Source organism: Maniola hyperantus, chromosome 7 (genome assembly GCF_902806685.2).
Source record: "Maniola hyperantus chromosome 7, iAphHyp1.2, whole genome shotgun sequence".
NCBI lineage: Eukaryota > Metazoa > Arthropoda > Insecta > Lepidoptera > Nymphalidae > Maniola > Maniola hyperantus.
Genome location: NC_048542.1, coordinates 1 through 70518, shown reverse-complemented (window position 1 = coordinate 70518; position 70518 = coordinate 1). Strand labels below are relative to the sequence as shown.

Below are 70518 nucleotides of genomic sequence, written 5' to 3'. Positions count from 1 at the left end.
CAAGTATGAAGTTATGAACAATTTTTTTCAGTGACTTGATACTTCATTATTTTGTTGAAATTTTGTTTAGAGCTGTGTTAAGGTTATGATAAAAGCTACTTCACACACAAACATGTTAAGTTTAATTGAATGCTGGTAGTTTAAAGTGACATTTAGAAACAGATTTTGTTGTATTTTAGGTTATGTGTTAAAAGTGTAAAGTAACAGTCATCAAACCATTGCACAATCTCTTTGTTTTTTTTTAAAGATAATATGCTATTCAGAGTTCATTGCAACTTTGTTGCCTGTTTACTTTTGTAATTGTAAAGGTTGTAACACACTGTGTACTCATAAAGGTGATACTGCACCTTACAATCATTTATTCAATTTTGGGAAGTTTTATTTTGTTATATTTTGTTTACTATAGTAATAATATGTGCTTGTATTATTAACGATATTTTGGAATAGGAACATAATTGATAAAACAGTTAGGATAGACTTAAGAATATTGTTTTTGTTGTGTATTTTGCTTGTGTATATTTAATAGTTTAAATAACTTCTTTTGTGTTTGTGTTTAACCAATTTGTATAAGGCTAAACATAGACAGTTACACAAGCTCGATATTTTGTTAAATGTGTTTTGACTTAACACAATGGAACAGACTTTTGCCCAGTTTCATTCACTTTTGAAGGACGAATTGTGTTATGAGGTATCCATTCGTTCCGAAACTCCAGCACCTACAGTGCTAGGTTTAAAGAAACAGTTAAAACAATTAATTCAGGAAATTCCTTCTGAATCAATTTTAGAGACAGATTTCTCTTCTGAAAGTGAGTTAGGGGTTATTACTAAAAAACTTCAAGACTTAGAAGATTTATTAAAAAAGTGTTCTGACACTAAAGATAGACATGCCCTCTGTAGGTCTAAAGCTTTAGCTTCACATTTGTACTTTAGAATTTTGAGAATACAGTGTTCCGAACTCAGCTTAATAAGTAGGAAGAGTGAATTACATACAAAGTTGCAGAGTTTGATTTCCAGATTAGATGCTGACAATGAGTCGTCTCACGACGAATCACTGGATTCCGAGAGTACCGCCGTTGACTGCACTGGTGATAAAAATGTTGCCAAGTGGAAGTTAAATTTCAACGGACAGGGTGATCCGCGCAGTTTCATCGAACGCGTTGAGGAATATAAAAGATCTTATGGCGTTTCAGATGGAAAATTATTTGTTTCTGCATTTCATCTTTTTACAGGCCGAGCATTGTTATGGTACAGAGGCAACAAATGTCAAGTTTCGTCTTGGTCAGAATTGAAAACTTTATTTTTAGAGGAATTTGATGCAGTAGATTATGACTACAGGTTGCTAGGTGAAATTCGAGCAAGAACACAAGGCTCTGAAGAACCGGTGTCTATCTATTTCGCTGTAATGTTTGGCATGTTTTCAAGGTTGTCAACACCACTTTCCGAAGAACAAAAGTTACAAATTTTATTACATAATATTCGCCCTTTTTACTCAGAACAATTAGCTCTTGTTGACATTAAGTCTGTCGCAATGTTGAAGGAAAAGTGTCGCAAACTAGAGGCTGCGAGGCAGCGTTCCGCCTTATTTTCTGAGCCTACTAACAGTAAGGCAACTTTAAGTTCAGAGTTTGCTTACAAACAAGTGACAAAACAGATAAACACACTTTCAGTCACACCTGCACCTAAGGTTGATACAAGTAAAGGCACTGATTTTACGAAAACAAATAAACAACTATGTTACAAGTGCGGCAAGGGTAACCATTCCTTTAAATTTTGCAGGACAGTTCCGAAATTTATTAGATGTTTTTCGTGTGGACGTCAGAACTTTACAGTAAAGACATGTCCAAGTTGTAGTAAAAAGGCGACTAGTAAACCCGCTCCGGACAAAAATTCAAAAAACTAATTAGTAAGAACTGTGCAGAGACACAAGTAAATAACTTGGTCATTAACAACAAAACATCCCTTTTACCTGACACAGTTCTGTATTCAGTGGATAAACGAGACTTTAGGCCATATTTAAAGGTTTTTGTTGACGGTTTTGAGATTACAGGTTTACTAGATTCCGGTGCTTGCGCGTCAATTTTGGGTAACCAGGCGCACAAGGTTTTTTTGAGATTCGGTTATAAATTGCATAGCAGTATTGATACCACATTTTCAGTGGCAAATGGAGACAAACTTGATTGTATGGGTTATATGTTTATTCCGATTACTTATAATTCCGTAACTCACATAATAAAATTTTTTGTAGTACCCTCTATAATAGCGGATGTTATTTTTGGCTGTGACTTTTGGAAAACATTTCAGTTAGCCCCTGGCATTTTTGATAATTTAGAATTAATTAAGGCACCTTCTCAATTTTACAATATTTGTGCGATTGATAATAAACAAATTCATACCATCACTTCTTTTGAAAACTTATCATCTCAACAGAAAGAATTAGCCCAGTCTGTAGTAAATAAATTTTTAGATATTTCTTCAGAGAAAATTGGATTGGGTAGAACAAAATTAATTGAACATGTTATTGACACCGGTGATGCCTTGCCAATAAAAATAAAACAATATCCACTTTCTCCCGAAAAGAAGGAAGCTTTAAGTAAAGAGTTAGATAGGATGCTGGAAATGGACGTAGTTACTCCGAGTGAAAGCCCTTGGAATAACCCAGCAATTTTAGTGAAAAAGGCAAATGGAGACTGGAGATTTTGCCTAGATTGCAGGAAATTAAATTCAGTGACAAAGGGGGATTCATACTCAATACCGTACATTCCACAAATTCTAGATAGCTTGAAAGAGGCAAGGTTTTTATCATCGATTGATTTAAGTTCAAGTTTCTGGCAAATTCCGTTAGCTAACGACTCTCAGGAAAAAAACCAGTTTTACAGTTCCTGGTAGAGGGTTATTCAAATTTAAAGTCATGCCGTTTGGCCTATGCGGTGCACCAGCACGACAGCAGAGGTTAATGGACCAGTTATTTAATCAAAATTTTTGTAGTGATATTGAAAATGGAATAGTATTTTGTTATATAGATGATATTGTTATTTGTTCTGCTGATTTTGAAACCCATTTAATTTTATTAAACAGAGTTCTGGATAAACTAAAAATGGCTCAACTATCCATAAATTTTGATAAATGTAATTTTTTTAGAAACTCTTTGAAATATTTAGGGTATATAGTGGATGAATTTGGTTTACGCACAGATCCTGGAAAAGTTGCCGCAGTTTTGAACTTTCCGACCCCAAAAACTGCACAGGAGGTAAAGATTTTCCTAGGCACTTGTTCTTGGTACAGGCGCTTTATTAGGAATTTTTCAACCATCGCTGCACCACTCAATAGACTAACGAGTAAAGGAAAGAACGCACCTAAATTTGAGTGGAGCGAACAGGCAGAGGTAGCATTTAATACATTGAAGAATGCGTTGGTAACCGCACCTGTTCTTGCGGTACCGAATTTTGAAAAACCATTCAAAATACATTGTGATGCTTCTGCATATGGTGTTGGCGGTATGCTGACGCAAGAAACCGATGGTTGCGATCATCCCATTGCGTATGTCAGTAGGAGCCTAAATAAAAACGAAAGGAATTACAGCGCGACGGAACGCGAGGCTCTAGCTGTGATTTTTGCAGTGGAGAAATTTCAGGCTTATTTTGGTTCCAAGCCAGTCACAATTATCACAGACCATGCATCCCTAAAGTGGTTCTTAAATTTAGAAAATCCCTCAGGACGACTCGCCAGATGGGGTTGTAGATTATCACAGTATAATTTTGTTATCGAACATAGGAAGGGTTGTGATAATGTAGTTCCGGATACCTTGTCGAGACTCATACACGTAGATGTAGTTGGTGATCGTGATGATAACTCTAGTCAACAAGTTTTGGTAGATGACTGGTATGACAAAACATTTAATGGCTGTAAAATCAATCCAGCAAATTTTCCGAATTTTTGTATTTGAACGATAAACTATATCGTTACAGTAAATGTAAATACCAGCTTCTCAGTGAGTTCGACTGGAAAGAGGTAGTCCACAAGAACGACATCCTTAGAATTATGCAACAAAACCATGCAGATGCAACTGCAGGTCATTTTGGTGTGTTCAAAACTCATCGCAGATTATCCCTCAGATATTTTGGCGTGGTATGTATAAGGACGTGGTTGAGTACGTTAAGAATTGTGATACTTGCTCTGCGTATAAACACACGACATCAGCCACTCCAGGTCTGCTAGGGAAGCCTAAAGTCTGCGAGAGACCTTTTCAGGTCATTTCGGCTGATTTAGTCGGACCTTTGCCTAGGTCTAAATCAGGATTTACATTTCTTTTTGTGGTGACGTGTTGTTTTTCGAAATATACAATGTTGTTTCCGTTACGGCGTGCCACAGGTGCCGCTGTTGTTAAAGCGCTAGAGAATTTTGTATTTTTGAACCATAGTGTTCCAGAGACTGTGATTGTGGACAATGGGTCCCAATTTACAGGATCTGAATTCCGTAATCTCATTAAGCGTTATAATATTCCGAAATTACACTACACACCACTGTACACTCCGCAAGTTAACCTTGTTGAGAGGTACAATAAGGTTGTTATGACTGCTGTAGCCGCTTTTGTGAAAGATAACCACAGGTCCTGGGACGAAAACCTGTACAAGGTCCAGTTCGCCATAAACAGTGCGGTTAATGAATCCACTGGATTCTCCCCGTTCTTCCTTGTCCACGCTAGAGAACCGGTTTTAAATGGTTCCTTCTATAAGGACACGGATAAGGAGTACGAGGCCGGAATTCCAAGGGAGGAATACGCAGGAAAGTTTGGAACTTTGGAGGACATATTTGGTCAGGTTAGGAGAAATTTGTTTCAGGCTCATGCAGAGTATGCAACGCATTACAACTTAAGGCGTAGGTCTGCAAGCTATTCTGTTGGGGATATAGTGTGGAAAAAGACCTATCCACAAAGCGACGCTACAAATTTTTTCGCAGCTAAGCTGGCACCTAAGTATGAAAAGTGCAGGGTTGTCAAGGTTTTGTCACCTTTGGTTTACGAACTAGTTAGAGTAGCTGACAACCACCCAATAGGCACTTGGCATATTAAGGATATTAAGAAGTAGATATTTGCCATTACTTAGTTTGGTCTAAACTGTTTGAATATTTAAGTTATCAATATTCAATTAGGAATTTGTATGAGTGTAGTGATGTTCTGAGTTAACAGTTACATTACCATGGTTCAGTTGAGGATGAATGTAGTGGATGTATGTAGGGATGAATATGTGATGATTGGAATGCTTGTGGTAGACCAACCGGTTGAGAAAGTAAAAATGCAAATATCGTACTTTGGGGATAACGAAAGGGGGGGTTTTGTGTTTTGTTTTCGTTTTCCTTCTAGATAATGGATCATTTCTGTTATTTTTCCGATTCTGTTCCGAGATCTATTTTCTAGGAGAGTTATTTCGTTTTTTTTTCTCATATTCCGATTTTGATTCGGTTTTATTTTTCCGAATGGGATAGAGAACGGTTGCCATATCAGATGGACCCGTTCACAACCAGATTTTCCGTATTTGTTGAGTAACAAATATTACGATGGTAGTTTAAAAGAGTGAACCACCGTAGGCCTAGACGCATTCTATCAGTCAGCTGAAGAATGATGCCAAGATGTTTCCACTCAAGTGTCTTAGACACCATGAAGTTTTTTTGTATATATTCTTTTTAGAAGTTAGGGTTGTGTAGTTAAGTATAATGTATAAAACCTTACACTGTTTTCAGTATATTTATTTTGTTAGACAATTTTCCTTGTTAGTAGTAGATGTGCGTTCACGCGTAACTTCTGTGTTTTTTTTTGTTTGTTTCAGGCAAATTGTTAGTAGTTGTTGGATGACGCTGAGGGCAGCGTGGTTCAACCTGTTGAACCTTTTCGTAGGAGGGGAAGTATTGTGACGTTGTAAATTTTGAACTACTAATTAGCGTTTCGCTTTTAATTAAAATCTATTTTGTTCAAAGTATGTTGGTGCCACCTAGCATCAAGGTGCAGAACTACGCGTGGGTCGATGTTCAGAGTTCATTCGAGCCACAATAGATGGCGTTTGCTTCGTTGTCAATTGTCGTAAAAATAAAACAAAATAATTAAATAAAACCATAATATCATTTGTTTATTGTTAAGTCATTAACAAAACGGTTCTTATAATATATCCTTAGGTTCCGCAAATATTCATAAATGAATTGGCTTCATGATCAAACTAAATGAGAGCGGCCACACTCGGGTTGCGTCTGGCAACACCGATTGGGGAGATTTAGAATTTTCCTGGAGTCAACATGTGAAGACGAATTTTTTTCGTTCCAGGAAAATCTCACTTCTTTTCGCCCATGGCTTCCCCTGGGAAAATACAATAGTTATAAATTGTAGTCATCCTAACGTATTTCAATGTTTCATCAATTATGGTGAGTGAAAAATCAAGTAATGTGGATTCGACAAAATGGCGGTTTGGTTAGAGAAAATCCTAATTTTATGATTTCATTCCAGTTCCAGTTATTTTATCTTCCCACATAAATGAGGATAATGGGTTGTGGGTGGACTTCTGAAAACCATTGGTGGCCAGGAGTTCAATAGGTGAGTTGTGTTTGATCGGGAAAATTCCACGTGTCGAAATTTTCACACAGCACAAATTATAATCTTGTTTTTCTTTGTTACAGGGTTTCTGTTTTACGTTTACGTTTTACGTTTAGCTTCAGTTTTCCGTTTTAGTTTTCCGTTTGCGTTTTCGGTTTTCGTATTTATTTCTTTTGCACATTCACGTTGACAACTTAATTGCTATGGATAAGACTTGGTGAAAATCTTTGTAATGAAACATTTCGGTTGTGAAGAATCAAATAAATTGAGTTTTGGATCTTGGCCGATGCCGTCCAGCTACCTTGCAGTCTTCGCACCTACAAGTAAGCAAATGTTTGTATCCTGGAACAGTTTAGTGAACCTTCTTAGTGTATGTGTACAGTAAGAACCCTGTCTTTACTACTGAGCTTTTATTTTGAAACAATTTTATGAATTTTACTGTGTCATTGTCTATTCCATGCCAATGGCATCTTAAATTTAAAACATAGATTTTATGTACTATCTACCTAAGGCATTCTAATGTATCTAAATTAAGTCTTGGCATTAAGCTAGAATAACTAAGCATTATTAGCCATCCTTATGTATTAAGCGACCCCGGTAAAAGTTACATTAAAAACAATTTTGCCTAACATCTAGCAAATTTCATTTATAACACCTCATATACATTACAAGGGAGTCGACGGCTAGCTTCTATTCTTTACTAGGTAGATAGATAAAGTAAATTAAAATTATTTTTTTCCTCTAATCTTTGTAAGGTGGTAGATTATTCCGTATCCGGGTATAGTTCTATTCCGCCCGATTTACCACCCTTACACCACCAAAGCTGTTCTGGCTACACAGCTTGCTGAGGCACACGTGTGCTGTCCTTTGCTTGCTAGTGGAACACTATCATGCCAGGTTTACACCAACAAAGTAGCTTGTAATTTTTATGTCAAAACTTGCAAAAATTTACAAAATACGAAATGATACCCTGGTAGTCGGAGACATATTTTGCCTCTCGTGTTAACAGAGAGTAGAGCTGAGTAAACATGTTCTACAAGTACCTATTGTTTTTGTTGCTTCTCTATGGCTCTTTGTACTGCAGTTAACTTTACAAGTGCCTATTTTATAAGTTATTTGTGCTCTGTCACAACTTGTTTTTGTTGTAAACAAATAATAGAAATATTATCATGCTTTCTGCTGTAATGCTAGTTGTCCCGAGTGAGTCAGTGACTTACCAGGCTGCAACATTGTACGGTCGGCCTTCGCCACCGGCGCCGCCCACAGCAGCACCAGCGCGACTCCGACCAGCCCCGCCGTCGCGAGCATCCTCGCCGGCTCAGCGGCTCCACATACTAGGCGGGACTCACTCCCTGAACACAAAGAGACAACTTCAACACTGACTTAACAGTTTGCCTTCGATCGATTACGCAGTGCAACGCTCGCTTGTTTTTATAACAATATCAACAACGCTCCTAATACCTGTAGCGGCTCTACAATGCACGGCTCCTATGATTAGCGCCCGGTTTCTTTCACCTGGCACGCATTTACAATTTAGTAAACCCTCAATAATAAGCGAATCCCCTTATTTAGATCGATCCACCCACTTTGTTACAATTAATGTCGTCCGTATTCCGTTTATTATAAATAGATTTGGTCCTTAGTATTAAAACGAAATAATATTATTTTCAAGCATTCAAGCACAAGAAAACTATATATTACAAAGTACTCTGTGAAAACTACCATAGATTAATATAAAAAGGCCTTAAAGGACTGTTATCCAGGGCCGTAAAATAAATTAAAAAAAAAAAAAAAAATATAAAACTACTCAAGACCACAGAGTACATTAAATATAGGATAGGGGTACTCAACTCAAGAGTCAGTCAAGCATAGACATAGGTAGGTACCACCTATCTAATATAATACCTAGGTACCTACTCTTGATTATAATATCAACGACGATTAAGTCAGTCAAGTCTGTGGTCAAGTCAGCGCGCGCGGCTTTAAAGAGTGGCTTGCGGAATGCGGCCACAGACCAATAACATCTAACGGTCAGGTGAGTCTACGGATGGGTCGCACCACAAACTTGAAGTCAACAAGGCTCAAAAAGCTAGAACCCAAAGCTAAAACCGGTTTAATAAAATATAAAAAAACAGCCAAGTGCGAGTCAGCCTTGCGCACCGAGGATTCCGTACTCAGGTATTTTTTCGACATTATTTTTGCACAATAGTAAAACTATTTCGCATAAAAATTAATAAAAATCTGTTTTAGAATGTACAATTAGTAAAGCCCATTCATATGATAGGTATTAGGTACCCCATTTGATATAGTTATCTTACGTTGAAAGTTGAGAATACTAATTATTTGTTCATGAACACAATATTTTAATTTTTTTGTTAATGATGTAACCACAAATTCACGGTTTTCAGATTTTTCCCCTTATGTGTGCTATATGACCTAGGTACCTACAAACTTGATTCTAGGTCAACGGGAAGTACCCTGCAGGTTTCTTGACAACAAAGTGATCCTATAAGGGTTTTTTTAGGTACGGAACCCTAAAAAGTCAACTGTCATTTTGTCAAATCTAGTTATCGGAAAAATACTTAATTTTTGTTTCTGTTTAACCGGTGTCTGTGATTTTCTCCAAATTTTCACATCTAGTGGTCGATAAATAAACGTTAATAAACCATTTCAGTAAGTTAATATATCAATTTCTTTTGATTGAACCCATCCATAATAATATTATTGAAATTATGTAATGGGGTAAGGTTAGGTTTGAAATAGCTACCTATATAAAAGTTTGTTGTCGGTTTATAGCTATGGGTGGACACGGACACGGGCCACCCTACACCGTCCCGAAGTACACAGACTTCCAAATCAAAGGAATCCCACAACTGGAAGAGCTGGAGAAGGCGCTGGCACAGAAAGGCCTAAAAGATCCTTGGATCAGGTTCCAATCTTTCTTAGCTGAGTAATTAATTACTGACCACATCGGCAGACATCTGACGATTGTAACTCATATCGATATGAATAGATCAAACATTCATTCACTCTGAAAATGTGGTTCACGACTTTGTGCTGATGTGATCATCAATTTGCATAGTGCAGCAATTGTTTACGTTGTGTGCTGATGTGATCATCAATTTGCACAGTGCAGCAATCGTTTACGTTGTGTGCTGATGTGATCATCAATTGCACAGTGCAGCAATTGTTTACGTTGTGTGCTGATGTGATCATCAATTGCACAGTGCAGCAATTGTTTACGTTGTGTGCTGATATGATCATCAATTTGCACAGTGCAGCAATTGTTTACATTGTGTGCTGATGTGATCATCAATTTGCACAGTGCAGCAATTGTTTACATTGTGTGCTGATGTGATCATCAATTGCACAGTGCAGCAATTGTTTACGTTGTGTGCTGATATGATCATCAATTGCACAGTGCAGCAATTGTTTACGTTGTGTGCTGATGTGATCATCAATAATGCACAGTGCAGCAATTGTTTACGTTGTGTGCTGATGTGATCATCAATAATGCACAGTGCAGCAATTGTTATAGATGTAGTCAGACATGTTGGCTTATGTGTACGTATTTTGCAGGAACGAAGCGTGGAGATATCATCCTGGCTTTGGAACCAAATGGCTACGTGCAAGGAAGCTCTTCTTCCGCGGCTTTGGCTTGGGGCTGGTGCTGACGGTGGCCACGGTGGCGGCGGAGCGCGTGGCCGGCGGCGGCGGCGACCACGACCACCCCCACCACCCCCACCACTAGCGCTCACACACATTAGTGCAATAACATCCATTCATAGTTCCCTTGTTAATTATTATGTTCCAGACTCAATATAATAATAATTATTATAATTTGGGTTTTTTAATATTCTTGAGATATTTGAGAGACATTCAAAGGGACAAACCGGAGGTGGCAGCACTGGAACTTACACATAATAGGGCTTCATATTTATGTGAACATACTTCTACACAATAAATTGTCAGTAATGAGTACATAAACTTCTTGGTAAGTGTACAATATAATTGATAAGATTTGCAAAGAGTAAAGATGGGGTCTACTTTTATTTATTTACATAAAGGACATATTTTTATGAAAAACAACTTTATAATTAAGAAGTGCTTAAAATAGTAGTGTTTCAAGTGTATGTACATTGTACAGTTTATGTGGACCGCGGCTTGAGGTCTTCGAAGCACGGCCGCAGGAAAATGAAGTTCTTCTTGGCTGGGTTGAAGTTCTCGTGACCCTGCACAGCATCAAACACATTCATTGTACTCAACTTGTGAAAATAACTTTTAAAATGAAACAAAACATACACACACACTTGGGGTCACACTTGGGGAGAATTTGATACAAATTGCTAGCGCCTGGCCGCCATTTAAGTGACGTCAGCACTAGACTGATGTTTCGAGCTGATGGTATATTTTGATTTTGACTGACGTCAAAATGACGTCATTTCGATGTTAATGAGACATGGTTCCAGCGGAATAGCAATTTGCGGGACTTATACATGAAACACAAGTAACATTAATTTAATGATAAATAACGATATATTGAAAATAGAAGAGACTAATTTTGGGGATAACCTTAGATGCGAAGCTTCAATGGGGCACCCATATATCAACTCTTGCTAGCAAATTGAGCTCTGCCACTTACGCTGTTAGAAAGATTCGGCAGTTAACTGACGTGGAAACCGCAAAGATAGTATATTTTGCTTACTTCCATAGTATTATGTCTTATGGAATCTTAATATGGGGTAAAGCGGCAGATATTGGGAGAATTTTTGTATTACAAAAAAGGGCAATACGCGCAATTTATAACTTAAGACCACGCGATTCCCTTCGAGAGAAATTTAAGGAAATAGATATCCTTACTGTAGCCTCTCAATATATTTATAATAACATAATTTTTGTAAGACAAAATATTCTTAGTTACAAGAAAATTGGTGATCTACACAATAGGCTAACTAGAAACAGAGACAAACTTGCAGCTCCTACCTTCCGCCTCAGGAAAGTCCAAAAGTCATTTGTGGGTATGGGTATTACCTTTTATAATAAAATCCCGCAAACTATTTTGGACTTACCTTTTCACAAGTTTAAAAAATCTATTAAAAATATGCTCCTGAAAAAAGCATATTACACAATTGAAGATTATCTAAATGATAAAAGAGCGTGGATTTGACCTGCAGCTCGTTCCGGCGACGCACAAGACTGCAAATACTATTTTATACATGGCATAATTTTGTACCTATATCAAATATTTGAAAAGAGCAACCGCCGAGTTTCTTGCTGGTTCTTCTCGGTAGGAAAGGCATTCCGAACCAGTGGTAGATGCATCCGACTATTCGAAAGTACTTGTAAAAGTTTATTCGAATAAAAAAGATTTTTATTTATTTATTTATTTATTATGTCCATCTGGAATAATGGAACCATGGATCTTCATTTTTGAAATGAAAGAACTTATCAAATGGTGCAGTGGTTCCAGCTATTACCCTTCACATATTACTATACACAAATGGTGCAGTGGTTCCAGCTATTACCCTTCACATATTACTATACACAAATGGTGCAGTGGTTCCAGCTATTACCCTCCACATATTACTATACACAAATGGTGCAGTGGTTCCAGCTATTACCCTCCACATATTACTATACACAAATGGTGCAGTGGTTCCAGCTATTACCCTCCACATATTACTATACACAAATGGTGCAGTGGTTCCAGCTATTACCCTCCACATATTACTATACACAAATGGTGCAGTGGTTCCAGCTATTACCCTCCACATATTACTATACACAAATGGTGCAGTGGTTCCAGCTATTACCCTTCACATATTACTATACACAAATGGTGCAGTGGTTCCAGCTATTACCCTCCACATATCACTATACACAAATGGTGCAGTGGTTCCAGCTATTACCCTCCACATATCACTATACACAAATGGTGCAGTGGTTCCAGCTATTACCCTCCACATATTACTATACACAAATGGTGCAGTGGTTCCAGCTATTACCCTCCACATATTACTATACACAAATGGTGCAGTGGTTCCAGCTATTACCCTCCACATATTATTACTATACACAAATGGTGCAGTGGTTCCAGCTATTACCCTTCACATATTACTATACACAAATGGTGCAGTGGTTCCAGCTATTACCCTCCACATATCACTATACACAAATGGTGCAGTGGTTCCAGCTATTACCCTCCACATATCACTACACACAAATGGTGCAGTGGTTCCAGCTATTACCCTCCACATATTACTATACACAAATGGTGCAGTGGTTCCAGCTATTACCCTCCACATATTACTATACACAAATGGTGCAGTGGTTCCAGCTATTACCCTCCACATATTACTATACACAAATGGTGCAGTGGTTCCAGCTATTACCCTTCACATATTACTATACACAAATGGTGCAGTGGTTCCAGCTATTACCCTCCACATATTACTATACACAAATGGTGCAGTGGTTCCAGCTATTACCCTCCACATATTACTATACACAAATGGTGCAGTGGTTCCAGCTATTACCCTCCACATATTACTATACACAAATGGTGCAGTGGTTCCAGCTATTACCCTCCACATATTACTATACACAAATGGTGCAGTGGTTCCAGCTATTACCCTCCACATATTACTATACACAAATGGTGCAGTGGTTCCAGCTATTACCCTTCACATATTACTATACACAAATGGTGCAGTGGTTCCAGCTATTACCCTCCACATAATATTACTATACACAAATGGTGCAGTGGTTCCAGCTATTACCCTTCACATATTACTATACACAAATGGTGCAGTGGTTCCAGCTATTACCCTCCACATATTACTATACACAAATGGTGCAGTGGTTCCAGCTATTACCCTTCACATATTACTATACACAAATGGTGCAGTGGTTCCAGCTATTACCCTCCACATATTACTATACACAAATGGTGCAGTGGTTCCAGCTATTACCCTCCACATATTACTATACACAAATGGTGCAGTGGTTCCAGCTATTACCCTCCACATATTACTATACACAAATGGTGCAGTGGTTCAGGCTATTACCCTCCACATATTACTTGCCCACGGTGGCCAGCACAGTTTTCTGTGAACGGATGGCTCAGAGGGACGTACCTTGGACCAGTCGTAGCCGACGGCGTAGGCGAAGATCTGGCCGCTGTGGTTGAAGGCGCACTTGGTGAGCGGCTGGTCCAGCAGCTCGGAACTCTTGAGCTTGGTGCGCGCGTCCTTGTCCCAGAAGGAGAAGGAGCCGTCCGAGCCCACGGTGGCCAGCGTGCCGTGCAGCGGGTGGAAGGCGATGTCGTTGACGGCGAAGATGTCCTGGTAGCCGCCGGCGGCGCCCTGCGAGCGGTGGCACTTGAACGTGAAGTTGTCCTTGGGGTTGCTGGGGTTCACGTACTGGATGGCCACGCGGCCCTCCACGCTGCCGAGTGCGAAGCCCGTGGGCTGCTTAGTCTTCTTGTCGCGGAAGATGGCGATGCAGCGGTGCTGGTACTTGAGCGGCGACTCCACGCGCTTTACCTCGCCGGGCTTGCCCTCCAGCGAGTAGAGGCACACGCCGCGGTCGGCCGTGCCCACGGCCGCCATGGGGTAGTCCACGTCGGCGCAGTAGCAGCGCTCCGACAGGCCCATGCTCATGATGGGCACGGCGCTGCGCGTGTCCCAGAACTTGAGCGTCTTGTCCCAGGAGGCGGTCATGAGGCAGGTGTAGTTGGGCGCCTTGACCCAATGGCACGTCTTGACGGGCGCGTCGTGTGCCGCCACCTGCACCGTCTGGTTGCTGGCGAGGTCCCAGCACTTCACGCTCTTGTCTGTCGATGCCATGAATACTTTTGTTCCGTCCTGAAATTGTTGCATAGTAAATATCATGTACCTGGTACCCAATCAGAAAGGAAAATTCGAAAAAACAGCACTTTACGTGCTGTTTTTTGCTAAAACATTTTAGTTATAATGTTTTAGCAAAAATCAGCACATGATGCCTGCGACTTCATCCGCTGATTTAGTTTTTAAAAATCCAGTGGGTAATCTTTGACTTTTTGGGATAAAAGTCTACTTTCTACCATCAATATCGGTTAAACTGTGAAAACCTAGCAGACAGACAGACACACTTTTGCATTTATAATATTACTATGGATGTTTGTGAAAAACAACACTCAATTTTTACTTTGATACAAACATTGCATCATGTCGCACCGAAGCATAAAATCCAGGAAGAAAAATATTATTTGATGAACATTCCATAAAATATGTAAAAAATTGGCCAATTGAGAGTTGAACTTGTGCATGAAGGGTTCTGTATCATTATCTATAAAAATGAGCAAATAATTACGTTTGTTGTATGAGAGTCCCCTTAAATATTTTTTTTATTCTGTTTCTTAGTATTTGTTGTCATAGCGGCAACAAAAATACATCTGCGAAAATTTCAACTGTCTAATCACAGTTCATGAGATACAGCCTGCTGACAGACGGACGGACAGTGGAGTCTTAGCTATAGGGTCTCGTTTTACCCTTTGGGTACGGAATCCTAAAAAACAAATCTACAACTGATTCTCCTCTGCATCACCAACTGCCACCGTGGAGCAGCTTACGTCGTGCCACGCCACGTCCAGCACCGGCCCGTCCATGCTCTGCTCTGCTTTAGGCACCGTCTTGCCCGAAGCCTCCACCTCCCAGCATCGGACCTGCAACATTATACTCTTATCTCATCAGTGCAACCATGACAGTAGTGTGCACTAAACTTGTACTTCGTCCAACTGAACACCAAGCATCAGATGGCATGTTGTATAGACACAGAGCTGAGCAGGGCTTGTATATTGTGTCCTTAGCCTGTGACCATTGCTGCCAAGTTGCTACTTCAGATTGGACTACTTAGTTGGCAATCGCTGTAGGTACATCATATTTGAAAGGCAATCGTTCGACTCGAGACCTAAAATTTAACAAAGGTAAGCCCTCGATCCGGTATATGTCAAACTAATAATAAAGTTTGATTTTTGGGTAATGCAGCTTGTTCTGTTTAACTAAAAATAAAGATAAAGCAAGAAAGCGACACGGGTAGGAGTGGAGGTGTTGTCGTACCTTGGCGTCCCAGCTGCCGGCGACGAGGAAGGTCTGCGGCACGGAGGGCGGTGAGAACTCCAGCGCGGCCACGGTGTCGTCGGGCGGGGAGGCCACTTCCACGTCCTTGTTCGGGTTGCCGTTGCCGGCGGAGAGTTGCGGGAACATTTTGCTCAATAGTTTATTCGATAAATATAAAACTAAACGCGTTCCTAGAACTTTACACTGAAGGCATATTTAAAACAGACAAAATATTTCTGAAATTATTATCATGTGTCGGAATTAAACGTGTTATTTACAGAACATAAAATTACATAATTTAATAGAACTATTTTTGCATCTCCTTGAAAATTTATCAGTAAGTATTAGAATTATTATTGTTTGATTACGATTTCTCCATTTTTAAACTTGTAAAATAGACTACCTAGTATCTAGTATCCTATATGTTATTGGTCTGTGGCACAGACCAATAACATATATCTGTGGTAACATAGGTCTGTGGTATCTAGTATCAGTGTTGCCAGCGGCAGCTTTTATTTCTGGTCGGTGAGCGGCTCTCTCTATGGTGAGCGGCAGATGGTCAAATGCATAGATAATATACTAATACGGGTAGTCAAAATATGTAACATGAGACCATCGACATAGGAATACACCGAAGTCATAGACAGAAGTAGTAGGTACTTGGAAATTCTTTGCATGAGACAGTTCAAAACATAGACATAAAAGTAACATTTTCACGTGAAAAGTAACATTGCGGGGGTTTCTTCAAATCAGAGTCCCTACGGAACTTTTGAAAACTTAAATCAATGGGGACAAAGTTGTGGGTGGGCATAAACAACAAAAGCTCGAGCATAGTGAGCGCGAAATTTTTGATATAACTAACTATTTGCGAGTATATCTGTAGGTAACTAGTTCCCTATTAATATTGTAAATGCGAAAGCTTGTCTGTATATCTACCTATCTGTTACCTTTTCACGGTTTATCTTTTTAACCAAGTACTATACAGAGAAAGCTTGCATCCCGGAAACATGCTTAGACTTTTTATCCCGTAAAATCAAAGAACCTACGGGACTTTTGAAAACCTAAATCAATGCGGACAAAGTTGCAGGTGGTCATCAACTAATAGGTACAGAACAAAAGCGCAATTTTTTTGGTATATTTACGAATAAATCTATAATACCTACTAATAAGGTACCTACCTAATAAGAAAGGGGAGGCCAATCTGCATCTAATCTAAGCCTCAGTAATTCAAAATTCCTGCGGCTGATTACTAAAGCCAACCCATATTACCTTAAAACCCATAGACTTCATTAAAAACCTAACACGTAAATGATTTTTATGCTTTTTTATGCCATCAGTCAAAGAGAATATAGTAAATGAGTAAAGCGTCTAATCCTGTCTAATCCATGTCTAATCCATAATCACTACACTTCACTACCTACATCATTCATCCAAGTCACTACGTTTTCCCGTCAGTCCAACAAAAACAAGTTCGCCAACACGACGAACGATAACTTTCTTGCATGCGTTCAAGGATGCGTTCCGTTTTACAATTTTATTTTATTTTTGGTTTCTGGAAAAAAAATTGAAAGTCCTAAAAGTAATATTTTGAGTCGTGTAACATGGAGGTTACAAAAGTAACATTCTGGCAACGCTGTCTAGTGTAGTATCACCGACCAGAAATAAAAGTATCTAAATATATATAAAAACCGACTTCGATACACAAACACTAAAAATTGAAAAATAATTTAATTTATTACCGAATATATTATGTATACAAGAGTAAATATAGTTCCATAATAATATTTTTTGGTGCCAGTGCCAATTAGCTTTAGCTGCATGAATCGTCTAGACTTCATATTTTTATGAGACTCCACAATGGCACCTCATTGGCACCGACCCCAAAAATATTATTATGGAACTATGTTAACTCTTGTATACATAATATATTCGGTAATAAATGAAATGATTTCTCAATTTTTAGTGTTTGTGAATTGACTGGTTAAAAATCTACTGTTTACTAAGCTATTACACTGATCGCGAGAAATTTACTCTTATCCGTTGAGGAGTTCCAGGATCTATCTTCGAAGATGTTCATCAGATCTTCACCAAATTTAAATGGGACCAACTTTGAAGTATACCCTTTCGAACAAAAAAAGAATTTTCAAAATCGGTCCAGGCGTCTTCGAGTAATCCAGTTACATACATTAAAAAAAAAAGATTCCGACGAATTGAGAACCTCCTCCTTTTTTTGAAGTCGGTTAAAAAGAGAAATACCACTCACTCACTGACTGACTGACTGACTGATCACGAAATCTCAGAAACTATAAAGCCTACAAACTTGAAATTTGGAAGGTAAGTTCTTTGTAGGACGTAGGTGTCAGCTAAGAAACGGTTTTGAAGAATTTGAAAGGGGGGGTCGAAGGTTGTATGAAAGTTCTATGTTTTTGGAGTTAGAGACGTGAAAATCGACATTTAGGTTAGGTATTAGCTTTAAATAATAATAATCTGTATAAGTCAATTTGGGAAATTCCCCCCTTAAGGGTAGTAAAATAGGGGGGAGAAGTTTTTATAGAAAAGTTTTAACTATTGTTATTTTTACTTGAAATTTGGAAGGTAGGTTCTTTCTAGGGGTAGGTATCAGATAAGAAAGGATCTAACTAAATTCCCTCCCTAAGGGAGTAAAATGGAGGTGGAAGGGTTATATGAAAATCCTATGTTTTTGATGTTAGAGATATGAAAATTGGCATTTAGGTATTATGGGTTCCGAGTTTTAAGGTGAGACTGAGTGAGTAGGCAAGTGAGGCCTTTTGAAGCGGGAAAATTTCAGATCTCATGAGAAACCAGAAATTTTACGCGGATGAAGTCGCGGGCATCTGCTAGTAGTATAATATAGTGATTAGGGCGCACAAACCTGCATCAATCATTATTACAATCTCGATTGTTGTGATTGGCTGAATTTGTGCGATTCTTGTTGCAACAATGCGTTAAAGCCAATAGTGAGCGAGCGCCAACCAATCAGAGGTGATTGCGATCGTGACAATGTAGCTGTCATTCTCCCGCAATCGCGCAGCAGGTGGTGATCTGTATAAAAAGTAATCTGTGGAGTGTGGTGCTTGTAAACACAGAGTCACAAGAGTACATTCAAGAGTAGTAGAGTCGTAGATAGAATAATAGGGTACTGTGTAACCGCGTATGAGATAGCGATAGCACGACGTAACGATGAATAACACGACAATTATTACTATTGTTTAGTAGTCAATATTTGTATTAACCGATCACCAATATTTGTATTAAACGTTTGTATGTGAAAACAAGTAAAAAACTCATGAGAAATGCAAGTACGCCACGAATTCTCAAAGCTTGTTTTGCAACTTCTTGTATGTAAGTTATCGTCCCTTATCGTCAAGAATACATACTTCTTGAAAAAAACCAGTTACACGATAAGGGACAAAAAACAGATTAGCTGCGTCTCTGTTTATCACATTAGTAACTTTATCTGTGCCCTCTGTTTAGTGCGAATGAGAAAGCAAACGTTCCTGCATCTACCTTTATTACTCTATCTACGAGTAGAGTAGGTACATTGAATATAGGAGCAAGGCATACAAACCACAGATCACCCGTGGATCCTTCACTCGAAACAAAGAGCACATGAGAAAGATACCTAATGTAGGTACCTAACTTGGTACAGTAATATAGTAGATAATCTATGCTTGGTACCTAATCATCATCTACTTCTCTTCTTAATTCCAGTAGACTGGAATTAAGAAGAGAAGTATCCCTGGCTGCATACATATTTAAGGTGCTAAGAGGGAAGGTGCATAACCCTGCTGTTCTGCAGGAGTTACGCTTTTGCGTGGCGAACGACAGTGGGTCACGCAGACGCAGGCCTCCACTGCTGGCGCAACCGCGCGCTCGCACTTGCCTGCTGCAGCGACTTGCACGCTCAACTCGGTCGCTGAACACATCGACCTGTTCAGCTGCTCACTGGGCGAGTTCATAAGGGCCACAACGTTTTTGTTAAGTTTTTATATAAAGTAGGGTTATTTAAGTTTAAGTCAGTTAGTTGTAAATAGTAAAAAGTATGTAATAGGTAATAAGTAGATATAAATAATTTAAGTTTACTTAGCTATCGCATTAGGTTAGCCTGTAAGGATAGTTTTTAATAAATATATTAATAATAAATAGTTAAATATATAGTTATAAATAGTTGTGAATAAATAAAATACATATATATAATAAGTAAAATATATAGTTAAATAAATAGTTGTGAATAAATAAATAAAAAAAATATACATATCTATCTACGTATCATCAATGAACGTGCTGATGAAGGTTTTCCGATGGTTTTCCGCAATCAAGCAGCAGTCTGTGACAGACAATTCCTATGTCGATGGTGACAGATTACGAATCTGTGGATAGATATGTTAATCCTATATGTTATTGGTCTGTGAGACAGATCTGTGGTCTGTGATGAACAGCTCACAGAGTCTTGGACGATCTAACCTACACAGAGTACTTCTCAGGGCCGTAAAATAAATAAAAAAAAAAGAAAAAAGAACTTCTCTTTGTGAACAGCTGTTATCTGTGATCTGTCAAAAGACGTAAATTTCTAGTTTTCTTATTTTTTTAAAACCTTTTATTTCTAGTCGGTGTTTAAAACTTTTCTAGTAAAACTAATTATGATACCAACGGAAAATTATGATATTATTCGATTGTCTTAGCTGTTTAGATACCATTTCATAAGTTATATGAAGAAGAACGGAAGTGGTTAGGTGGGTGGAAGTCGGCGCGCGCACGATGGGCAGCACGGAGTACGTGCAGATCAAGGAGCTGAAGGCGGGCATGAAGAACATCAACGCGATCTTCATCGTGCTGGAGGTGGGCGCGCCCACGCTGACCAAGGAGGCGCGCGAGGTGCGCACGCTGCGCGTGGCGGACGCGTCGGCCGCCGTCAACCTGTCGGTGTGGGACGAGGCGGGCGCGCTGCTGCAGCCCGGCGACATCGTGCGGCTGACGCGCGGCTACGCGGCGCTGTGGCGCGCGGCGCTCACGCTGTACTCGGGCAAGTCGGGCGACCTGCAGAAGGTGGGCGAGTTCTGCATGCTGTTCAACGAGCAGCTCAACATGAGCGAGCCGCAGCCCGCGCCGCCGCCCGCGCCCGCGCCGCCGCCCGCGCTCGACTCGCACAAGACGTACGCGCGCGGCCGCGGCGCGCAGCGCGCCAACAGCCGCCGCTAGGCTCCAGCCCATGGCGATGCATCATCGGGTTAGCAGGTTATAGCTCACTGGCAACATGGGGTCCAATCCAAACGTGGGAGCGCTACAATACAAGACAGTAATGTGTCAGAGGCCAGTGTGTGGAGTGTGTAATGTCATACATACTGAATGCCACTTGGAGTCTTCTATTACGAGTCTGTTCTATTACAATAATAATTGATACACACTTTAGAATTATATACTTTTATGAACAAGAATGATTTACTTTGCTAAAACTAAGTTTGTAATTTTTGATATTTTATTTTAAACAATATAACTTACAAACATGATTTATTTAAGTGCTAGTTTTTGTCAAAATAAATGAAAAAGTATCCTTAATTATTATTAGTCTTAACTGCTAAGGGATGCTTCATGCAGGTGATACAATATGTAAAGATTTAAATGTAGTAAAATAAAATAAATTAAGTGTACTTATTTATGTTTGTTGGTTCATTCACCAAAACTACTGGACGGAATCCCAGACTGCCTTGTTTCAATCATTATTAGGGTTCCGTATCTCCAAAAAACCGGCCAAGTGCGAGTCAAAATCGCGCACTGAAGGTCCTGTACTACAATCGTATTTTATCAACATTTTGCATGATAAATCAAAAACTATTATGCATAAAAATAATAAATATAAAAAATAAAATCTGTTTTGGAATGTACAAGTAAAGCCCTTCCATATGATACCCCACTGGGTATAGTTATCTAACTTTGAAAATTGAAAATACTAAATTATGTACATATTTGTTCACGAACACATTTTAATTTTTTTTTTGTGATATAATCTCAAATTCACGGTTTTCGGATTTATTCCTTTACTCTTACTATATTAGATCTACCTACCTACCCATGGTTCTAGGTCAACGGATAGTAACCCTATTGGTTTTCTTGACAGACACGACCGACTTACAGACAGACAGGGTTCTTTGTAGGATCACCAACAACGGAACACGGACTGCGCGCCGCGAGGCGATGCGCGCGCGTTCAACTCTTTTGTTGACACATGGACTGGACGCTAAGTAATAATTAATTTAATTGAACACACTTATATAATTAACCACCTAGGTAGAATTAACCTACTTCTAGTATAAAAATCTAATTAAAAAACGTTTTTATTCAAATGATTTATGTTTATATCTACTTATAATAAAACGGTAATTAGACGATTTCTGTACATTAAATATATTTTGTAATCAAAGAAAACATTATTATTAATGTAGACCCAATAATTTTATCTTTTTGGAATATTTGTCTGTCTGTCTGTACGCGCATCACGCGAAAACTACTGAACGGATTTAAATAAAATTTGGTACAGTGGTAATGATGCACCGAGTTAATAGTTATATTATTATAGGGTAGTTTTTATACTTATCCCGAAAAAATATTAGGGATTCTTCGGGATACGGGGGGCCAAATTATTTTTAGTTAAAGAACCGATTTTCGGGATCATTTGGCAAGTAAGGCCAATTTAGCATCCAAAAACCTTGGGACCCTAACAGAGCAAACTGCCGCGGCTCGGACGAAAGCTAAATGGAGCGTCGTCGTTGACCGTTGTTGAACATGGAAGCTCCGCGCGTCGCCGCTCGCTCGGCGGCCGACCACCACCACCACCACCACCACCACCACCACCACCACCACCACCACCACCACCACCACCACCACCACCACCGCGGGGGGGCTGGCGTCGCGTCGTAACGCCTCGCGCGCTACATTCTAAACGAAGCATTCACGGCGAGTGACCTTTCTCGCCCTGCCTTATGTTAATTATACGCAACTTCACCTGTTGCGGGTTGCGGCTACTATCGACTATCGTACTGTGTTGTGTACTAACTGCTTACTGCTAACTACTAACTACTAACTACTAACTGCTAACTGCTAACTGCTAACTGCTAACTACTAACTACTACCTATGGCCGCCTCATGGATCGTACTCATTGATTTTTTTCGTAGTGTAAATATATAATGTGTCTTCGTTAAAATGTTTTTAGAATAGACTACCTTATGCTCGCGACTTCGTCCGCGTGGCGTGAACTACATAAATTAATTTCAATCCCCTATTTTACTCCCTTACGGGTTGAATTTTCAAAAATCCCTTAGTGGATGCCTACCAACCACCAAAGACCTTTTTTCCTAAGCAGGGTGCAGGGTGCAGGGTGCAGGGTGCAGGGTGCAGGGGGCAGGGGGTAGCTGGCGGCTGCGCGGCGTCCGCTCGCACCACGTGATTCTCAGAATCCAATCAGAGACCTACCTGGTTACTAGTAGGTACCTACCTAATGCGTGTCGTGTGTCTCTACTCTCTACATGTAGCATTGACATTTTACTGACAATCTCAAGTGATCGTGTTCACAACAACATGGTTGGGAAACATTCCGTCACCTCGAACTCCACGCCATTGGCGTAACTGTATCGTAGCAGCAATTGCCGCGCCCGGGTGCTATCTATATATGCTATATGACCTTTGCAGATAGATTAGTTACAGCTAAGTAGGCACCCAGTGATTGCTACATAGCGCTATCGACATGTTCACATAACACACAGGCGGCGTGGCGGCGGCGGACAGGCGGCGTGGCGGCGGCGGACAGGCGGCGTGGCGGCGGCGGACAGGCGGCGTGGCGGCGGCGGACAGGCGGCGTGGCGGCGGCGGACAGGCGGCGTGGCGGCGGCGGACAGGCGGAACACGAAAGGCATCTTTTTGTGACGAAGGACAAATTCCATCTTCAAAGTTCAAAACAGTATTGTTGATGCTGCATTATTTCAAAATCAAAATATTTTATTTCGTGTGGACTCATCATCAGCATCAGTTTTCGCCGCGACTTCTATTGTAAGTAGGTAACATGCATCTCCTAGGCAAGCGCGCGCCATCTTAGGCTGCGTCATCACTTGCTACTTGCTAGGTCTGACTGCAGCCAAGCACTAGACTATACAATTTTTCTAAATAATATCTGTCCCGGCTTTACTCACGTGTGTAGTCGACGTTAGCCCGACTAGTTTCGAACCCATACGGGGTCCTTTTCAAAACCGCGGCACGTGCGTGAACGGACTCCCTCGAAAAAGGACCCCGTATGGGTTCGAAAGCGAAACTAGTCGGGCTAACGTCGATTACACACGTGAGTAAAGCCGGGACAGATATTATTTAGAATGGAAATCACTCACAGTAGTTTAAACGCTAAAATATACAATTCTTTTTCTTTATTTATTTAGGGGCTCTTATATAATTATGTACATGTCAGCCCCATTATAATCTAATACATCCAATTAAAACAAGAAATTCATAACCTAACGAAATAACACCAATACTAAAAAAAAAAGAAAAAGTTAAAGGAAAAACAAAATAAAAGTTATACTTTTTTCCAGAAGCAAGGCTTATGAATTCAAACAGACTTACAGCTTATCCTTAGATGCAGGACGGGTAGTCTACACTTAATATTAAAAAATTAGAACAATGGTGTTCCTCAGCTACGTCTGTGACTCTACCTCTCTTTTTATAAATTAACTGCTGAGCCGGACTTAACTATGTAATCAACAGCTGATGATCTATAAATTAACTGCTGAGCCGGACTTAACTATGTAATCAACAGCTGATGATCAATAAATTAACTGCTGAGCTGGACTTAACTATGTAATCAACAGTTGATGATCTATAAATTATAACTGCTGAGCCGGACTTAACTATGTAATCAACAGCTGATGATCTATAAATTAACTGCTGAGCCGGACTTGACTATGTAGGTAATCAACTGATGATCTAATAAGTCCTGGAAGCCCTCGCACTGCTACCTACATAACAGTTCCTGCACTTCGCCGACGGCACGACGGCACGACGGCACGACGGCACGACGGCAACGGCAGGTAGAGGGACGCTGCGAGCTTTTGGTCCAATAATTACTCTTGTACTGTGTACAAAACGTAAGTAATCGGCAAACCACCGAATTCCGAAAGGCTGTTCTAGTACCTACAGTTTCACAAAGCAGTCGTACGATACGTTGTACTTACTCGTAACTATATGTAGGTACCTACTACCTACGTAACTATCTAGCGGCGGGCGGCGCGGCGCGGGCGCGGCTTTCAGAAACATTCACACGAGTCAAGTCGCGGGGATAATGTCATTACATTATGTAAAATAATATAATAAATTAAGATATTACGGTTGTTATGAATAGATGGAACGGTGTTGCATAACACGGTATCAAAGATTGCAAAACATTACAAGATGATCAATTGACGAGCTCCACAAACTGGCGTTATGCAAGTTGCTGATACTTAATCATTCACTTTTGACTGAGAGTCAGTAACTCAGCTTGAAGATGGTCGCTGGTAGTGGTGGCTAGTGGTGGCTAGTGGTGGCTAGTGGTGGCTAGTGGTGGCTAGTGGCTACCCGTCGCCGCTGCACTTCTGCCTGCGCGATGACGTGTCAGCGACAGGGGTTAGCTCGGCTAGATACTAGCTAGGTTACATACAGACTACAGAGTCAACTAATTCAGGTAGTGGTGGCTACATACAGACTACAGGAGAGGGACGCAGCAAATGACCGCACTTAGTAACTTTAATATTGTAGGTACTCTGTACATTATTATATTACTGAGAGCTGAACACACCGGGTACAATTCTCAACGGATCTAAGCCTGATGAGATCTATAGAGCGCATTTTGACTTTGCTCAGACGTCAAATCGAGACAGATTCCCTACATCTCTGAGGGATATACATCTCTCTCGTTTTAGTACCTACTCTAGTAACGCTATAGATTTCACCCTAAGGGTTAAACTGTTGATAATATAAATGGAGCCACATGTACACTAACTTCCTACCGTAAATGTAGCGACTTCGCCCGATGTTGGGTAACGGAGTGCTTCGTGCGTGTGCCGTTGACGGTGGTCCGGAAACTCGACAAAACTTAACGAAACCTCCTCACCTCACTACGTTAGGAAAACTAAATAGAATTAATATCTTCGTTAGGTACTAAGATAAAAATAAGATAATAAGGTAAAATAAGATAATAAGGTAAAATAAGATAATAAGGTAAAATAAGATAATAAGGTAAAATTAAAAATTAAGTATGTGCATGGCAAGGAATAATAAAAGCTTTTTTATTTATTTATTTTATTTAGGTAGGTCACTAAGCGATTTGTTTATTTATTTTATTTAGGTAGGTCACTAAGCGATTTGGTTTGAAAAAGTAAAAGTAACCAGAACTTTTTAAAACACAATAACGGCTTGAGGTACTTCCCTACATCATAATATTATGTTGACTTCATTGAACTGTGTTCATTCTGATTGTACACATTAAATATCGAGCATCTGCGAGCGAGATGGGCACCTCATCCTCATCATCAACGGATAGACGTCCACTGCTGGACATAGGTCTCTTGTAGGGACTTCCACGCGCCACGTCTCTCCCTGCGACTCGTCTGATGTCATCCGTGCACCTAGTGGGGGTCTTCCATCGCTGCGACACCTACTCGGTGAACTGTTGTAGGTCATAGGTCGAGGGGGGCCGCCACTGGCCGCCACTGGCCGCCACACGACAAACACCACTACGTCGACTGCGCTCTCGGCCGAGCGACGCCAACATGAGACTCGCTGTCGCGCTCGCGATCCTTTGCTTCGGTGAGTTGGTTACATTATCACACGAGTGCCCAAAGTCGGCCAAGTGCGAGTCGGACTCCAACACGAAGGTTCCGTACTATCATTCGTGATAATTATAACTTTTTTTTTTTTTGTGACTTCATGGTGGCCATTTTGAAATTTCTAAGTAGACGAGTATTATTATTATAGCGGCAATAGAAATAGAAACGTGAAAATCAAAACGTAAAATTTCAACTATCTTTAACCTATTACGGTTCACGAGCTCCAGCCCGCTGACAGACGGACAGACGGACGGACCCTCAAAACAAGTGTAATGGTTTCAGGGTTCATAATATGTGAGTTTCTATATTCCACTATAAATTGTAAATACCTGAACAGAACAGAACAGAACAGAACGGATTCGGATTTAGTGCATATCATGTACTAGAACCCTTGCAACATCTCTGATACATCATATTTTTGAAAAAAAATCAGTTCTAATGTGAAATGTTTAGTGATCGTTCGTGGGCGGCATCAGGCATGCGATATCTGCTGGTGTGGCGTGTGGTGGGCGGCATCAGGCATGCGATATCTGCTGGTGTGGCGTGTGGTGGGCGGCATCAGGCATGCGATATCTGCTGGTGTGGCGTGTGGTGGGCGGCATCAGGCATGCGGTATCTGCTGGTGTGGCGTGTGGTGGGCGGCATCAGGCATGCGATATCTGCTGGTGTGGCGTGTGGTGGGCGGCATCAGGCATGCGATATCTGCTGGTGTGGCGTGTGGTGGGCGGCATCAGGCATGCGATATCTGCTGGTGTGGCGTGTGGTGGGCGGCATCAGGCATGCGATATCTGCTGGTGTGGCGTGTGGTGGGCGGCATCAGGCATGCGATATCTGCTGGTGTGGCGTGTGGTGGGCGGCATCAGGCATGCGATATCTGCTGGTGTGGCGTGTGGTGGGCGGCATCAGGCATGCGATATCTGCTGGTGTGGCGTGTGGTGGGCGGCATCAGGCATGCGATATCTGCTGGTGTGGCGTGTGGTGGGCGGCATCAGGCATGCGATATCTGCTGGTGTGGCGTGTGGTGGGCGGCATCAGGCATGCGATATCTGCTGGTGTGGCGTGTGGTGGGCGGCATCAGGCATGCGATATCTGCTGGTGTGGCGTGTGGTGGGCGGCATCAGGCATGCGGTATCTGCTGGTGTGGCGTGTGGTGGGCGGCATCAGGCATGCGATATCTGCTGGTGTGGCGTGTGGTGGGCGGCATCAGGCATGCGATATCTGCTGGTGTGGCGTGTGGTGGGCGGCATCAGGCATGCGATATCTGCTGGTGTGGCGTGTGGTGGGCGGCATCAGGCATGCGATATCTGCTGGTGTGGCGTGTGGTGGGCGGCATCAGGCATGCGATATCTGCTGGTGTGGCGTGTGGTGGGCGGCATCAGGCATGCGATATCTGCTGGTGTGGCGTGTCGTGGGCGGCATCAGGCATGCGATATCTGCTGGTGTGGCGTGTGGTGGGCGGCATCAGGCATGCGATATCTGCTGGTGTGGCGTGTGGTGGGCGGCATCAGGCATGCGATATCTGCTGGTGTGGCGTGTGGTGGGCGGCATCAGGCATGCGATATCTGCTGGTGTGGCGTGTGGTGGGCGGCATCAGGCATGCGATATCTGCTGGTGTGGCGTGTGGTGGGCGGCATCAGGCATGCGATATCTGCTGGTGTGGCGTGTGGTGGGCGGCATCAGGCATGCGATATCTGCTGGTGTGGCGTGTGGTGGGCGGCATCAGGCATGCGATATCTGCTGGTGTGGCGTGTGGTGGGCGGCATCAGGCATGCGATATCTGCTGGTGTGGCGTGTGGTGGGCGGCATCAGGCATGCGATATCTGCTGGTGTGGCGTGTGGTGGGCGGCATCAGGCATGCGATATCTGCTGGTGTGGCGTGTGGTGGGCGGGCGCTCGTCTCCCAAGTGGAATTACTTAGGTACCTAATTGGATTGTAGAGGTAGGTACCTGCATGTAATAGGGTCGGTGCAGCTAATTATTACCCATATCGATTAAGAAATGTCAAATTATAAACCGGACAAGTGCGAGGCGGACACGCACACCCAGAGTTCCGTACTAAAACGTAAAACGGTAAACATAACTTTTGTTATATTTTAATGTATAAAACACGATTAATTTTTGTTTTTATTTGTCGATATTCCAACCCAATTGCACGGCTCGTGGTCAGTGGTCACGACGCATTACAACATGTGCTACAATTAACATTCAAATACTTATGTCGTTAAACCACGAAATAAGCTTAAAATCATAACTTTTGTTAATTTTTTTCGACATTTTGCACGATACCACGGTACCACACACAGTACCACAGTACCACAGTGCCACAGTACCACAGTGCCAAGAAGGTCAAGAGTGCGAGTGTGGAGATGAGGCGGCCTCAGATGGCGGCCGCGCGAGAATGTCGTCCGGCGGCGCCTCACAAGGCCGGCCGCATCAATAATAATTACACTTACATATTTTATCATAAATATTAATATTATTAAGTGTGTTACTCGAGCGAGGCGTACAAGTGTACGAGTGTGGCCCGCGTGCGATGCGCGCCGCGTGCGATGCGCGCTGCAGGTGACACTTCTACCTCTGTATACAAAGGTTCAGTTTTGATGATCCCAAGGAGTGGACATGGACAACAGTGTCAATTCCCTCACCTGACAGATTATTATCGTAGGCCGGCATACAAATGATCCTAACCTAGTTCTAGTTCATCTAGTTCAACTAGTCCATCCTAGTTATTTTTAATTAAATCTATTTGTACTTAATGTAATCTATTTTATTATGATCAACTCGTATCCGGCATCGGCCTGTGTGTACAGAACCCTTGTTGATGTAGATTGTAGGTACCATCGGCAAGCAGCTCGGTTTTGATATTAATTAATTATAGACTAATTAGCTATGAATATTGATGAAAATATTATGTAAACGAGCCTTACATTATATCAATATATCATAGCTTGTGTCAAAACGTAATTCCAATAAATATCGTTTGTCTCTTAGGAAACCGGAGTTAAGTATCAACGGGAAATGTGTCTATCTATATACAGAGGCCCTAGTCCTAGTTTAACTTGTGTGTCTGTACATTGCATGCTATTTAGTTAGGGAAGGGAGTCAAGGAGCCGGCCTATGCAACATGTGAAACGTTCCATATTACACACGTCGTGACGTCACGCCTACAATCATATTAGCAGTTTAGTAATCGGTGGAACCTAACTTTTTAAACATGTTTTATTAACTCGCTTTTTTGTCGGTCTGTTTGTTTGTATGTTTGTCTGTTCGGTACCAATATTTTTATTTAGTAGGAAGGTTTAAAGGCGGCTTATATCATTTTTATTTAAAATCTCATCAAAATGACCAATTTCTGGGGATATCATATCAATCATGGTGGTACTCGTTTAATTGTAAAGTTTACTCATAAAAACATTAAAACCATATTCTCTGTTCTTTGGTGAACTCTGTATGTCGGTGATGTTCATGCAGGCGCAGTGGCGTGCGGCCCCTCGCCGCCGCAGCATCCGGCCCCGCAGCATCCGGCCCCGCAGCATCCGGCCCCGCAGGGCTCCGCGCGCGCGCCGCGCTCGCCCGCCAGCCCGCAGCGCCTCCTGCAGCAGCTGCTAGCCGGTAACGCTGTGCGACAACACTCGACCCACTGCGACATGACGAGGTAGATGTGAATTGTTCAGTGGAGCGGGTACAGGCGCTACCTGCTCCACCGATGCAGTTCATATTCGCTGGTGTGAAGTTTGGATGTAAAGGCGTTGTTCACCATGTGCAGCCAGCGCGGACACTGCAGACTCCACACTGCGGACGCCTGCCACTGCACAGCCATGTCTTCGGGCCCGGAATGGTTGGTGAAGGTTTGCACGCACTTTGCCCTCGGGTCGATTCCGGAAAACCTGCATCAATCATTAGTCGTTACAATCGCAATTGCTGTGATTGGCTAAATGTATGGTATGCTTGTTGCAACGATGCATTGTAGCCAATAGTAACTTTTTAATTAGTTGTCATCTTCCCGCAATCGAGCACCAGAGTTGCATCATGTAGTGCTTCAAGTAACCATGTTGTCTGTTCTCGTTTCAGATTACGCCAGAGACGCGCTGGAGGAGGAGGAGGAGGAGGAGGAGGAGCTGTACCCGCAGTCTGCGCGCCGCGCGTCGGGCGCCCGGCGGCCGGCGGACTACCCCTGGGGCGCTATCCCGGTCGACCTGCCCCTAGGACTCCTAGGTACCCACTAATACTTTCCGAGGGTCCCTATTCCCGCCGGACTCTTTAATACACGCAAAAAAAATAACTTAATCTTACTTAAGTCTGAGTTTTAATTTTTATAATATTATAATACTCAGGGAACGATTTGAATAGTTTTTGTAAGCAGCCAGAACAATGGCAGGGGCCAAACATTTGCCAGACGCGTGCTAAAGCTCCGGAGTAGAGGTGGCTGGCACTGTCCGCACTGGGCCAGCGTGTATTCCAGTTCAGTTCAGTTTGCCAGCACCCAGGAGAGCCGCGTTCTAGCAAGCTGCTGATGTCTCCATCTGATCATGATGACGTGGAGGAAACATCGCCCTGGTTGCCGCGCGCTACGAGCTGACATCGAATTGTGGAAATATTGATATCCAACGATAAGTAAGTACATATCCGAGGTGAGAAATGAATCAACCCTGTTCACTTGCAGGCCTGGCCGGCTCGCGCCGCTCCGTGCTGCCCCGCGGCCCCCGCCTGCTGCTGCTGCCCGTGCGGGTGCCCGCCGCCCGCAGCCAGAGGACAGGTCACTGAACCTTCTTTCTCTTCTAACTTAGCCCTTTTTATACAAAAAGTAGCCAAAAACAACTTTCCTAAATAGTGGAAACAAAAAATATATATTCAAGAATAGAGGCTAACAACTAAAAGCTTTTCGGATTTCAGCCCGTGTGTTCTAAAGCGATCGAGCGGGACATCGGGAGTTAACAACGGGGTCTTCCTCCAAACATATTGACCACTCCACAGCTCAACTGTTAAATAGCAATCATGACAGGATCCGAGCACTTTCGCAGAATGCGACCCTCGCTCCGCGCCGCGTCGCAACGGCGAAGACGACTACGAGGACGTGGACTATGTGCCCAAGCCGAAGCCGAGGCCCCGGCCGGCGTCGCGGCGCCCCGCCCGCCCTCCGCCGGCCGCGCTCGACGACGACGACGCGCCGCGCTACCCCTCCTACGTGCGCGTGGAGCAGCTCGACGAGACGCCCAGCAGCCCCCCCGTCGGAGTTGCCGGTGAGTGACCACCACCACCACCACCACCACCACCACCACCACCACCACCACCACCACCACCACCACCACCACCACCACCACCACCACCACCGCCACCACTCCTCCACGAGAGTACAACAGCACTTCCAGCGACGCTGCTGTCAGAGTTCACGAAAACGCACAAAATACACTAATCATTTTTATATAGTCCCGTTGTCCCCGTTAGCCGTATCCCCGTTAACGGGGACATCGGGATTTGAATAAAATTATTAAAAACTTATCCCGTTGTCCCCGTTATCAATTCGGTACTGCGGTAAATGAACAAAATTGTTAAAAACTCTTTCCGTTGTTTTCGTACTCTGTCCCCTTTGACAGTATCCGAGAGTCGACATTATTATTATTATTTTTTATTTTATGGACTAAATAGAAATATGATAATAGATCCTCATTCACTCTCCTTGCAGCAGTACAAAAAAATGCTGCATCAGTATATTGATGCAGCATTATAAACTCGTATGCTTCTTCGTAATTTTTCTTATTTTTCTTGTTTTATGTAATATTTAGTATTTAATATTTAGTACTATTGTAAATTGCAGTGTTTTTATTTTTTATTTTTTCATATTTGTATTTTTAGCTTTAAGTTAACTGGTAATCCCGCAAAACTTGCAAACTTTTAAAATGCATGTCGGTTTGCCAGTAATTGGGTGTACACTCTAAATTTTTTCTCTGTAAATTGTAATTGTTATTTTATAATATGTGTACTATCTGTTGGCAAACCAATAAAATAAAATAAAAATAAAATAAGTGAAAAGTGAACATTTTACACCACACTTTTAGACCAAAGCACTAGATAAAAGCCGAGACTGGTGTTGGCAGTTTGCAGCCCAAATAGACCGTAGTCTGTGCTCAATTTAAAAAGGTCTTCTGAAAGTTTACTAAAAAATAATTTTCGTCACCCGGCAGTGTCATCTGAGGAGCTTCTAGAAAAGTTCCGCGCCCAAGCGCCCGCGTCGCCACAGCTGCCGCCCGTGCTGCTGTCCGCGCACGACGCCAGCGAGCGCGCGCCGCGCCCCGACGACCTCGAGTCCCTCGCCGCACCCGCCGCACCCGCCGCACCCGCCGCACCCGCCGCGCCCAGCAGGAGCTACTTGCCGACGCAGACCGGCGGCGTGTCGTTCGGCACCAACGCGCGCGCGCGCGCACCGCCCCGGCCGCGCCTTGCGCGCTCGCTGCTGCTGCGCGGGGAGCTCACCGTGCCCCGCGCCGACTACACCGAGTCTTACACGGCGTGGTAGGTGATAGCGTGCTCGTGCACGCGCGCACCGCCGCGGCCGCGCCTTGCGCGCTCGCTGCTGCTGCGCGGGGAGCTCACCGTGCCCCGCGCCGACTACACCGAGTCTTACACGGCGTGGTAGGTGATAGCGTGCTCGTGCACGCGCGCACCGCCGCGGCCGCGCCTTGCGCGCTCGCTGCTGCTGCGCGGGGAGCTCACCGTGCCCCGCGCCGACTACACCGAGTCTTACACGGCGTGGTAGGTGATAGCGTGCTCGTGCACGCGCGCACCGCCGCGGCCGCGCCTTGCGCGCTCGCTGCTGCTGCGCGGGGAGCTCACCGTGCCCCGCGCCGACTACACCGAGTCTTACACGGCGTGGTAGGTGATAGCGTGCTCGTGCACGCGCGCACCGCCGCGGCCGCGCCTTGCGCGCTCGCTGCTGCTGCGCGGGGAGCTCACCGTGCCCCGCGCCGACTACACCGAGTCTTACACGGCGTGGTAGGTGATAGCGTGCTCGTGCACGCGCGCACCGCCGCGGCCGCGCCTTGCGCGCTCGCTGCTGCTGCGCGGGGAGCTCACCGTGCCCCGCGCCGACTACACCGAGTCTTACACGGCGTGGTAGGTGATAGCGTGCTCGTGCACGCGCGCACCGCCGCGGCCGCGCCTTGCGCGCTCGCTGCTGCTGCGCGGGGAGCTCACCGTGCCCCGCGCCGACTACACCGAGTCTTACACGGCGTGGTAGGTGATAGCGTGCTCGTGCACGCGCGCACCGCCGCGGCCGCGCCTTGCGCGCTCGCTGCTGCTGCGCGGGGAGCTCACCGTGCCCCGCGCCGACTACACCGAGTCTTACACGGCGTGGTAGGTGATAGCGTGCTCGTGCACGCGCGCACCGCCGCGGCCGCGCCTTGCGCGCTCGCTGCTGCTGCGCGGGGAGCTCACCGTGCCCCGCGCCGACTACACCGAGTCTTACACGGCGTGGTAGGTGATAGCGTGCTCGTGCACGCGCGCACACACACTATGCACTTCGCAAAAATATTTCAGAACTTAATATAGAGGTAAGTGCGAAATATAAATGAATGACATTGTTTGTCAGGTGGGACGCGGCGAGCGGCGCGGCGCGCGTGGACTTCTACGGCGGCGCCACGTCCGCCTACCGCACCGTGCTGTCCGACGGCACCGTGCAGCGCTTACAAGTAACATTTCACTACTAAACCACTCATTTATTTATTTTTTATTTATTTCACCATAATATTACAATTGACTAAAGGATACTTGTAGGATTTTATAATACTGAGCTCCTAACAATATTGTTATCATCTCGAATGCTAGATAAGGAAGGCTACTTGTCACCGGTCACGTGACAGCGGGAGGCGCTGACTGATGTGAATGGAGTGACGGAATGACACCGAGTTAAAGTTATATTCATAACAGATGCGCGTGGACCGGTCCGGCGAGGGCGCGGTGCGGCGCTGCGGCCGCGCCGAGCGTGTCGCCGTGACGCCCGCCGAGCGCGCGCCGCCCGCGCTGCCCGACCTGCAGCTCTTCTCCTTCGCCGGTGAGTGCGCGGCCGCTCGGCGCTGCGAGGGATCTATCTATGGTTCAATGGAGTGGAGTCATTTTAAATTAAATTAGATTGAGTAGATGTAGGCCACATGTAGGCTATGTACTAACATAGACACTAGATTTTTTTACTGTGGCGGTTGCCACAGATGCAACTAGATGGCGCTGTTCAATCGATAACCCCAAGAAAAATATTCATTTGGCAAATAACAATGTATATGGCAAAATATATAGACAACTTCACAATCGAGCAAACTCCCAGTCACCGTAGGCAAAGGCAACTAAGATGTTCAGTTCCGCGACGAACGTCTGGATTCTCGAGTAGACATTTTACAGCTGTGGCACCAAAACCATTCAATAACCTTCCGCTGGAAGTATCTAATCTGATTTTATGTGCCCAGCGCCCATCCTTAAAGAAAAAACTTAAATTCTATATAAAGAAATTTCTCCTAGAAACCTCTTTTGAAAATTTTAAACGTCTTTATGACAAGATCTGTTGAAACGAATGCTTTAACTTATTACAACTTATCCTATCTATTTAAATTATATTATATCTAAACTCCGTATGCATTAACACTGTTGCACCAAATAAAATATAGTTTTAGTAATATATGAATATATATATAGTATAGTATAAATATAGTATAGTATATAATATAATATAATATAGTATGAATGAGGTCGATTAGTGGAGCCAAGTGCCCTACACGTATTCTTGAGGGATATCTCGGCGTCCAAAATAATAATGCACTGTATTCCACGTTATAAGTAATTTATTAGTGAAGAGAACAATTATTAGTTACACAGTCGTCTGACATGGTCACTTTTCGTTGTCGTGTCTGAAAGTGTGTGGCCCGCTAGTTGTGCGCGGTCGCGTAACACGCGAGCCGTTGCCGACGCGCGACCTTCTCAACGCGGCCGGATAACCGCGGCTATCCTGAACATACTCCCGGCGTTGAAGTATCTTCAAGACTGGTTGGCAAGGGGCAAATGTTGTTGAACGCTCGTCGAATGATCCCCTTTTTAGTTTTTATATCGGCGACCCTCGCAACACCGTCTCCGCCTGGCAGCACGTGGACAATTCTTCCTAGTAGCCACATTAACGGGGGGCTTGTCTTTTCTTTTATGACAACAAGATCTCCTTCTTTAAGGTGTCTTTGTGACAGCAACCACTTGGTCTTTTGCTGCAGCAATGTAATATATTCATTTGAAAACCGGCCCCAGAAGTGTTGCTTTAACAACTCGATGCGATGAAACCTCGCCAGGGATGAAATTCTGCTGCATGAGATTTGAGTTTGTGGTGCAAAAAGCAGAGATCGCCCAATTAGAAAGTGTGCTGGAGTGAGTGGGTAAAGATCAGAAGGATCGTCGGATAATGGAGTAATTGGACGGGAGTTTAAAATTGCTTCTATCTGTATCAACAAGGTGTTCATTTCTTCATAGTCCAAATAAGTTAAACCGAGAACTCGTCTTAGATGGTGTTTAACAGACTTCACCGCGCTTTCCCAAATACCCCCAAAATGTGGACCTATACGCAGGGATAAAAGAAAAATGAATACCCTCTTCGATCGTGTCTGCCGGTGAAAGCTGGCTAAGGACGTTAGAAAGCTCGTGGAATGTGCCCACAAATGTAGTCCCATTGTCCGAAAAAATGGTTTTTGGCTTTCCTTTGCGGGCTGTAAATCTATTCAAAGCCGCGATAAAGCCTTCTTTAGTCATGTCTGAAACCAGCTCGAGATGTATGGCTTTGGTTGCTAAACAGACAAATACACAAATGTACGATTTGATGTGCTTACATCCTCTGCCTTTATGATTAGCTATTATCACTGGCCCGGCATAGTCTACACCTCTGCTGAGAAAAGGAAATTCTAATTGTGCTCGCTGTTCAGGCAATTGACCCATGATGGGTTGAACTGTTGTACCCTTGAGTCTGCAACATTTAACACACGAGCGCACAGTAAACTTTGCTAAATTTGTGCCTCCTAATGGCCAATAATTGTGTCTAATTGTTGCTAGAAGCAGTTGAGGACCTGCATGCAAATACTTTATGTGAAAGGCCTTAAAGATTAACCTACATAATGGATGTTTGCTACTTAACAAAACTGGGTGTTTTGTATTATAGTCGTAGTTGGTATTTGCTAGTCTACCACCTACACGAATGAGTCCATATTCATCGAGAAATGGTGATAAAGGTAGAAGCCTATTCTTTTGGGGCAATTTTTTGTTTGATACAATTAACTGTCGTTCTTCAGCAAAAGATTCTTCCTGCGCAATTTTAAGGAGAAAATTATTGGCACTAGCAAGCTCAGTCGTTGTTATATTGCCAATGACCCTTTTGGATCTATTGCGACAGTTGTTGATAAATCTAAAAATGAGTGCTGTAACGCGTTGTACCTTTGACAATGACGAACAATTACTTATCAATTTAGAAAAAGAGTTTGTTTCATCAGTAGTATGAAAACATTTGACTACAGTTTCTGGCAAGTCAGAAACTTGTATTTCCTGCTTAGGTTTTTCTGGCCAATTAATTTGATCAGACTTTAAAAAAGACGGTCCTGACCACCACAACGACGATTTACCAAGAGCGTCAGCCTTTAAACCTCGAGAAGCGAGATCTGCCGGGTTTTCTTTGGAAGGAACGTAACGCCACTCATGATCTGCGAAACTTTCCTGTATTTCAGACACTCGATGCCGAACGAAGGGCTTCAAGTGAGTTGGAGAAGAGCCCAGCCAGCCCAAGACAATGGTGGAGTCAGACCACAAAATGCACTTACTAAATTGAAGTGTCAATGAATTTAATACTTTTATGCCTAATCTCGTTCCAAGTAGTGCACTCGAAAGCTCCAATCGGGGAATAGAAATGGTTTTTATTGGAGCTACCTTACTTTTGGATGCTAACAAATTAGTTGTTACTGTACCATCATTGTCTAAACATCTTACATAAATGCATGCGCCGTAAGCCTTCTCCGATGCGTCTGTAAATATATGAAGCTGCATATCAATGGGTGAATTTGAGGTAACGCATCTGGGAATATGTATTGTATTTAATTGTGGTAATGAATTAGCAAATTCAAACCAGGCCTGTCTTATGTGTGTAGGAACTGAGTCATCCCAACCACACTTATTTATCCACAATTGCTGCATTATGATTTTTGCTTCCACAATACAGGGTGAAACTAGACCGAGCGGGTCAAAAACTTGTGCAATTGTTGATAAAATATGCCGTTTATTAACAGTGACATTTGAAGGAATGTCAATTGAAAACAATAAAGCATCCGTCGAACATTTCCAATTTAACCCTAATGTTTTAGAGAGGTTGTCACTGCTGAGATCTACTGATCCCGATATCTTTGCCTCACCAGAAATTGCTTGCAGAATATCTTGATGGTTAGAGTACCACTTACGCAGATTTAATTGAGCGGATGACAAAGCGCTCATTACTCCACGACATAAAGATATAGTGTCCTCTATGGTTGTGAGGCCAGACAGAAAGTCATCAACGTAAAAATCGTGACGAATCGCACGTTTAACATTTGGATCTTTTGCCTCATGACTTAATTGAAGAAGACATCTTGTGGCTAAATAAGGCGCTGAAGCAGTGCCATAAGTAAGAGTATTAAGTTGGTAGCTTTTAAGAGGATGAGAGGGATCGAATCTCCACAAAATTTGTTGAAGTGCGCGTTGATGTTCGAAAATTTCCGTTTGGCGGTACATCTTCTCTACATCCGCAGTAACGACGTACTTATGTTGTCTGAAACGCAGCAGTATAGACAGTAAATCGTCTTGTACTGTTGGCCCAACTCTTAGAATGTCGTTTAGCGCCTTTCCAGACTTGGTAGCTGCGGACGCATCGTAAACGACGCGGAGCTTTGTGGTTGTGCGGGATTCTTTTAAAACACCATGATGAGGTAAATAACAAGCTTTATTGTTAAGAGTTTTTTGTTCTGTCATGTGATCGAGGGTCAGATATTCTTTCATGAATTCCACATAAAGTTGTCTCATGTTGGAATCTCTCGCCAACTTGCGTTCCAAAGATAGAAATCTGCTCTTAGCCATTTGATACGAATCTCCTAAAACTTCGGGAGATTCCTTCAGAGGCAATGAGACAATAAAACGTCCATCAGGTTTGCGTTTAGTGGTCTTCATGAAATGTTCCTCACACGCTCGTTCTTCTGGGGTTAAATTATGCTTAGAAGATATGGAATCTAACTCCCAGAAGCGTGACAGATCAAAATCTAAGTTACTGCTTAGCATGCATATGTTATCGTTCTTACTAGTTGTTCGCACTGTACCAGAGACAATCCATCCTAACTGGGTTTCAAAAAGAGTAGGTTTATTTTTACCTAGACAGATGCGATTGGTGCCGATCACACTCCAAAATATATCAGCTCCTACTAAAATATCTATAGTGGATGGAATATGGAATGAAGGATCTGCTAAGCAAATTCCTGAGGGTATTTGTAAATCTTGCAATTTAATGTTTGTCGATGGTTGTGGAGTGGTAATGATTGGCAGAACAATACAATCAATACCTGTCCTAAAACAACCAATATAAGACTCGAATGTAACTGAACAAGACTCTGTACCACACAGAGCTTGATTATTTATACCAGTTACCTTATATTTGGCTGAAACCGTGTTGAGATTCAGCTTTCTGCAGAAGTCCTTCGTTACAAAATTGGTAGTACTCCCATTGTCTAGCAAGATTCTGGCAGCATGCGACTGCCCGTTGCTATCAAGTACCTTAACCAAGGCTGTGGAAAGTAAAACAGTTGAAGTTGTAAACGAGGAGTCATGCGATTGATTATTGGCTGACAAGGCTACGTTTTCAGTGACAGCAGGAGGAGTAATGGATTCTGAATGTAATAATGTGCTGTGCTTTTTTGAACAGTATTTGCAATTAGAAAATCTACATTTATTTTTTGAATGGCCAAATCGAAGGCATTTCATGCAAACTTTAAATTCTAGAGCTTTCTGAATTCGACTTTCTACTGGTAGGAGTCTGAAAGATTCGCACTTATATAGACAATGCTCTTGATTGCATAGTGGACACGAATTTGATTTAGTTTTACTCGTAGAAGCAAGAAGACTTGTAGGTTTATTATTCACCACAATATGTTTAATATTATCCTGCTTTATCCTGTTTAGTAGTGTCAAGAGTCTCCAAAACATTAGCCCTATTGGAAATAAACTTTAAAAAAATATCTAAGGTTGGAGAATCCTTTAATTTGTTCCTATGAGTTTCCCATTCTCTGTTGGTAACACTGTCTAATTTACAAGACATGATGTGAATAATTAAAATGTCCCAATGTTGAACTGAATGACCTAAATTGGCTAAAGCTCTCAGATTTTTATTTATTGCATCTACTAAATTACGCAAGTCTGCACTTGACTCTTTTTGTAGAGAATCTATCTTTAAAAGCGAATTCAAATGATGATTTTCAAGAAGTCGCTTATTATCATATCGATCGCATAAGATTTTCCATGCTGATTGGTAATTGTCTGCACAAAAATCCAACCCTGATATAGTTGACGCAGCATTTCCTTTAAGTGAAGCGCGCAGATAATGAAATTTACTAATCGGGTCAATACTTTCGTCAGAATGAATTAACGAATTGAATGTATCCCTGAAACCGAGCCAGTGATGATAGTCGCCATTAAAATGTGGCAAATCTATTTTAGGTAGCTTAACAACCTTACGTTTGTTTATATCTGAAGAATCCTCAGCGTCTGTCGCAACCATGGAGTCATGGGACGGCATCGATAGTTTACGATGGCTCGCGATCAAAGCTCGACCGGAAGACACGAGCGAATAGTATAGCGTCTCGAATGTTTGACGCTCTTTGCATTCATCCTCGATCGCTTCAGATATCTCCTCTATCTCGTTCTGAAAACTATCAAATTCATCGTATAAAGCTTCTAACTTTTCTAACCGCAATTGAAGTTCGATTTGAATTTGAATAGGATCTGTTTCCTCACATTGTTTAAGATATTTTAAATAAGTACTGAAGTTTGTAAGCTTCCCTTTAATAATAGCTCGCTTTTTAATTAACTGTTTTAATTGTTTTTGTTCACTCATTTTGAATTGGAAAAAAAATTCTAATCAGAGTATGAAAAAATTCGACGCCTGTCAGAATTATGATGGCAATGTTATTTTTTCTCACTTACGAAAATTTTGTAAAACGTTGAAATTTAAAATTGCCATCAAATTATGTAAGGCGTTGAACCTACCTAACCAAAGTATGAAAAAATTCGACGCCTGTCCGAAGTACAATAGCAATAATATTCTAGTCACTTTTGTAAATTTTTTACAACAGTGAAAATTAATTTACTAAAAATTGCTATAAAATTATGTAAGGCGTTGATTTTTGCTACTATAGGCACGTATGATTTTCAAATTACCCACTTTATAAAAATAAATTCACTGAAAATAAAATACAACAGTCTTTATAAATTTTATTATATGATGTAAAATGATGACTTGTTGTGAACTTTAATGAATTATTATGCGTGATATACTTGAAATATGAAGATGAATCACTAATTTATGATTCTAATGATACGATTATACGAAAAATGTTTAACTATTTACGCAATTGATGATATGAATTCTTCTACTTATTATTAAAAAATGGTATAAGTAAATGTAACTAATGGCAATGAAGGACGATAAGGATGAATAAGAAGGATAATAATGGAACGATCTCACGTTTCTGTGCTATCCTCTTGACAATTCCTTTTTGGTTGGCTTTGTTTGAAGTCCAAGTATGTCAGCTATGTCCAACAATGACTCAGCAATGTTCACACCGGAGAACCAAATCTGAGCACAACACAATTAATATCTTCACTGTCTTGTTGATGAATTATTGACCAATATTCGTTTTCAAACTGGATTGTCGACGTCTTAAGATCAGTACACAATAATTATTATAATTATTAATCCACTATCCTGTTGTATGAGATGTATGGCCGAGAATTTATGCTGGTGTTCTAAAATATAACTCAGCACTATTCACTCCGAAAGCCACAAAAAATCCAGGAGTCGCGGGAATGATGTACGTGGCGATGAACTTCTGCGTCCAGGTATTGTTCTCTTCACAAACGTCGTTGATTCATTTTGGTGATGAAGGACCATATAGTGGAGCCAAGTGCCCTACACGTATTCTTGAGGGATATCTCGGCGTCCAAAATAATAATGCACTGTATTCCACGTTATAAGTAATTTATTAGTAAAGAGAACAATTATTAGTTACACAGTCGTCTGACATGGTCACTTTTCGTTGTCGTGTCTGAAAGTGTGTGGCCCGCTAGTTGTGCGCGGTCGCGTAACACGCGAGCCGTTGCCGACGCGCGACCTTCTCAATGCGGCCGGATAACCGCGGCTATCCTGAACACGATGAACTTTGTCAGCCCTTGTAAGAGTGGTAAATTGGGCGGAATGGAAATATACCCGGATACGGAATAATCTACCACCTTACAAAGATTAGAGGAAAAAAAAAATAATTTTATTTACTTGCTCTATCTACCTAGTAAAGAATAGAAGCTAGCCGTCGACTCCCTTGTAATGTATATGAGGTGTTATAAATGAAATTTGCTAGATGTTAGGCAAAATTGTTTTTAATGTAACTTTTACCGGGGTCGCTTAATACATAGTGATGGCTAATAATGCTTAGTTATTCTAGCTTAATGCCAAGACTTAATTTAGATACATTAGAATGCCTTAGGTAGATAGTACATAAAATCTATGTTTTAAATTTAAGATGCCATTGGCATGGAATAGACAATGACACAGTAAAATTCATAAAATTGTTTCAAAATAAAAGCTCAGTAGTAAAGACAGGGTTCTTTAGCGTGGACAAGGAAGAACGGGGAGAATCCAGTGGATTCATTAACCGCACTGTTTATGGCGAACTGGACCTTGTACAGGTTTTCGTCCCAGGACCTGTGGTTATCTTTCACAAAAGCGGCTACAGCAGTCATAACAACCTTATTGTACCTCTCAACAAGGTTAACTTGCGGAGTGTACAGTGGTGTGTAGTGTAATTTCGGAATATTATAACGCTTAATGAGATTACGGAATTCAGATCCTGTAAATTGGGACCCATTGTCCACAATCACAGTCTCTGGAACACTATGGTTCAAAAATACAAAATTCTCTAGCGCTTTAACAACAGCGGCACCTGTGGCACGCCGTAACGGAAACAACATTGTATATTTCGAAAAACAACACGTCACCACAAAAAGAAATGTAAATCCTGATTTAGACCTAGGCAAAGGTCCGACTAAATCAGCCGAAATGACCTGAAAAGGTCTCTCGCAGACTTTAGGCTTCCCAAGCAGACCTGGAGTGGCTGATGTCGTGTGTTTATACGCAGAGCAAGTATCACAATTCTTAACGTACTCAACCACGTCCTTATACATACCACGCCAAAAATATCTGAGGGATAATCTGCGATGAGTTTTGAACACACCAAAATGACCTGCAGTTGCATCTGCATGGTTTTGTTGCATAATTCTAAGGATGTCGTTCTTGTGGACTACCTCTTTCCAGTCGAACTCACTGAGAAGCTGGTATTTACATTTACTGTAACGATATAGTTTATCGTTCAAAATACAAAAATTCGGAAAATTTGCTGGATTGATTTTACAGCCATTAAATGTTTTGTCATACCAGTCATCTACCAAAACTTGTTGACTAGAGTTATCATCACGATCACCAACTACATCTACGTGTATGAGTCTCGACAAGGTATCCGGAACTACATTATCACAACCCTTCCTATGTTCGATAACAAAATTATACTGTGATAATCTACAACCCCATCTGGCGAGTCGTCCTGAGGGATTTTCTAAATTTAAGAACCACTTTAGGGATGCATGGTCTGTGATAATTTGTGACTGGCTTGGAACCAAAATAAGCCTGAAATTTCTCCACTGCAAAAATCACAGCTAGAGCCTCGCGTTCCGTCGCGCTGTAATTCCTTTCGTTTTTATTTAGGCTCCTACTGACATACGCAATGGGATGATCGCAACCATCGGTTTCTTGCGTTAGCATACCGCCAACACCATATGCAGAAGCATCACAATGTATTTTGAATGGTTTTTCAAAATTCGGTACCGCAAGAACAGGTGCGGTTACCAACGCATTCTTCAATGTATTAAATGCTACCTCTGCCTGTTCGCTCCACTCAAATTTAGGTGCGTTCTTTCCTTTACTCGTTAGTCTATTGAGTGGTGCAGCGATGGTTGAAAAATTCCTAATAAAGCGCCTGTACCAAGAACAAGTGCCTAGGAAAATCTTTACCTCCTGTGCAGTTTTTGGGGTCGGAAAGTTCAAAACTGCGGCAACTTTTCCAGGATCTGTGCGTAAACCAAATTCATCCACTATATACCCTAAATATTTCAAAGAGTTTCTAAAAAAATTACATTTTTCAAAATTTATGGATAGTTGAGCCATTTTTAGTTTATCCAGAACTCTGTTTAATAAAATTAAATGGGTTTCAAAATCAGCAGAACAAATAACAATATCATCTATATAACAAAATACTATTCCATTTTCAATATCACTACAAAAATTTTGATTAAATAACTGGTCCATTAACCTCTGCTGTCGTGCTGGTGCACCGCATAGGCCAAACGGCATGACTTTAAATTTGAATAACCCTCTACCAGGAACTGTAAAACTGGTTTTTTCCTGAGAGTCGTCAGCTAACGGAATTTGCCAGAAACTTGAACTTAAATCAATCGATGATAAAAACCTTGCCTCTTTCAAGCTATCTAGAATTTGTGGAATGTACGGTATTGAGTATGAATCCCCCTTTGTCACTGAATTTAATTTCCTGCAATCTAGGCAAAATCTCCAGTCTCCATTTGCCTTTTTCACTAAAATTGCTGGGTTATTCCAAGGGCTTTCACTCGGAGTAACTACGTCCATTTCCAGCATCCTATCTAACTCTTTACTTAAAGCTTCCTTCTTTTCGGGAGAAAGTGGATATTGTTTTATTTTTATTGGGAAGGCATCACCGGTGTCAATAACATGTTCAATTAATTTTGTTCTACCCAATCCAATTTTCTCTGAAGAAATATCTAAAAATTTATTTACTACAGACTGGGCTAATTCTTTCTGTTGAGATGATAAGTTTTCAAAAGAAGTGATGGTATGAATTTGTTTATTATCAATCGCACAAATATTGTAAAATTGAGAAGGTGCCTTAATTAATTCTAAATTATCAAAAATGCCAGGGGCTAACTGAAATGTTTTCCAAAAGTCACAGCCAAAAATAACATCCGCTATTATAGAGGGTACTACAAAAAATTTTATTATGTGAGTTACGGAATTATAAGTAATCGGAATAAACATATAACCCATGCAATCAAGTTTGTCTCCATTTGCCACTGAAAATGTGGTATCAATACTGCTATGCAATTTATAACCGAATCTCAAAAAAACCTTGTGCGCCTGGTTACCCAAAATTGACGCGCAAGCACCGGAATCTAGTAAACCTGTAATCTCAAAACCGTCAACAAAAACCTTTAAATGTGGCCTAAAGTCTCGTTTATCCACTGAATACAGAACTGTGTCAGGTAAAAGGGATGTTTTGTTGTTAATGACCAAGTTCTTTACTTGTGTCTCTGCACAGTTCTTACTAATTAGTTTTTTGAATTTTTGTCCGGAGCGGGTTTACTAATCGCCTTTTTACTACAACTTGGACATGTCTTTACTGTAAAGTTCTGACGTCCACACGAAAAACATCTAATAAATTTCGGAACTGTCCTGCAAAATTTAAAGGAATGGTTACCCTTGCCGCACTTGTAACATAGTTGTTTATTTGTTTTCGAAAAATCAGTGCCTTTACTTGTATCAACCTTAGGTGCAGGTGTGACTGAAAGTGTGTTTATCTGTTTTGTCACTTGTTTGTAAGCAAACTCTGAACTTAAAGTTGCCTTACTGTTAGTAGGCTCAGAAAATAAGGCGGAACGCTGCCTCGCAGCCTCTAGTTTGCGACACTTTTCCTTCAACATTGCGACAGACTTAATGTCAACAAGAGCTAATTGTTCTGAGTAAAAAGGGCGAATATTATGTAATAAAATTTGTAACTTTTGTTCTTCGGAAAGTGGTGTTGACAACCTTGAAAACATGCCAAACATTACAGCGAAATAGATAGACACAGGTTCTTCAGAGCCTTGTGTTCTTGCTCGAATTTCACCTAGCAACCTGTAGTCATAATCTACTGCATCAAATTCCTCTAAAAATAAAGTTTTCAATTCTGACCAAGACGAAACTTGACATTTGTTGCCTCTGTACCATAACAATGCTCGGCCTGTAAAAAGATGAAATGCAGAAACAAATAATTTTCCATCTGAAACGCCATAAGATCTTTTATATTCCTCAACGCGTTCGATGAAACTGCGCGGATCACCCTGTCCGTTGAAATGTAACTTCCACTTGGCAACATTTTTATCACCAGTGCAGTCAACGGCGGTACTCTCGGAATCCAGTGATTCGTCGTGAGACGACTCATTGTCAGCATCTAATCTGGAAATCAAACTCTGCAACTTTGTATGTAATTCACTCTTCCTACTTATTAAGCTGAGTTCGGAACACTGTATTCTCAAAATTCTAAAGTACAAATGTGAAGCTAAAGCTTTAGACCTACAGAGGGCATGTCTATCTTTAGTGTCAGAACACTTTTTTAATAAATCTTCTAAGTCTTGAAGTTTTTTAGTAATAACCCCTAACTCACTTTCAGAAGTGAAATCCGTCTCTAAAATTGATTCAGAAGGAATTTCCTGAATTAATTGTTTTAACTGTTTCTTTAAACCTAGCACTGTAGGTGCTGGAGTTTCGGAACGAATGGATACCTCATAACACAATTCGTCCTTCAAAAGTGAATGAAACTGGGCAAAAGTCTGTTCCATTGTGTTAAGTCAAAACACATTTAACAAAATATCGAGCTTGTGTAACTGTCTATGTTTAGCCTTATACAAATTGGTTAAACACAAACACAAAAGAAGTTATTTAAACTATTAAATATACACAAGCAAAATACACAACAAAAACAATATTCTTAAGTCTATCCTAACTATTTTATCAATTATGTTCCTATTCCAAAATATTGTTAATAATACAAGCACATATTATTACTATAGTAAACAAAATATAACAAAATAAAACTTCCCAAAATTGAATAAATGATTGTAAGGTGCAGTATCACCTTTATGAGTACACAGTGTGTTACAACCTTTACAATTACAAAAGTAAACAGGCAACAAAGTTGCAATGAACTCTGACTAGCATATTATCTTTCAAAAAAAAAAAACAAAGAGATTGTGCAATGGTTTGATGACTGTTACTTTACACTTTTAACACATAACCTAAAATACAACAAAATCTGTTTCTAAATGTCACTTTAAACTACCAGCATTCACTTAAACTTAACATGTTTTGTGTGTGAAGTAGCTTTTATCATAACCTTAACACAGCTCTAAACAAAATTTCAACAAAATAATGAAGTATCAAGTCACTGAAAAAAAATTGTTCATAACTTCATACTTGAACTTAATGTAATCTCTGAATATAGTTTATATATTTAGTTTCACAAGTTGTAACTCTTAGTATTTATAAATGTATGTGTGTAACTAGTTAACAGCACATAGCGTTTCAAAACTTTAATTATACTAAGTTACCGGAATTTTCAAACATAAGATGTACTTACTATTGAAAGCAATACCCAACAACAACTCAGTTAAGCAATGTTTATTACTAAACTGAAGGCAAACATTCACTTATACACCTCAAAGGTAAGTCAAATAACATAATTGAACGGCATAAGCACCATTTATAATGTGTTAATTAAATAAGAAAAAAAAACCAATGTTGGACTATACTCAGAAAATTACTTAAACTATCAAACAAAATTTCTAACTATTAGTTATTATTTAGTTAGTTAACCATAAAAACAGCTTAGTGCTCTTTGCAATGTGTCACTACTTAGAAAATTGTACAATCAGCGGAGTACATTTCATAAAATTTACAAAATTTCTCAAAATATACAGAAATAACTATGTAAAAAAACGTTCGGGCGCCATTTGTAAGAGTGGTAAATTGGGCGGAATGGAAATATACCCGGATACGGAATAATCTACCACCTTACAAAGATTAGAGGAAAAAAAAAATAATTTTATTTACTTGCTCTATCTACCTAGTAAAGAATAGAAGCTAGCCGTCGACTCCCTTGTAATGTATATGAGGTGTTATAAATGAAATTTGCTAGATGTTAGGCAAAATTGTTTTTAATGTAACTTTTACCGGGGTCGCTTAATACATAGTGATGGCTAATAATGCTTAGTTATTCTAGCTTAATGCCAAGACTTAATTTAGATACATTAGAATGCCTTAGGTAGATAGTACATAAAATCTATGTTTTAAATTTAAGATGCCATTGGCATGGAATAGACAATGACACAGTAAAATTCATAAAATTGTTTCAAAATAAAGCTCAGTAGTAAAGACAGGGTTCTTACTGTACACATACACTAAGAAGGTTCACTAAACTGTTCCAGGATACAAACATTTGCTTACTTGTAGGTGCGAAGACTGCAAGGTAGCTGGACGGCATCGGCCAAGCTCCCAAAACTCAATTTATTTGATTCTTCACAACCGAAATGTTTCATTACAAAGATTTTCACCAAGTCTTATCCATAGAAATTAAGTTGCCAACGTGAATGTGCAAAAGAAATAAATACGAAAACCGAAAACTAAAAAACGGAAACGCAAACGGAAACGCAAACGGAAACGCAAACGGAAACCCTGTAACAAAGAAAAACAAGATTATAATTTGTGCTGTGTGAAAATTTCGACACGTGGAATTTTCCCGATCAAACACAACTCACCTATTGAACTCCTGGCCACCAATGGTTTTCAGGAGTCCACCCACAACCCATTATCCTCATTTATTTGGGAAGGTAAAATAACTGGAACTGAAAGGGAAAATCATGAAATTAGGATTTTCTCTAACCAAACCGCCATTTTGTCGAATCCACATTACTTGATTTTTCACTCACCATAATTGATGAAACATTGAAATACGTTAGGATGACTAAATTTATAACAATTGTATTTTCCCAGGCGAAGCCATGGGCGAAAAAGAGTGAGATTTTCCTGGAACGAAAAAATTCGTCTTCACATGTTGACTCCAGAAAAATTCTAAATCTCACCAATCGGTGTTGCCAGACGCAACCCGAGTGTGGCCGCTCTCATTTAGTTTGATCATGAAGCCAATTCATTTTTGAATATTTGCGGAACCTAAGGATATATTATAAGAACCGTTTTGTTAATGACTTAACAATAAACAAATGATATTATGGTTTTATTTAATTATTTTGTTTTATTTTTACGACAATTGACAACGAAGCAAACGCCATCTATTGTGGCTCGAATGAACTCTGAACATCGACCCACGCGTAGTTCTGCACCTTGATGCTAGGTGGCACCAACATACTTTGAACAAAATTGATTTTTATTAAAAACGAAACGCTAATTAGTAGTTCAAAATTTACAACGTCACACCCTAGCACAGACTACGGTCTATTTGGGCTGCAAACTGCCAACACCAGTCGCGACTTTTTGTCTAGTGCTTTGGTCTGGAAGTGTGGTGTGAATTATTCGCTTTTTTTTGTCTAAATAAAAAAATAAATAAAAAAATAACATTTCATGACGTAGTTCCGAACAAATGTACCGCCGACAACACTCGCACTAACGGAGTTTTCTGCAATCTGGACTATATATAGAAGTTTTAAGATACATCCGTCGGCCCAGCTGGCGCTACCGAGCACAACAAACCGCTCGGTGGGAGGGTCTCCCTTTGGTATGGTCGAGCTTGCACACCGCTCCCGTGCACTTGACAATATTGAGTCCTTGTTGCTCGAAATAAAAAGTTTATTTATTGAACTGCTCGGTGCGAGCAGGCCACGCGCCGCGCGACGGCGAGCGTGCCGAGCTCTGGCGCCACACGCAGGTGGGGCGCGCGGGCGAGCTGGGCGCCGCGCGCGGGGAGGCGCTCACCTTCCGTCACGAGCTGCTGCTGCGCCGCGCCGCCGACGACAGCGCCACGCCGCTCAGGTAACGCGGAGCTCTGGCGCCACACGCAGGTGGGGCGCGCGGGCGAGCTGGGCGCCGCGCGCGGGGAGGCGCTCACCTTCCGTCACGAGCTGCTGCTGCGCCGCGCCGCCGACGACAGCGCCACGCCGCTCAGGTAACGCGGAGCTCTGGCGCCACACGCGGGCGGGGCGCGCGGGCGAGCTGGGCGCCGCGCGCGGGGAGGCGCTCACCTTCCGTCACGAGCTGCTGCTGCGCCGCGCCGCCGACGACAGCGCCACGCCGCTCAGGTAACGCGGAGCTCTGGCGCCACACGCAGGTGGGGCGCGCGGGCGAGCTGGGCGCCGCGCGCGGGGAGGCGCTCACCTTCCGTCACGAGCTGCTGCTGCGCCGCGCCGCCGACGACAGCGCCACGCCGCTCAGGTAACGCGGAGCTCTGGCGCCACACGCGGGCGGGGCGCGCGGGCGAGCTGGGCGCCGCGCGCGGGGAGGTGCTCATGCTGCGGCGTGGCGCTGTCGTGTTTACGCCGGTCATCGGATACATCGGCCTGGCGGGTCGCCATGTAGAGTAGGTATTACTAGGCTCGATATTAGGTGATAATTAAAAGTAGGTTGGAGAGAAGTCCTAACATTATCCTGAAGGTGATAGCAGACAGACAGGACAGCGCTCTCAAGGCGCACTGGATGTCTGCATTAGTTAATAAGTATATTAATTATATTAACTAACATAGAATAAGTTTCTTACTAACATACATTATATTATAATATAGTTACTAACATAGATTAAGATGGTTACTAACATAATATTGTGGGCCTTTGATGTCTGTGAAATAAAGATTATTTATTTATTTATTTATTTAATTCAAACACGTCCGCTCGGTGGCTAGCCCTCTTTATTACTACTCTTACATCTGGTACATACACGCACTACATAATTTTTCTTCTGAATTTATGGAATTAAAAATTGATTTCGTCCCCAGTGTTTGCTTCGGTAATAAGATCATTGACATAGAAATAATTTTTACTTATTGTTTCGATTGATTTGTCTGTACACTCGTACCCTAATTGCCAAAGACAACGTGTGACAATTGGCCCCACCATTAGGATATTATTGAGCGCGTAGCCTGAAGGGGTGGGGGCAGACCCGTCATAGACGACTCTAATTTTCGTAGACTCGCTTGTCTTACACAAAAAATAGGATAGTTCTGGTGGTTTATTTATTGGAAGAACTTCTAAGTGACCAAACTTAATAAATATGCTTTATAGTTTTCATTATTGCTAGTAACTAGTATGCATATTCTCTGCATGGTATGCATATGCATATACTTAGCATATTCGCGAATAAATTCAACGTATTGTTCTTTGATCTTCGGATTTGTATAATCCCGTACTTGCACACTTTTTAAAATGCATGCCAGTTTGCCAGTAATTGGGTGTACACTCTAATTTTTTTCTCTGTGCATTGTAATTTTTATTTTATATGTGTCTGTTGGCAAACCAATAAAATAAATTAAAATTAAAATTAACCTGCAGGTACACGGTGGGCGTGGACAGCTCGGTGCTGGGCGCCGACTGCGACGGCTACGAGCACCGCTACACCAGCGTGCAGGAGCAGGAGCACGACCCTCGGCTCTTCGCTCCGGACATTGGTCAGTGCAACCTGCAGTGGCCTCCTACCTCCTACCTCATGTACAAATGAGCACTGCAGGTTCCAGCTGGCTGGAACTGCTGGCCGACACATTCTATGATATCTGTTACGGATTTATACTGTAGGCTCTGGTATAAACCGACTGTTAGGTTTACCCCTTTAGTCATTGAATTTTCACAAATCCTTTCTTAGCGGATGTCTACGTCATAATAGCTATCTGCATGCTTTCCAACCCGATCCTTCCAGTAGTTTGAGCTGTGCGTTGGTAGATCAGTCAGTCAGTCAGTCAGCTTTTCCTTTTGTAAGTATGTATAATAGCCTCAAAAGCTCAATCGGTATAGGAGTGGACTGAAAACCGAAAGGTCGACGGTTCAAACCCCGCCCGTTGCACTATTGTCGTACCTACTCCTAGCACAAGCCTGACGCTTAATTGGAGAGGAAAGGGGAATATTAGTCATTTAACATGGCTAATATTCTTTATAAAAAAAATATACAGACTTTACTTTACAGACTTACTTAGCATTCGCGTCAGTATTATCCATAAAGAACTGCACCCCGCCTCTGTTTGTTGAATCGAATTGTTCGCTTCGCAGGTGATTTGTGCGATTATGTGGAGCAGCTGAACAGCTCGTCAGCTGAACACTCGTCGCGCCTCGAGCCTCTGAAGGAGTTCACTCTGCCTCACCGCGACCTGCAGTACGACGAAGCCATAGAGAGGTCACCATTCCAGAAATAATGTCTTTTATTCACGTATTATTGTATTACCCCTGTTTCGGCCCCTGCCTGGCCCTACAAGGGAGCCCGGGTTCTGGGGCCCATGGGCAAGACCGTACTCGGACAGGCTAGGGGTAGGTCGCACTAAACAACCGATAGGCTGATCGATAGGGGCGTGCATAGGCCCTACTATTTTGTAGATGTCCAGACTTCTAGATGTCCAGACTTCTAGAGAGTAGACCAGCTCGTATGTGTAGGTAGTGCGAGTGAATGACAGTTAAAATGTAAACGTATGTGTATTGAGCTGAGCCTACGACGGACGTGCGAGCGGACGCTCAGCCCCCATCAAATCAGCTGTGCCGGGGCGATGATCCAGATAGCCCAATTATACAGCAATGGGGCCATCGGGGAAAACTTCTTCGGAACACCGCAGATCTCCGAGGGTGCGTTCCAATGGAGCTCCATGTCAAGGCGGACAACGGAGGAGGAGAGAGATCAATTGTCCCCATGGGGCACGGTCACGCGGCACACAAAAACACACGGTAGCACCTTATAGATTCACTCTTCACTACAATGTACTCTTTTACTACGCTAGTTAGTTCATATAAGTTACTCGACTTCTAAGGGGGCGTCATCCGATAGTTAAAGTGCACGACGCGAGTAGATCAAAGACGTCACGCACGTATTCATAATGCGAAAGTATATAACAAAACGTCTCGTAATTGTTATCAAGCAAATTTAATTCAAATGTTCAATAGTTCTACCTATAGGTTATAATTCTTACAAGGAACCCACGAGGTGAGTCGGGCCTCACAATTGGGCGTGGGTCACGAGGCGAGATTCCACTCGCTTATTACACCTTATTCAGTATTACTCACGCGCTGAAGTCCAGGGAATCCCGTGATATTCACAACTTATATAACCATAATTCTATCACTGACACAATCTGATTCCAGACAACGAGGCCACGCCGTGAATGGCGCGTCAAGGTTATGGCCTTCCCCCCAGGTTGTCCTACAATAGAGACTTCTAACTGCGCGTGCCTCATATGCAATTTATAACCAACAAACACTCACCACACAAGACGGGTGGGTATATGGTTGCCATCTTCTCACTCCGATCCAACAAAGAATGACGTCACTATCACAAAGGGCCTTCCCTTACGATTCGCGGGGACACCAAAGGCCTACCTATCGTCGGAGCAATTATTCGAAGATAAATCAATTAATAACCAAGACCCGCGTGTTCGGCCCACGAGAGCCTGTGCCGCGCGACCGCCTGCCGCCGGCTCTGCGCTTTAGCGCGCCGTACGTTAGACTCACTAACGCAGCGGAGTACGAAGCGCGGCGAGCGGCGCGCGGGCATCGCACGACTACAAACACGCATCGGGCGCGACAACCCATATGTGCCCAGCTAGTTCTGTTGTTCCATTACGATTGCTATATCCACTTGTGTCATCGTCAGGTTCAAAGCGGAATACGACCGCCAGTACGTGGACGAGGCGGAGGAGGCGATGCGCAAGAACCTGCTCATGCAGCACTTGCGCTTCACGCGCTCCGCCAACCGCGAGGGCGCCACCTTCGAGCTGGGCGTCAACTTCCTCGGCGACCGGCTCGACGCCGAGCTCGACGAGCTGCTCGGCGTGCGCGCGGAGCCGGAGCGCGAGCTCGCCGAGCCCTTCCCGCACTCGCGCGCCGACCTGCGCGCCTCGGAGCAGACGCTGCCCGAGCGCTTCGACTGGCGGCCGCGGGGCGCCGTGTCGCCCGTCAGATGTGAGCCCTGCCCCGTCCCCCTCGCCGGCAGACGACCGGGGAGCGAGGCGCCTCACCCGTGTGCTTTGCTGTTGCAGACCAGGGCTCGTGTGCGTCGTGCTGGGCGTTCGCGGTGGCGGGCGCCGTGGAGGGCGCGCTGTTCGTGCGCACCGCGCGCCTCACGCCGCTGTCCGAGAAGTGCCTCGTGGACTGTGCGCACCCGTGAGTGTCCCGCGGCGTGGCCCGCGCGTGCCCCGCGCGCCTGGCCCGGCTGACGCTGTGTGTGTGTGTGCAGGTTCGGCGGCAACGGCTGCGCGGGCACGTGGCCCAGCCACGCCTACGACTACGTGCAGAGCCGCGGCCTGCCCGCGCTCGACGACTACCCGCCCTACAAGGACAAGGCGGAGCGCTGCGCGGAGCCGAGCGCGCGCCCCGTCACGCGCATCAGCGCGCACGTCAACGTCACCGCCAACAGCGTGCCCGCGCTCAAGGTGACCACTCGCCGTCGTGTGGTGCGAGCTCCGTGGCGATTTCTTTGTTGTTAATGGCAGTTTTGACGTAATTAGTAAACAACACATCAGGTGGCGATCAAGAAGCACGCGCCGGCGGTGGTGATCGTGGACGCCAAGGCCAAGAGCTTCGTGTTCTACAAGAGAGGCGTGCTCTACGACGATCGATGGTGAGTGATCACGACACGAGGGCGCGTCATGCGCTCGTCGCACCCTGCTGACGCTTGTGCTTGTGCCCGCAGCGGCAAGGCGGGCGGCAAGCTGAACCACGCCGTGCTGGCGGTGGGCTGGGGCGCGCGGCGCGGCGAGCCTCACTTCGTGCTCAAGAACTCGTGGTCGGAGGCGTGGGGCGAGCGCGGCTTCGTGCGCGTGCAGGCGCGCGCCAACACGTGCGGCGTGCTCGCCAAGCCCTCCTACCCGCGCCTCGAGCTCGGCGACGTGCTCGGCGCGCGCCGCCCGCCCGCCGACGAGGACGAGCTAGTCGACGAATAGTACTTACCTACAATGTTATTTAGGTTACGCTAGATAGATACATTTGTTCCATTTCACGAAGACCGTTTGGCCATGTGTGTGTGAGTGCAAACGCACACATCGCTGTAGTGTGCGTGGCGCTCAGCGTCACCGCTCGTCGGTACACACAACTATGGCTGAGTGGTCTTCGTGAAATAGAACCTAAATACAACAACTATAAGTACCTATAGTTGTCAGTCACTCAGTTGCAATCGCATCGACCGGCGACTGAGTGAAATGCGGGTACGGAGAGCAAAGTACTCTGAAAAATATTACTCTCGGTAAAACTATACTCAAAATATAATATAAAGTGGCGGTCGGCGGTTGCTAGCAGATGGCGCCACTCGCCACGCTACAGGTACTCAGTTGCACCCCTGGCTCTCCCTCCTCCGCCTTGCCCTACCTCTGCCACGTGTATTGCAAGCCGTGGTAAGCTACGAGTGGCTCTGCGCTCTGCAGTCTGCCATCATGCCGAATGTCAATGTGTTTAGGTTTAGTGTTCTATGCTAATATGTTTGTAACCTCAATGTATTATGGGTGTAATGTTGTAATGTAAGTAACGTTTGTAATACCTCAGTAAAATAAAAGCTGTGAATATGACGGTGCGCTGCCCGCTCCCCGCACGCGTCAGATCGTCGCGCGTCGCGCAGCATACGCGCATCATACGCGCAGCATACGCGCAGCGCAGAGGCAGCATTGTGATGCGATGACACGTACGAATTCTGTAACTAAGTCATAAAATAAGTTAATTACGTTATAATTATATCTAGGTATGGTTTTTATTTTTTATACTTAATATTGTTATCAATAATAAAGGAAAATCTCTTAAATGGCGTTTCATACTAATTGTAACCTTACCTTTCGCAAAAGTGTTTCATGATCATCAGCCAGCGCCCAGCTCTAACAGACAGCGCTAACAGACAGCACTCGTCCACTGTAGCGTTGCTCTGTTACATTAAAATAATTATAGTAAATATAATTATATAATTATAGTAGTATATTATAGTAAAATCAGAGTAAAATCATTAGTATTTTCCCTGGGAGCGGACACGGGCGCTAATGTGCGTGTCACATCAGAGAGACGGCAGCGAGACCGGCGCAGGCGGGGCCGCAGCAGGAACAGCTGCAAACGGCAAGCGGTACAAGTGTGCCTCTCTTATCGTAACTTATATTTGCCGTGGGGACCCTGGGGCCATGGAGTCTTAGTGCTAAAAAAAAATACGAGACATTTCACCGCGATTAATAGCCTCATCTGGTGATAGAAGGGGCTCATATTTTGCGCAACGGATCGGCCTGGCTGTCCAGCGCGGAGATGCAGCCGGGATCTAGCCGCTAGCTTTATGTTTACTGAATTGTATTATTTCATTAAAAAAATATATAATTTGATGATATTACATTCTTGTATGGAAGCAGGCGTTACTTTGCGGAAGTCCATGATATACAATGAACCAAAAGCTTAATTTGCTGTAATCCGCTGAAACACGAAACGTTTTAGGATTTGTGTGTTTAAATCATTTATAAATTCGACCTGTTTCAGCGGATTACAGCAAATTAAGCTTTTGATTCATTGGATATTACATTCATACAAGTTCAGATTATAATATGCGACTGGGTTGCCTACTGTTGGCATTTATATAAGTAGGAAGAAGTTGCAGTTCGACTTGTATGCAGAAATGCAACAAAAGTACTGGAATATTGCTAAATATTATGTAAAAATATTCAAAATTATTCTGAAATGTTTGCGTACAATCAAAGTCAATAAAATTCATTTAAGTATAGCAGAAAATTATTAATTCTGATAGTAAAATAACGGGAGTTTTGATATTTTACAGAATAAACAAACTGGGAGACATAAGGTGAAAACCAATTATTCGGCACTTTCTGTAATCTGTGGTTTAACTAAATGTCGATCAACAGCCGACGAGTCACGAGAGCGCAACGCTCGATGCGCGGCGCACAGACCACAGACACACACAGTTGTGTGATCTGTCTGAAGCGTTCCATTGGGCGTCGAGCGCGAAGTTAAATAGAGCCACTATAAAATTATAAGCCTGAAGCCTCGTTGTGTTTTATGTTATCTCAACGATCGCATTCAAACTGCACCTCGTGTAAGCGATGTAAAGTCAGCCTCACTAACGGGTGTTCCCCAAGGCTCTATTCTAGCTCCAACAATTTATCATATTTCTGCCAAAATACTTACGATTATAGTCGCGATAGCCCAGTGGTTGAGACGGCCGCCTCCTACTCGGGAGGTTGGGGGTTCGATCCCGGACACGTATCTCAACTTTTCAGAGCTATGAGCGTTTAAATATCACTCGCTTTATAGGTGAAGGAAAAACATCGCAAGGTCTCTAAATTATACAATTTATGTAAAAATGATGTGATATATTCTGTTGTCCAAAAAAAGTTGTCAAAGCGGGACAGGTTCACGGGCGCGGACTGCGGAGGCGCGGCGCCGTATAAAGCGGCGCGCCGAGCGAGCGCGCGGCATTGCGACACGGGACACCCGCGCGCACGGCGACTGCACGACAACACCGCAGCACGACAGCGCGGCAGCATGGCGCCGCGCCGCGCACCCCGCTTGTTTTGTTTCACTTCAGTAGCTATCTCAATATTAATATTTGGTAAGTTTTCATGTTGTTGACATTTAGCTGACCCTGACCGCGCCGCGCGTGCCGCTCGGTAGTGTCGTTCAGTCCTACACCTACCTACACTATATGCCGTGGCGCTACCTGCTGCGAGAGAACATCACAGGGGTGCCCCGTGCCTGCCCTAGCCAGACTTCGAATTACTTTTGTTATTACAATTTTATAGGTAGGTATTAGTAAAATATAAAAATAGATTTGACTGTTTGATCTTTCCTGGATGCGGTTGGGCGGGAAAGCGGTAAGAATTGAATAAAATTAGAATAGTTCCGTCGCGCGTCGGCCCCACGGCCCTGTCGCCTGTCTTCGTCGTTTCACTCGTCGTGCAAATAGTGGCCGCAGTCGACAGTAGCGAGGCATCAACGTCGTACTTGTCAATGTGACCGGAGCGGGCCACGACACTCGTCGTCGTCGTCTCGCCCCTACATGTGCTGCACACGGCCCGCTTCACACGGGACCTCCTTCGTGAGCTTTTGGTTTCACGCTTTACAAGAAAAAATAATCTACTATTCGGGGGAAACTAAAGCTAAGAGGGTTTCAAACGCACACCGGTCTGCGAAGAGCCTCCAAATAATACTCAGCCGGATATTTTCAGTTCCAGAAAACACTTAAACTTATATCGCAGCAGTAAAGCGATAATATAATATTGTGTAGAGTAGGACTGAACGGAAGGCAAATTATTAAGTGAACTATGAATATTAAGTAGTTGGTTGCCGGGTGGTGACTGGCGACTGGTGACTGGTGACTGGTGACTGGTGACGCTCTCCACACCTCACCCCGCACGAGCCTCGACCAGTCGTCGCTAGAGGCGGAGCTAGAGGTCAATGTCACGGGCGAACTCTTTCTATTTGTCTTTTATTATATCACAATGTCACATCATTAAATACCTGTTCAAGGATGTCTAATTTAATGTTTTACCTATTTAGCTCATTAGCCTGTAGCGTATAGAGTGTAGCGTGTAGCGTATAGAGTGTAGCGTGTAGCGTATAGAGTGTAGCGTGTAGAGTGTAGCGTATAGAGTGTAGCGTGTAGCGTATAGAGTGTAGCGTATAGAGTGTAGCGTGTAGCGTATAGAGTGTAGCGTGTAGCGTCTCTATATGGCAACAGCAGGTCAATGTATACTTACTAGTAAACTATTATGTTGTGGTGTTCAAATTCTTTTTCAAAGTATTAGAATATTATAATTTTGTATACATATTTTATAAATACTAAAATATTTGTTGCAGGTCAGTAAGTCAGCCTGTCTGTACAATATTATTGTACTTTTTCAGCATATTCATATTCAGATAGTCGAAATCGCAATCGGGGAGAGAACGCCCCGCACACCCGCACAGCCCCCGCGCTAGCCCGATGCGAGCCAGAGCGGGTGACGTGCGGGTGTGCGGAGCGAACGCCTCACCTCCTAATCAGATTGCCATCTCGATCTGTCGTGGACTGCATTGCATTTAGTATACCTACCTCAACCGTCCGCAAATATATTTTATGAAATAATATTATGATAATGTATCGCTCGTTGTAGTTCCGCCGCGTGACGCGTGACGTGCTCGTACGGCACGCGGCACGCGGCACGCGGCACGCAGCACCGGCAACCACAAAAACCGGCCATCTAAATTTCGCAGGCGGCGTTTTATATTCAACATATTTTATGTCTGTTTTGTTTTGTAGTTTTAGAAAACCAGTTTCAACGTTACCGAGAGATAACGTGTAAACCACAAAACTGTGTATTATTACAATACTAAGCATATTGTGTCCGACGAGCTGTGCGCTGTGCGCTGTGCGCTGTGCGCTGTGCCCGCCAAGCCGCACAGCCGCACAGCCGCCTCACGCTCGTCCCGTTGCCGTTCCAGCTTGCTCGGCGAGCTGCGCGGCCGACGCGCTCGACGAGCTGCCGTTCCCCTCGCCCTCGCACTCCAGTCGCACTCCTCGTTCTGCAGCACTAAACTTTCTGCAGCTCATATCTGGTAAGCTAAACATTAAGTTATATTTTCTTATCGGAATAATGCTTTTGCAGAACAAACTTAGGAGTAAACAATGTATTGATTAGAATTATATGTCGCGAACATAATAAACTTTTTAAAACTGCAAAATTACGACAAAATGCTGCTTTCAGTATATTGATACAGTATTATAAACTCGTATGCTTCTTCGTAATTTTTCTTGTTTTATTAGTACGTATTAAATTACAAAGACAGTGACTTTTTCATATTTGTATTTTTATTATCTGTTGGCAAACCAATAAAAAATAAATAAAAAAAGTAAAATAAAATACAATTAAAAAAAAATTGTATGCGGGCCGGAGTTACAAGTAGGTGGAACCTGTCTGCCCGATCGCGATATGTACCTACTAGTAATTATGGATTTAATTTTTTGTGAAAACTTTACCGGCTTACCACCGACCCACCGACCCACCGACCCACCGACCCACCGACCCACCGACCCACCGAGCAGTAAGCAAGGCTTATCACTGTAGATTAAGATTAAAACTATGTAATATGTTAAGCTGTTTGTTTTCTCAACAAAACAAAATTAATTAAAAATAAAAAATGCTCATGGGTGGCGTTCGTATGTAGAGTAATAAAGGTAGATACAGAACGTTTGCTTTCTCATTCACACTAAAAAGAGAGCACAGATAAAGTTACTAATGTGATAAACAGAGACGCAGCTAACCTATTTTTTGTCCCTTATCGTGTAACTGGTTTTTTTCAAGAATACATACAACTTACATAAGGTAACTGATACAAATAAGGCCTACCTTATTTAAATCGTTGATTACAAAATAAATATATTTGTGTATCAAAAAAACTTCAATAAATTATTATTAGATGTTTATTAATATCAAATTAATGGAGAAAAACATTAACAATATCTAATAAAATGAAGGCAAAATCAACAATACAAAAACCTTAGCTAGTGGCCATAATAAGTTACGTCTACCAAATAAGGCCTGTAAACTTTAAAGTCATAAAATCTTGTTAAAAATTTATTTATTTAAAAAATAACTATTTCACAGCTTTTATATACCTTTTATATTTTGATAACTAAGCTTTTTATTACAGTAATTAAACATTTATAAACACAGATGGCTTGTCAGACTTAAGCTCTCATATTAACAATAATATGAATAAACTATAAAAAATATAGGCCTTATTAAATTGCACTCCTGTATACAAGGCACTAAACTGTCGCTGCACGCTGCTAAGCTTTCTTCCGACCAAGTAACACGTTTAGGAGCCTTTTTAGATTTAGTTATTCGTAGTATTTTGAGAGCTAGACATCAAAATGCGTATTAAAATGCGGGATTTATATTAAGGCCTAGGGTTACAATTAAGGCCTTGGGCCTTATTTGGTACCGTACCAGATAAAATATAAAGTTCCATAATTCGTTCCATTATTCAAAATGATGAAAATGAAAGCAATAATTATCTAATATAATGGCTAAGGTACTATAACTACTTATTAGTTTATATAAAATGTCAATATAAAACGTAATAACTTGCCTTGTTATTACGAAAATTTTATAGTGCGCCGCGAAACACCTAAGTTCCACAAAGAAGGCGGCGCAACAAGCACAGGGAATAGGCGCAGGGCGCCTGAGCTGTTCGTACCTAATCATAGGGCCGTAGTATGTATGTGCGTGAAAAATCTTTTATGTTACATTTATTTAACCGGGTTTTCGGGAGAGTAGGCCTTTTTCGAGCATAGGCCTTATTTGTATCAAGTACCTTACAAGGCATGCAACTTTAGTTGCGAAACAAACTTTGAGAATTCGTGGCGTAATAATTGTATTTCTCATGAGTTATTTACTCGTTTTCACATAAAAAACGTTTAATACAAATAATGTGGCTAATTCCGTTGTACACAATCTCTAAACTAAACTAAAATGGCACGTCTAAATCTATTGCTATCCCTTTCATAATGTTGGTTGCGGAAAAGGATAGTTTTAGATTTAGACCTGTTAATTTAGTTTAGTTTGGAGATTGTGTACTAGAGAATCGGCCCCATTGTTGATCGGTTAGTACTCAATACAAATATTGACTACTAAACAATAGTAATAATTGTCGTGTTATTCATCGTTACGTCGTGCTATCGCTATCTCATACGCGGTTACACAGTACTTACATCTACCTATTATTCTATCTACGGTGGCGATAATCACTAACATCAGGTCCTGCTCGTTTGCTCGTCTGCTCGCTATTTTTATAAAAAAAAATCGATAAGGTGAAGGATTCTGAAACGTGGTCTCGTTTTCAGGCTACGACGTTGTCGCCGACGACGACTGGCCTCTCTCGTCGCTGTTCCCCGCCGCGCCCGCCGCGTCCGCCGCGTCGGCCGGTCAGTTGCGTCGAGTCACCGCCGGGCGCCGGCTCACCGCTCCAACGAACACTATCTGACTAATTTCCTTTTCAGGTCGCAGGCGAGGCGGCCGCGTGTCGAGCCTGCCGGTGCTGCTGCTGCCGGTGGCGCTGCACGACACGCGACACTTCGGTGAGTAAAAATACACCTCGGAAAACACTTGTAAGGAAAACTAAGTCTCGATCGTTCTGCACAGATGCGTACAGCGGGAGACCGGCCAGAAGACCTGCTAGTGAGTACGACACCGAGGAGGACAACGAGCGGCCCTCGCGCCTCGGCCCCGCGCCGCGCCGCCCGCCCTCCGCAGATGACAGCGAGGACTCTGCCCCGCGCCGCGGCCCCACGCCACGCCGCCCGCCCAACGCGGACGACGATGAGGACCCCGACGACGAGGACTCCGCCCCGCGCCGTGACCCCGCGTCGCGCCGCCGCCCCGCCGGCAGGGCGCCGTTCCGCGCGCCGCCCTACACCGCCGATTCCGCATTTCCAGCATTTCGCGACAAGCCAAATGTCACCCCCATCGGTAAGTGCTATTATTGATAATCGCTTAAGAAATGCCACTAGGTATACAAATAATGGAGCCCAGGAGCAGGACCGCGCTCGGACAGGCCAGGGGCAGGGTCGCACTAACAACCAAAGCGGGTGATCGACCTGTGGATAAATAGAGACCTGCATAGGCAATATCACTTACCATCTTGTAGATGCCGAGTCTCCTAGAGAGTAGACCAGCTCGTTTGTCTAGGTAGTGTGAGTACATGACAGTTAATGTGGGTGTGTTGAGCTGAACCTACGACGGCGGGAGGCGAGCGGACGCTCAGCCCCCAATGAATCAGCCGTGCCGGGGGGTGAGCCAGATAGCCCAAATGTACAAATGGGGCCATCGGGGAAAACTTCTTCGGCGCACCGCAAATCTCCAAGGGTGAGTTCCAAATGGGGCTCCGTATCAAGGCGGACAACGGAAGAGGAAATAGACCAATTGTCCCCATGGGGCAATTGTGCAAAACTTTCTCGCGCCACCCCAATAACACACGATAGTACTTTATTGATTCACTCTTCATTACAAGATCCTCTTTTACTACGCTAGTTAGCTCAGATAAATTACTCGGCTTCTTAAGGGGGCGTCCTCCAATAATTAAAGCACAACTCCACAACACAAGTAGCCCCCTTAATAACAAAACGTCTCGTAATTGTTACGAAGCAAATATAATTCAAATGCTCAATAGTTCCATAGGTTATAATTCATACAAAGAATTCACGAGGCAAGTCGGGCCTCATTATTACACCTTATTCAATTTTACTCACGCGCAGAAATCCAAGGAACCAACGTGATATGCACAACTTACATAACCTTATATCATGGACACAAACTAAATATTACCTATTCAAGACAACAAGGCCACGCCGTCAATAGCGCGTCAAGGTTGCAGCCTTCCCCCACAAGTTGTCTTACAATCGCGACAATTTAACTGCGCGTGCTCCATATGCCATCTATAAAACAAATATCACAACACAACCAAACATAATTATCACAACACAAAGGCACCGTAAATGGTAACAACTGATTCTTCAAGCAAATGGACGCTATTTTTCTCAATCGGATTCAACACAAGGACGGCGTTATTAACACAAAGGGTCTTCACTTACAATTCACGGAAACACAAAAGGCCGGCTTGCCGGAGCAAGTATTCGAGGAACAATCAACAATTAAGACACGCGACTCACACGGGCCTCTGCCCCACCACGGGGCGCGGCTGCAGACGGGTCTGCCCTTTGTCGCTATTTTCTGACTAAGTAAGTATAATGGGTACTCGTCCTCAGAGTCGTCGCAGCGCCTCGTGGAGATGTTCCGCGCGCAGACGCCGCCGCCCGACGCGCAGTGGCCGCCCGCCATCGTGCAGTCGGAGTTCGACGCGAGCGAGCGCGTGCTGCTCACCGACGACGACGACCACGACGCCGACGAGTGGCCGCGCCACGCACTCGTGCGCCGCGCCGCGCCCACGCCCGCACGCGCTCCGCCGGCGCCCGCGCGCGCGCCACCACCGCCCGCACGCCCGCGCCTCAAGCGCGCTCTCAAGATACGCGCCGTGCTCATGGTGCCGAGGGCTGGCTTCTCCGAAGCTTACACCGTCTGGTAAGTAAACGAAGAAAGCTTCCTTTCGGACGTCATGCGCTCGGACGCCGAGCTTACTCACCTTACATACTACGAGCCGTAACTCGACTCTGAGCTAACGTATTACTTGCTATACTACTTTTTTATATTTTTTAAACGACTCAATTTTTTTTAATAAATACTTTTTTAATGTTTGACACACAGGTGGGACCCTAGTGGCGACTCGCGCATGCACTTCCAGGACGGCTCGGCGGCCACGTTCCGCAAGCTGCTGCCCAACGGGCTCGTGCAGAAAGTAGAGGTTAGCTGCAGAGTTGCCTACATAATTGTTTAATCCCTGCCTGGCCCCACAGGGGAGCCTGGGTCCTGGGGCCCAATAGCAGCAGCCCATTATCGCACTAACAGCCGATAGGCTGATCGACCTGTGGAGAAAAGGGGGGCATGCACAATAAATCACTTACCATCAGGTAGGTCTTGAGTCTTCTTAAGAGTAGACCAGCTCGTATGTGTAGGTGGGGTGAGTGAGTGACCGTGAGTGTGTAAATGTGGGTGTATTGAGCTGAGCCTACAACGGCGGGAGGCGAGAGGACGCTCAGCCTCCATCCAATCAGCTGTGCCAGGGCGGTGATCCAGTTGGCCCAATTATACACCACCGATGGGGCCGTGGTGTTGATCCAGATAGCCCGCACCAATGGGGCCATCGGGGAAAAATTCTTAGGGGGTACCGCAGGGATGCGTTCCGATGGAGCTCCGTGTCAAGGCGGACAACGGCGAAGGAGAGAGACCAAGAGACCATAGGGCAATTGTGTAAAACAGGTCACTCGGCACTCAAGAATACACTGTATCACTCTCTAGCTTCACTCTTCGTCGTACGAGAACCCACGAGGCCGCGCCTCATCATGGGTGTGGGTCAGCGGCGAGATTTCACTTGATTATTACAACTTATTCAATAGTACTCACGCGCTCGTAGGCAAATGATAATCATCAACACAATTCGCGCGACACTCAGGTACTAGATGGCCACAAGTTACTCCTCGCACACGCGGCCGCCATCTTAGCTCGTTCCGATCCGACACAAGAAACGACACCGCTATCACGAGAGCCCTCCCCTTACTCATCGCGGGAATATATTATAGGGCCGCATCGTCGGAACAATTACTTGAGGACAAAAAATGATGACCTCCCTGGTGCAGTGGTGAGCGCTGTGGTCTTAATAGTGGGAGGTCCCGGGTTCGAATCCTGGCAGGGGTTTGGAATTTTATAATTTCTAAATTTCTGGTCTGGTCTGGTGGGAGGCTTCGGCCGTGGCTAGTTACCACCCTACCGGCAAAGCCGTGCCTTTGTCCAACCGGGCGCGGGACGCCTGCCCTTTGCCGGTGTTTGCCACTGCAACTAACTAATGACGTTCCGCGTAGCGCGCTCCGTCCTAGGCTGCATCATCACTTGCCACTTGCCACTTGCCACCAGGTCTGATTGCAGCCCAGCGAGATATATCGTGTTGTACGTGTACAGATGCACGTGGACCGCACGGGTGGGCGCGTGCTGCGCCGCTGCGCCACCAGCGTGGCCGCCGCCGGCGCCGCCGAGCGCGCGCATCCCGCGCTGCCCGACCTGCAGCTCTTCACCTTCGCAGGTCACACTTCGCACACACTGTCACACGTCACACTACATTGCATTACATTTTATTACCTATAGACCTATTGACTGCAATCGAATGTCTGATGAGACCCGACGGTGTTGTTGTGGCGCAGGCTACGAGGAGGGTGAGGAGCGCTGGCTGTACCGCGCGGAGGGCGCGGCGGGAGGCGCGCGCGGCGAGGCGCTGACGGCGCTGCACGAGCTGCGGCTGCTGCGCGACGGCGAGGACTCCGCCCTGCCGCTGCGGTAGCTATCCGTCCCCCGCCCCCCGCCCCGCACGTCGCCCGTCGCTAACGCGTGTTGTCGCGCGCAGGTACAGCGTGGCGGTCAACAGCTCGGTGCTGGGCGCCGACTGCGACGGCTACCACCACCACTACTTGGACGTGTACTACCACGACAAGGAACCGGAGTTTTTCGAAGCCAACTTAGGTTCGTATCCTAAAGGAACGTAGCCGGTGACGTTTAATGATATGTCTTACGAAACCGTTTGGTTTCGCGCATGTTGCAGACGAGCTGTGTGATGTGGTGCAGCGGCTGAACGCGTCGGAGCCCGACGCGCTGGCGCGCCTGGAGCCCCTGCGCGAGTTCACGCTGCCGCGCCGCGACCCGCGCTACGACGCCGTCATCGAGCGGTGAGGGCACAATTCTAGTTTAGCTCTCAATATGTCTTTAAACGTGACTTTCGTGACAGTCCCCGTTAAATAAATTTGATGAACTCTCCCTCCCAGGTTCAAAGAGCAGAACTCGCGTCAGTACGTGGACGACGCAGAGGAGGCGGTCCGCAAGAACGCCGTGCTGCAGGGCTCGCGCTTCGTGGCGTCCGGCAACCGCGCCGGCGCCACCTTCCAGCTCGACGTCAACTTCCTGGGTGACCGCCTCGACGCCGAGCTGCGCGGGCTGCGCGGCGCGGCGCGCGGCGGCACGGGGCAGCGCGCTGAGCGCTTCCCGCACGGGCGCCGCGCGCTGGGCTCGCTGGCGCCGCGCCTGCCCGCCGCCTTCGACTGGCGCGCCGAGGGCGGCGTGTCACCCGTGCGTTGTGAGTATTGCGCTGCTCCCCGCCCCTCGTGGCACTTGGCAGACGCGACTAACGCGCGCACTGTTACAGTTCAGGGGATGTCGTGCGCGTCGTGCTGGGCGTTCGCCACGGTGGGTGCGGTGGAGGGCGCGCTGTTCCGCCGCAGCGGGCGCCTCACGCCGCTCTCTGAGCAGCAACTCGTTGACTGCGCACATCCGTGAGTTCTCATTCGCCTATTTTGCCACGTGGGCAAGCGCCCACAGTTATATCGGTCATGTCCTTTGCGACGTAGGCAAGCGCCCACAGTTACATTGGTCATGTCCTTTGCGACGTAGGCAAGCGCCCACAGTTACATTGGTCATGTCCTTTGCGACGTAGGCAAGCGCCCACAGTTACATTGGTCATGTCCTTTGGCGTATCAAATACTATGGCGTAAACTTGATAGACCCGTACCAAAAGAATTAACGAATCTGTGAGATTTTGGTACGAGAATCAAACTAACTACGTAAAATGGGGCGATGCACTCCCTAGTGAATACAGACTAGAGTGTGGCGTTCGTCAAGGAGGGCTAACGTCTCCGGACCTATTTAACCTTTATATCAATGACCTTATCGGGAGGCTGAGAAGTACCAAAGTCAGTTGCCATATTGGTAACATCTATGTTAACAATTTGAGCTACGCTGATGACATGGTGCTCCTCAGCCCCTCAATAAATGGACTTAGGAAATTGCTCAATATTTGTGAGCAGTTTGCTACAGAACATGCTCCCAAATATAATGTAGCAAAAACTGAAATGCTCGTCTTTAAAGCGGGCAAGGGTCCGGAGACTGTTCTGCCGGTATATTTGAGCGGGTCCTCAGTTCGGGTTGATAGAAGCTTTAAATATTTGGGCCATATTTTATCAGAAGACATAAAAGATGACAGAGATATGAAGAGCGCCCACAGTTACATCGGTCATGTCCTTTGCGACGTAGGCAAGCGCCCACAGTTACATCGGTCATGTCCTTTGCGACGTAGGCAAGCGCCCACAGTTACATCGGTCATATCCTCTGGTTACAATAAGCCCAGAGCTTTACAAACGTGTCTTATCACCACACTGAACCTGCGAGTACTTACATGATTCCATCGGTACAGCTTCGGCGGCAACGGCTGCGCGGGCACGTGGCCGAGCCGCGCCTACGACTACGTGCGGGCGCGCGGGCTGGCGGCGCTCGACGACTACTCGCCATATAAAGAGAAGGTTACCAGCCAGATACTTACATGATTCCATCGGCACAGCTTCGGCGGCAACGGCTGCGCGGGCACGTGGCCGAGCCGCGCCTACGACTACGTGCGGGCGCGCGGGCTGGCGGCGCTCGACGACTACTCGCCATATAAAGAGAAGGTTACCAGCCAGATACTTACATGATTCCATCGGTACAGCTTCGGCGGCAACGGCTGCGCGGTCGGCGCTCGGTCTGAGCGGTCGGCGCTCGGTCTGAGCGGTCGGCGCTCGGTCTGAGCGGTCGGCGCTCGGTCTGAGCGGTCGGCGCTCGGTCTGAGCGGTCGGCGACGGTCGGCTAAACTTCAGACGCGTTCGTGATTCCGACCCGCTCGCTTATTTCATACAGTCTCAAGTAAACAGTGGCAAAGGGCAGAGCCGTCTGCAGCCACGCGCCGCGCCCCGTGCGCGTGGCCCCGCCCCGTGCGCGTGGCCCCGCCCCGTGCGCGTAGCCCCGCCACGGGGCGCGGCGCGGGCGCGGTCATACTGTTCAGAAAAGAGATACGTGACCCTCGTCCCCGCAGGTGGAGAGCTGCAAGGAGCAGGCGGTGCCGCGCGCCGCGCGCATCAGCGGCCACGTCAACGTCACCAAGCACAGCGTGCCCGCGCTCAAGGTACGTGTGTGTACCGACCGCTGACTGCAGCACGTCGCACTCGGCCCACAGCACTGACCGCCTGTCCCGCAGGTGGCGATCAAGCAGCACGGGCCCGCCGTCGTGCTCGTGGACTCCAGCCCGCGCAGCTTCCTGTACTACAGCAAGGGCGTGCTCTACGACGACCGCTGGTCAGTATCGTGCGTGCCCTGTACGGGGCACGTACGAACCGTTCCTTTATTTGATTTGATTTATTTGATCAAAAAACTAACAGCAATTATTTTCAGTTCTAAGAAAAGTTCTAAGCACGCCGTAGTGACCGTCGGGTGGGGGCAGGAGAGGGGCGAGCCCTACTTCATACTGAAGAACTCGTGGTCCGAGGCGTGGGGCGAGGGGGGCTACATCCGCCTGCAGGCGCGCGCCAACACGTGCGGCGTGCTCACGCACCCCTCCTACCCGCGCCTCGAGGACGACGACGTGCTGAGCTGAGCGCGCGCCCACGACGCGCGGTCGTGACGCGCGCCCACGACGCGCGACCGAGGACCAGAGCAGAGAGATTCGTTGCTACATTATGAGTCAAATAAAACGATTGAAAACCAAAAGTGTTTTTTTAAATCTAAATCAAATGCACTTATCTCATTCTCGCTTGGCGTTAGAACACAAGCATTTCCTGATACGATAATATATATATCTTATTGTTGTTTCTGACTTTCAAAAGATTCTCAACTCAATTCAAAAGAGTAGATTCCCAACTCCTGACAACTTCTTCATACAGAATCGGTTGAAATATAGTTATTATAAATAAATTTGTATAATATTAAAACGGTACCAGAAGTGAGTTTAAAAGTTATACAGAAAAGCAGGGCATTATAAGATATTTTTGTATTGGTTATTGGAATGTCCTCTCATGTTAAACTTGCGCGCAGACATCACACGCGTAGAGGTTCATCGAGAGGTTTAATCTTTAAACTAACCTAACTACAACATTAAGACCTGATCAGGCACCAAATCACTATTACAACCAATAATTTAAAATGGCGACCTAAACACAAAACATTTAATAGTCGAATGAGTCTGCGCAATGTCCTGTCACGCGTCCGCCCTCCGACAGCGTAGTGGGCACAGTGGGCACAGTGGGCACAGTGGGCACAGTGGGCACAGTGGGCACAGTGGGCTAATGAAGAGTTGAAAAACATTAATATGAATTAGACACAATAATAAAGTTACACAATATTATGTTGATACACGAGTTCTAGAGGATGTTCATACAAAATCATTCTAGCGCGGGTGTCTGTTACAGTTTTACCTCTTCATTGGATTGTAAATGTGGCGTTGGTTTGTATCTCCTGTGGTTTGAGCTAAATGTTCATACAGAATCATTCTAGCCCTGTATCACCAGTCACCACAACAACATTCATAGCATGGATATCTGTTGCAGTTCGCATAACCAATTCCCACAGACCAGTCCTCACACTACAACAGCGTTCACTTCCAGCGTGGATGAATGTTACAGTTTAGTCATTGCTAAACCAATTTCTCTAATACTCCATGTTGAAGCAATCACATTAAACCAGAAAAATTCTAACCGGAGATATTCATTTCGACCATTAATTTCGTAAACTTTTGCAAACTAATACTTTACCTTAATTTGAATAGTAAACAACCATAGTTACATCGCATCGTGGCAAAAGTTAACTTTATTTTTGCGTCAAAACTTGTCAAACTTGTTTTTATAAGAACAAGGGGCGCCGCCGCGCGCACCGCCCCGCTCCGCCCAACTCCGCCCCGCTCCGCCCAACTCCGCCCCGCTCTGCCCCGCTCCGCCCCGCTCCGCCCCGCTCCGCCCCGCTCCGCCGCCGAGCGGGGCGGTTAATGCCTCACTTGTAAATGTAAGTACCTATGTAATATAAATAAAGATGAGATAGATGAAGAATAATGATGAAACATTTACAGCTGTCATGTCATTCTCTCCCCCTCCCCCCCCCTACCCTCTGCACCTTACGATGTGATTGGATGTGATCACCAGTCGGTAACTCGTTACGGATACATTATTGACGATGCGTCAATTTTTTAGAACGTGA

At 44.1% G+C, this 70518-nt stretch overlaps 8 protein-coding genes across 13 annotated transcripts in view; 5 read left to right on the top strand and 3 right to left on the bottom strand.

Annotated features, from left to right (window-relative positions):
* Positions 1–8270, bottom strand: part of LRP1 (LDL receptor protein 1) — a 70999-nt gene extending 62729 nt beyond the window's left edge. For all 3 annotated transcript variants that reach the window (XR_011236913.1, XM_069499527.1, XM_069499528.1), the window contains exons 1-2: positions 8039–8270; positions 7795–7929 (exon numbers count right to left, since the gene is read on the bottom strand). Coding sequence is in view for 2 of the 3 variants with exons in the window: in XM_069499527.1 (XP_069355628.1) it covers positions 7795–7885 (91 nt within the window). In the remaining variant the exon portion in view is untranslated. The remainder of the gene's footprint in view (positions 1–7794; positions 7930–8038) is intronic.
* Positions 8271–8641: 371 nt separating this feature from the next.
* ND-B12 (NADH dehydrogenase [ubiquinone] 1 beta subcomplex subunit 3) lies at positions 8642–10417 on the top strand. 4 transcript variants are annotated; one of them, XM_069499511.1, is made up of 3 exons: positions 8642–8755; positions 9374–9527; positions 10157–10417. In XM_069499511.1, exons 2-3 carry the CDS (start codon positions 9376–9378, stop codon positions 10326–10328), a joined length of 324 nt encoding a protein of 107 aa, XP_069355612.1. In that variant the 5' UTR covers positions 8642–8755; positions 9374–9375; the 3' UTR covers positions 10329–10417. The 4 variants fall into 4 exon arrangements, with proteins under 4 accessions (XP_069355612.1, XP_069355614.1, XP_069355611.1 ...); XM_069499513.1 differs by having other exon boundaries at positions 8737–8755; positions 9374–9506; XM_069499510.1 differs by lacking the exon at positions 8642–8755 and adding an exon at positions 9091–9250.
* A 195-nt stretch (positions 10418–10612) lies between these two features.
* Rae1 (ribonucleic acid export 1) lies at positions 10613–16103 on the bottom strand. Its single transcript, XM_034970243.2, has 4 exons — positions 15676–16103; positions 15189–15281; positions 13714–14442; positions 10613–10809 (listed from the first exon to the last, which is right to left on the bottom strand). Exons 1-4 carry the CDS (start codon positions 15820–15822, stop codon positions 10726–10728), a joined length of 1053 nt encoding a protein of 350 aa, XP_034826134.1. The 5' UTR covers positions 15823–16103; the 3' UTR covers positions 10613–10725.
* A 4117-nt stretch (positions 16104–20220) lies between these two features.
* LOC117983631 (SOSS complex subunit B homolog) lies at positions 20221–21350 on the top strand. Its single transcript, XM_034970244.2, has one exon. The coding sequence runs from the start codon at positions 20455–20457 to the stop codon at positions 20893–20895; it is 441 nt and encodes a 146-aa protein (XP_034826135.1). The 5' UTR covers positions 20221–20454; the 3' UTR covers positions 20896–21350.
* Positions 21351–26422: 5072 nt separating this feature from the next.
* LOC117983889 (uncharacterized) lies at positions 26423–55646 on the top strand. The gene is made up of 16 exons (XM_069499514.1): positions 26423–26521; positions 30013–30153; positions 30613–30756; positions 31205–31297; positions 31563–31781; positions 32724–33051; positions 34127–34226; positions 34465–34588; positions 49561–49714; positions 51224–51339; positions 51932–52055; positions 53517–53824; positions 53902–54025; positions 54099–54294; positions 54385–54482; positions 54555–55646. Exons 1-16 carry the CDS (start codon positions 26485–26487, stop codon positions 54802–54804), a joined length of 2556 nt encoding a protein of 851 aa, XP_069355615.1. The 5' UTR covers positions 26423–26484; the 3' UTR covers positions 54805–55646.
* LOC138402534 (DNA repair protein RecN-like) lies at positions 36158–41462 on the bottom strand. The gene is made up of 3 exons (XM_069499509.1): positions 40294–41462; positions 39211–39347; positions 36158–36623 (listed from the first exon to the last, which is right to left on the bottom strand). Exons 1-3 carry the CDS (start codon positions 40670–40672, stop codon positions 36606–36608), a joined length of 534 nt encoding a protein of 177 aa, XP_069355610.1. The 5' UTR covers positions 40673–41462; the 3' UTR covers positions 36158–36605.
* LOC117983592 (uncharacterized) lies at positions 55157–68860 on the top strand. The gene is made up of 18 exons (XM_069499720.1): positions 55157–55251; positions 55400–55520; positions 57149–57446; positions 59315–59428; positions 61719–61799; positions 61875–61952; positions 62017–62343; positions 63639–63951; positions 64135–64231; positions 65443–65563; positions 65682–65814; positions 65882–65997; positions 66077–66200; positions 66297–66604; positions 66674–66800; positions 67718–67967; positions 68369–68628; positions 68725–68860. The coding sequence occupies exons 1-16, from the start codon at positions 55157–55159 to the stop codon at positions 67845–67847; spliced, it is 2583 nt and encodes an 860-aa protein (XP_069355821.1). The 3' UTR covers positions 67848–67967; positions 68369–68628; positions 68725–68860.
* LOC138402584 (cathepsin K-like) lies at positions 67988–68926 on the top strand. Its single transcript, XM_069499719.1, has 4 exons — positions 67988–67999; positions 68369–68458; positions 68531–68628; positions 68725–68926. Exons 1-4 carry the CDS (start codon positions 67988–67990, stop codon positions 68924–68926), a joined length of 402 nt encoding a protein of 133 aa, XP_069355820.1.
* The last annotated feature ends 1592 nt before the right edge of the window (positions 68927–70518 follow it).

Coding starts and splice junctions, on each gene's coding strand:
- ND-B12 (XM_069499511.1), top strand. CDS start 9,376: ATGGGTGGACACGGACACGGGCCACCCTACACCGTCCCGAAGTACACA. Junction 9,528..10,156: donor TTCCAATCTTTCTTAGCTGA/GTAATTAATTAC, acceptor CGTATTTTGCAG/GAACGAAGCGTGGAGATATC.
- Rae1 (XM_034970243.2), bottom strand. CDS start 15,822: ATGTTCCCGCAACTCTCCGCCGGCAACGGCAACCCGAACAAGGACGTG. Junction 15,282..15,675: donor CCGGCAGCTGGGACGCCAAG/GTACGACAACAC, acceptor ATAATGTTGCAG/GTCCGATGCTGGGAGGTGGA. Junction 10,810..13,713: donor TCGGCTACGACTGGTCCAAG/GTACGTCCCTCT, acceptor GATGCTGTGCAG/GGTCACGAGAACTTCAACCC.
- LOC117983631 (XM_034970244.2), top strand. CDS start 20,455: ATGGGCAGCACGGAGTACGTGCAGATCAAGGAGCTGAAGGCGGGCATG.
- LOC117983889 (XM_069499514.1), top strand. CDS start 26,485: ATGAGACTCGCTGTCGCGCTCGCGATCCTTTGCTTCG. Junction 33,052..34,126: donor ACCGAGTCTTACACGGCGTG/GTAGGTGATAGC, acceptor ATTGTTTGTCAG/GTGGGACGCGGCGAGCGGCG. Junction 34,227..34,464: donor GCACCGTGCAGCGCTTACAA/GTAACATTTCAC, acceptor TATTCATAACAG/ATGCGCGTGGACCGGTCCGG.
- LOC138402534 (XM_069499509.1), bottom strand. CDS start 40,672: ATGAGTGAACAAAAACAATTAAAACAGTTAATTAAAAAGCGAGCTATT. Junction 39,348..40,293: donor TTCTTCAGATATAAACAAAC/GTAAGGTTGTTA, acceptor TACTTTCCACAG/CCTTGGTTAAGGTACTTGAT.
- LOC117983592 (XM_069499720.1), top strand. CDS start 55,157: ATGGCGCCACTCGCCACGCTACAGGTACTCAGTTGCACCCCTGGCTCT. Junction 63,952..64,134: donor TCCGAAGCTTACACCGTCTG/GTAAGTAAACGA, acceptor TTTGACACACAG/GTGGGACCCTAGTGGCGACT. Junction 66,605..66,673: donor CGGCGTGTCACCCGTGCGTT/GTGAGTATTGCG, acceptor GCACTGTTACAG/TTCAGGGGATGTCGTGCGCG.
- LOC138402584 (XM_069499719.1), top strand. Junction 68,459..68,530: donor ACAGCGTGCCCGCGCTCAAG/GTACGTGTGTGT, acceptor CCTGTCCCGCAG/GTGGCGATCAAGCAGCACGG. Junction 68,629..68,724: donor GTGCTCTACGACGACCGCTG/GTCAGTATCGTG, acceptor AATTATTTTCAG/TTCTAAGAAAAGTTCTAAGC.